At 44.9% G+C, this 72,089-nt stretch overlaps 1 protein-coding gene across 2 annotated transcripts; it reads right to left on the reverse strand.

Annotated features, from left to right (window-relative positions):
• Positions 1-5,136: 5,136 nt before the first annotated feature.
• Positions 5,137-58,425, reverse strand: TGM6 (transglutaminase 6). 2 transcript variants are annotated; one of them, XM_002830117.2, is made up of 13 exons: positions 58,351-58,425; positions 44,311-44,484; positions 43,503-43,745; positions 42,319-42,437; positions 40,897-41,025; positions 39,203-39,380; positions 38,502-38,640; positions 35,441-35,544; positions 35,118-35,360; positions 20,368-20,709; positions 7,360-7,514; positions 6,934-7,067; positions 5,137-5,400 (listed from the first exon to the last, which is right to left on the reverse strand). In XM_002830117.2, the coding sequence occupies exons 1-13, from the start codon at positions 58,355-58,357 to the stop codon at positions 5,247-5,249; spliced, it is 2,121 nt and encodes a 706-aa protein (XP_002830163.1). In that variant the 5' UTR covers positions 58,358-58,425; the 3' UTR covers positions 5,137-5,246. The 2 variants fall into 2 exon arrangements, with proteins under 2 accessions (XP_002830163.1, XP_002830164.1); XM_002830118.2 differs by lacking the exon at positions 6,934-7,067.
• Positions 58,426-72,089: the final 13,664 nt, after the last annotated feature.

The following is a 72,089-nucleotide window of genomic DNA, read 5'->3' on the forward strand; positions in this document are numbered from 1 at the left end:
TCATTGTGGTTTTGATTTGCATTTCTCTGATGGCTAGTGATGATGAGCATTTTTTCATGTGTCTTTTGGCTGCATAAATGTCTTCTTTTGAGAAGTGTCTGTTCATATCCTTTGCCCACTTTTTGATGGGGTTGTTTGTTTTTTTCTTGTAAATTTGTTTGAGTTCATTGTAGATTCTGGATATTAGCCCTTTGTCGGATGAGTAGGTTGCGAAAATTTTCTCCCATTTTGTAGGTTGCCTGTTCACTCTGATGGTAGTTTCTTTTGCTGTGCAAAAGCTCTTTAGTTTAATTAGATCCCATTTGTCAATTTTGGCTTTTGTTGCCATTGCTTTTGGTGTTTTAGACATGAAGTCCTTGCCCATGCCTATGTCCTGAATGGTAATGCCTAGGTTTTCTTCTAGGGTTTTTATGGTTTTAGGTCTAACGTTTAAGTCTTTAATCCATCTTGAATGAATTTTTGTATAAGGTGTAAGGAAGGGATCCAGTTTCAGCTTTCTACATATGGCTAGCCAGTTTTCCCAGCACCATTTATTAAATAGGGAATCCTTTCCCTATTGCTTGTTTTTCTCAGGTGTGTGAAAGATCAGATAGTTGTAGATATGCGGCGTTATTTCTGAGGGCTCTGTTCTGTTCCATTGATCTATATCTCTATTTTGGTACCAGTACCATGCTGTTTTGGTTACTGTCTTTTCATGTCTTTTCAAATGTGATTGAACACCTGTCTCCACCGGCTAGAGGATAATCCCTGTGAGCATGAGCCTAGGCAACCTATCATGTCACTGCTCTGTTCTTGGGGTTGGACAGAATGTAGGTGGGGGACATGGAGACACATGGCTTAGAGCCCCCTCAATGGAGGGCTCATTCCTCAAGCTGCTGTGAGTGCTGCAGGCAGAAGACCCTTAGCTGTCAGCTGCTCCAGGGCTGGCCCTTGCTGTAGAGAGCTGTCTCACCGAAAGTCATGTCCCTTCCTGGGTGAATCGTTAACAGAGGCAGGCATAGGAAGGCCCAGCCATCTTGGCCCAAACTGGATAACTCAGATAGGCCATTCTAGCTCCAGAACTGCCTGGGTTCAGGACAGGCTGTCTCTGGGCCTGCACCATGGTTCGATTCCTCCCTCTGCGCACTCATGCTCCCCTACTCCCTTCCATGGGTGTTGAACCCTAGATCACTCTTTGATCAACATCCTGCATCCTAAACTCTACCTCACAATCAGCTTCCTAGGAACTCAGCCTGCAACAGCCGAGCTCGAGGCACACAGATAGCTGGCATTTGCTGGAAGGATGTGTCTGGAGCCATCACAAGGGGAAATTGATCTGGGACACATGGAGCCTCCCTGCGGGAAGGAGCATCTTTATACATGGAGTGGCAGATGGCCTCATGTTCCAGGGAAGATGCTTACAGGCTTCCTTTCACTTGTGGCAGATGCATAATAGGAGAAAGGAACCCGCATGATGAGAGCAGGGGTCCCTTGTCAGTCGCTCCATAAGGATTGGGCCATGAATGCAGATTCTCACAGCGTGACACAGCTAAAAGATCCAGGGGGTCACCATGCTTCTCAAATATTTCTACCCAAGTATCTCAAAGGGAAAGGAAGGTGAGTGCAGATCCCTGGCTCAGGGACAGGCTGTCTTCACCCAGTGACCAGGGATATGGGGAACTCAGATCAGAATGGAAATCCAAAGCTAAGGCCAGATCCATCTGGGATCTGAGTGAGGTCAGGGGTCAGCCAGATCCTGGATCAGGGCTCATTGTAGGCTCAGAGCTCAGTCTTGGATCAGAGCTCTGTTTGAGGTTAGGGCTTAGTCTGGGGTCAGGGTTCACTTAGTCAGGATTGGAGCTCAGTCTGGGGTCAGGACTTAGTCTGAGGTTGGCATGAGAGCTCAGTCTGGGGTCAGGACTGTCTGGGACCAGGGTTCCATGTGGAGCCAGAGCTCTGTCTAGAGCCAGAGTCAAGTCAGGATTTAGCTATGGTAGGATCCACGGCTTAGTGTGAGGCCAAGGTCCAGTGCACATCTGGCATCAGGGTCATGACCTAGTTAGCCTCTGAGTCACGGCTGTCTTTGGGGTCACAAGCACAAGCTGGAGCCTCATCCTAGTTTCAGTCCGGGGCTTGTTAAGGTCTTGGCCTTGGTTCAGGTTTGGGCTTGATCCTAGGGCAGGGTGTAGCCTGGTGTCAGAGCTCAGTCCTGGAGCAAGATTTGAAGCAATGAGTTGTTCTACAGTAAGGTCAGCCAACTACAACCTGTGGGCCAAACTTGGCCTGCCACCTGTTTTTGTAAATAAAACTTTATTGCAACTCATACAGGCTCATTTGTTTATGCACTAAGTATGGCAGTTTTCATGCTATAGCAGCAGAGTTGAGTAGTTGTAACAGAGAGTCTATGGCCTGCACAGCCTGAAATATTTACTATCTGGTCATTGGCAGAAAAGTTTGCCAACCTCTGTTCTAAAGGTTTGGAGGCCTCTCTGGTATGTGAAAGTCCAGATCCCTGACCTAACTTGGTGTCAAGGGCCTTCATGAAGTTTCAGATAGTGTTTAAGAGACAGGGGGACTCAATGGAAGCAGGAGTCCTGAGGCTCAATAAAGCCCTGTTGCTGGTGTCCTTCTGACTGCCCCATGGCCAGCCAACTCTAAGGCTTTTCTCAGTCTTGAACTACCTGTTCTGCCCTTCCTGTGTTAAGGGCATGGTCGGGGTGTTGCCCTACCAGCTGAAAGGAATTCCCTACCTGCACATTTTTCTTTGTAATTTCCAAAACCACATTCCCACTCACACTCTCCCTTGGACTTCTAAGCTGTCTTCTGTCAATTTCTCCAACTCTCCCACTCAGAAGCAGGGCTTTCTCATTGGCTGTTGAGGTGGCTTCTGCTTTCCACCGGGGCTGGAATAACCAGTGAGGCCAGTTTTGTCCCATTAAAGTGCTACTGGAAGGCGCCAAGGGCAAGAGCATTGTACTGGAAACAGAGCTACATGGCAGGTGGCCCTTACCACCTTCAGCTACGTTCCCCTCCCTAAACACCTACAAGGGGACTTCAAAAGGTTCATGGAAAAGTAAAATTAAAATATAAACATAAAAAGTAGAAACTTTATTTCTCAACATGAGCTCTGTCAACTTCAAGATATTTTTGTAAACAATAATACCTGCCATTTAGTCCATCCCTAAAGAACTGAGGGTCCAGGGGATTTAAGCATGTCAACACAGTCTTTTTTTTTTTTTTTTTTTTTAACACAACCGAAGAAAAATGGGCACCCTTTAAAGATTTTGTTTTTAAGATTAGGAAACAGGCCGGGCACAGTGGCTCATGCCTGTAATCCCAACACTTTGGGAGGCCGAGGCAGGAGGATCACTTGAGGTCAGGAGTTTGAGACCAGCCTGACCAACATGGTGAAACCTCATCTCTACTAAAAATGCAAAAATTAGCTGGGCGCGGTGGCACACACTTGTAATCCCAGCTACTCAGGAGGCTGAGGCGGGAGAATCGCTTGAACTCAGGAGGCAGAGCTTGCAATGAGCCGAGATTGCGCCACTGCACTCCAGCCTGGGTGACAGAGCAAGACTGTCTCAAAAAAAAAAAAAAAAAGATTAGGAAATAAAAAGAAGTCAGATGGAGCCAAATCAGGACAGTATGGTGGATGCTTAATGAATTCTAGTCAACAGTCTCACAAAATTGCCTTTTTTTGATGAGAGGGATGAGCAGGAGCATTATTGTGGTGGAGACGGACTCTCTGGTGAAGCTTTCCTGGGGCTTTTTCTGAAAGCTTCAGCTAACTTTATCAAAACACTCATAATAAGCAGGTGTTGTTACTCTTTGGTTCTGCAGAAAGCCGACAAGCAAAATGTCTTGAGCATCTCAAGAAAGTTTCCACAAGCTTTGCACCTGACCAGTCCACTTTTTTTTTTTTTTGAGATAGAGTCTTGCTCTGTTGCCCAGGCTGAAGTGCAGTGGTGCAATCTCGGTTCACTGCAACCTTCACCTCCTGGGTTCAAGTGATTCTCCTGCCTTAGTCTTCCAAGTAGCTGGGATTACAGGCACACACCACAACACCTGGCTAATTTTTGTATTTTTAGTAGAGATGGGGTTCACCTAGCCAGGCAGGTCTCGATCTCCTGACCTCAAGTGATCCACCCACCTTGACCTCCCAAAGTGCTGGGATTACAGGTGTGAGCCACTGCGCCTGGCTGGCCGGCCCACTGTTGCTTTGACTGAACCACTTCCCCCTCTTGGTAGCCATTGCTTCGATTGTGCTTTGTCTTTAGGACTGCATTGGTAAAGCCATGTTCCATCCTGTTACAATTCTTTGAAGAAATGCTTCAGGATCTTGATCCCTTGTTTACAATTTCCACGGAAAGCTCTGCTCTTGTTTGCAGCTGATCTGGGGGCAACAGTTTTGGCACCCACTGAATGAAACATTTTCTCAACTTTAATTGTTCAGTCAGAATTGTGTAAGTTGAGCCCTGTGAGGTGTTGGCTGTTGTTTGTGCTGTTAGTCACTGGCCCTCTTCAGATTTGGGGCTGCAGATTTTAGGGAAATGCAATCCAGTTTGGGCCCTTCCTTTATCTTCTTAGATTATCCCAGGCAGCAGTCGCCCCTCAGATCCTGGGCCTGTGTCTTCACTGAGGGAAAATCTCCCTTTGCTTAAAATCTAATGCTTTTTAGGATCGGGACTTAGGAGGTATAAATGGCACACACACGGGCCTCAACTCTGCCTCTAGCTCACCCTGTGGCCTCTGTAAGTTTCCTTCTTCTCTGTAATGGGAGTGTTGAGGGATGGTTAGGTTCCAGCTCTGATACTTTTGGGTTCTCTGTCAGGACTGTGGGGAGGATCCTTGGCTCTTGATGTGGCCAGGGCATTTGAAAAGCAAGGAGAGTCCAAGGGTCAGCCAGGGTGACAGCGAGCTGGCAGGGCGGAAGATGGCAGAGCTGAGTGGGCCAGGGTTTCTCTGATGCTCGGGTCTGTCAGCCTCCCAGCCATGGCGGTGAGAGATGAAGGTTGGAGAGGCTCCCTAGGTTCTTACATCATCTATGGTTGTCCAAAAGTTTAAGGATTGCTGAGTGCAACACTTCATTTTACAGAAGAGTAAACTGAGGCCCAGGAGGAGAAGGAACTTGCCTAAGTTTACAAAGTAGGGCAGAGGTTGAAGCAGGATTAACTGAGGCCTCCTGGTTCCCATGTGGAAGAGACAAAGAATGGGCAGGAGGAGGACAGGGGCCAAATCCACCCCTCTCAGTCCCTCATGATCCATCACTTGGCAGTGGCCACATGGACGATCACAAAGCCCTTGATGTCCGGGAAGTGAGGGCTTACAAGGTCCACCTGCAGCTGCCTTGGGCCACTCTTGGAGGGGGTGATGTCAAACTGGACTGAGGCCCTCTCCTGAGGCTCCAGGGTGGGCACACTGGAGGAAAAGGAGGGGAGAAAGGCAGACTGTCAGTCCTCTTGCCATTCTGAGTCTGGCCTGCCAATCCACGGCTCCCCAGACTCCTCAGGATCAAGTTCACCTTGTGGCTTGACATTCAAGCCTTATCAACATGTTTCCAGGCCAGGTGCGTTGGCTCACTCCTGTAATCCCAGCACACTGGGAGGCCGAGGCAGGTGGATCACCTGAGGTCAGGAGTTCGAGACCAGCCTGGCCAACATGGTGAAACCTCACCTCTACTAAAATACAAAAATTAGCCGGGCACGGTGGTGCACACCTGTAATCCCAGCTACTCAGGAAGCTGAGATGGGAGAATCGCTTGAACCTGGGAGGGGGAGGTTGCAGTGAGCCAAGATTGCACCACTGCACTCCAGCCTGGGCAACAGAGTGAGACTCTGTCTAAAAAACAAACAAACAAACAAACAGAAACAACAACCAAAAAAACATGTTTCCAATTTAATTTTCTCTTCTACCACCCGCACTCCTCCTATCCAGCCAGGCTAGTTTTCTGTCTGTGCCCTGAACTTCCCTCCTCTGGGCTTTCATCTGCTCTGTTCCTCCCACCTAGGATGCCTTTCTTATTCCAATCCACCCAAGGCCCAAATCAAGTTGTCTTCTTCCAGGAGAACTTCCCTGACAACACCAGCCATCAGGTGTCGACACCAAGACCTTTGCCTGGCAAACCATCCTTCATGATACCTGAAAATCTCCTGTCCTCCTCCTGCCCATTCTTTGTCTCTTCCACATGGGAACCAGGAGTCCTCAGTTAATCCTGCTTAAATTCATCATTTAAGGCTCAGCTCAAACACCAGCTCCACTGGAACTTCTTCCTGGCCCCACTCTCACTTAAGGGCTGCTTTTGCTACCTCAGACCTTGGACAAGATCTTTTTCACAAATCACACTGTCCTTATGTGAAGGGCCATCTGTATCTGAGAGCCCTTCTCCAGGCAAAACGCCTTCTGTACATCTTAGTTCCTAACAATTACACATGGGCGAGAGCACAGGTCAGTATAATCAAGGACCACATGAGTAGCAAGTGGATGAATAGAATAATGAAGGAGTGAATTAATGGTTGACAATGAATAAGTAAATAAACAAATCCATGAACTAATGGGAACATGTGTGAATGAATGAGTGAAGCATAAATGTAGGAATAAGTGAATGAAAAAATGAGCAAGTGAGTGAATAAATGAGTAAGCAAATTGAAGAATGCATGAATGAATGAGTGGAAGAGAGCAAATTAATGAGAGTGAATAAATGGATAAATAAGTGAAAGTATGGATGAATGATATGAGTGAATGACTGAGTGAATGAGTTATATGATTTGAGTAAATGAATGATTGAATGAATGAAGGAATAAATAAGTGAATGAAGGCTGATATGTATAGGCTGTGGGCTGGTTCCTGGGGTGTCCAGAATCTCCCACAACCCCCATCCCTGGCAACTTCTCTCTGGCTCATCCATAAGGAAGGGAGCCCCATTCCCTGCCAGTCCCCCAGGCTGGCACTTACTCGATGCTGAGCTGTTCCTGGAGAAGGCCGCTGCCCTCCACCATCAGCGCACAGTCCTTCACTCTCTCTAAGAGGGGGTTGACTACTGTCACTTCCACTGTAACTGCCACTCCCACCACGGCTGGGCCCAGAACCTGAAGGGGACAACACCCATGAGCAATTGCGCCTACCCCTCCTCCCTCTAGGAAACTGATGGTCCTGGCTGAGTTAGAGGATGGATCATTAGTCATGTCCACCCCTGCCTCCATATACCCCATTGCTGAATGCCACTATTGCACCCATCCCCTTATGTCCAACCCACTCCTCCCACCCTGGAGAGCTAAAGCTGGAGTTAAAGGCACAAACCCCCCAGCTTCTGACGCCCTCCCCCAGCTCTGGGGAGTGGGTGCCACTAGGAACAGCATGGTAGATGCAGGCTGAGGTCACCTTGATGGTGATGAAGTCCTCTAGAGTAATGTCCTTCTCCACCAGAAGCTTCTCTCCTTTGGTGACAAGGCACATGGCAGCCAACAGGATCTTCTTGTCTTCTGTCAGGTCTTCTTTATACTTAGAGTAAGATATTGTAATTGGGATTCTCTTCTCTGGAAGGGAAAGCAGAAGTGGGAGTTGGGGCTTGATGTCTTTCTTCAACAGCACTGGGAAGAAGGAAGGGAATGCCCAACTAACAGCTCCTTTCTCTCTGGTCCTTGCAACCATTCTGAGACAGACTTTATTCTCCACATTTCTCAAATGAAGAAACCTAAGGCCCAGGGCGGGTATTTTCCTGTTCAAACTCATATAGGAAGTAAACCAAGAAATTAAGATGAGGTGGGAGTCAAATTTAGGTCAGGGAGCTACCACAATACCAGATTATTTCTCCAAGAGCCCCCAGAGATGTTTCCAAGCTTTCCCTACTTATTCAAGATGGAAATCTCTCAGCCCATCAACCATTCATCCCATCCTTCACTGTTTATTCAGCACCTACTATGTGCTAGGTGCAGAGAAGAGGAAGACCAAAGGCATGCCTCAATCTTCCAATCCCGTAAGGCCAATTTCTCGACAACTTTTCCAAATGGCCACCTACATGAAGGCCCAGTCCTGGTCAGCCCCACCAACTGAGGGAAGTCTTCACTGACACCTCCTCCCGGTGCTCTCATGCTCTCTGAGCTCCTGTGGTCCTGGCCATCTCTGTCTCCCTCTCACCAGTCACAAACATCCTACTTAGGTATTCTTTTCTTGTAAGCATGGATCACCACAAACCTCAGTCTTTTTTTTTTTGGAGATGGAGTCTCTCTCTGTTGCAGTGCAGTGGCATGATCTCAGCTCACTGCAACCTCCACCTCCTGGGTTCAAGCAATTCTCCTGCCTCAGCCTCCTGAGTGGCTGGGACTACAGGCACATGCCACCACGCCCAACTAATTTTTGTATTCTTAGTAGAGATGGGGTTTCACCATGTTCGCCAGGATGGTCTCGATCTCTTGACCTCATGATCCGCTTGCCTTGGCCTCCCAAAGTGCTGGGATTACAGGTGTGAGCCATCGTGCCCGGACCATATATTTTTTTTTTCTGACTACTATATATTCTTTCTTTTAGGTTCAATGTGCTCTTTCTGGTTTGCTCCCAGGCCCTCTCATTCCCTATTGTTCTACTCCCACTGTTTCTTTTATTTCTATTTTCTTCCTGACTCTGAAGGCATCTGAGTTTTTAACTCATGGAAAAGTCCTTAAAGGGCTCAACTTGGCTCATGTGCTCTGCTACCCCAGGGCTTTGAATATCGTAGATTCTCCTGAATGCCAGTATGCCGATTCACATGTTAAAGTATGATTTTGTTTCATGGGCTCCCTTAGTTCAGTAGGTCATTATTGGAAGAAACTTTGTTACAATAACAGTAATAAATAATAAGTATAGGCCGGGTGCAGTGGCTTACGCCTGTAATCCCAGCACTTTGGGAGGCGAAGGCGGGTGGATCACCTGAGGTCAGGAGTTCGAGACCAGCCTGACCAACATGTTGAAACTCTGTCTCTACTAAAAAAATTTACAAAATTAGCAGGGCTTGGTGATGTGTGCCTGTAATCCCAGCTACTTGGGAGGCTGAGGCAGGAGAATTGCTTGAACCCAGGAGGTGGAGGTTGCAGTGAGCTGAGATTGCACCACTGCACTCCAGCCTGAGCGACAGAGAGAGACTCTATCTCAAAATAACAATAACAATAACAATAATAATTACAATTATAAAAGCTAACTTTTACTAAGGGATTAAAGTGTACTGCACTTGGAAGCGCTTTCACAGATTGACTTATTTAATCCTTACAACAATTCTATGTGCGGGTATTATTATTTTTATTTTATTGATTTATTGATTTATTATTTTATTGATAATGTGTTATTATTGATAATAATATCAAAAACACTGATAATAAACATCATAAATTGAATGTTCATTAGGTAGTAGGAATGATGCCAAATACTTTATACACATTATATCATTTACTCCTTGCATGGTGATAGACCACGGTTCTCCAAGTGTGGTCCTAGGACTGGCAGCATCAGTGTCACCTGGGAACTTGTTAGAAATGTAAATTCTCAGTCTCCAGCATGAGAACCATCATATGCCACCATATGATACACATGAGCAGAGCTTTGGGCATCAGCTCAGACCCTGGGAGAAAGGAGGAGAAAAGGAGCCCTTTAAAATGTTTGCATCAGGGCTTTTTGAAGTTCTCTGACTCATAGACTCCACTAACAATCTAATAAAAGCTAAGACCCCTTTCCCTAGAACAATGGTTCTCAATAGCACCGTCACTCAGCTGGGCGTAACTGACATCTGTAGAATATTGCATCCAACAACAGCAGGATACACATTCTTCTCAATCTCACACGGAGCATTCACCAAAATTGATCACATTCTGTGGCATAAATGACAAATTAACAAGTTTAAAATAATATAAATTATGCAATATATGCCCCCAGAACACAATGAAATCAAACTGGAAATCAATGACAGAAAGAGAGCTGAAAAATCTAAAATATCTAGAGATTAAACAACACACTTCAAGAAGAACACATGAGACAAAGAAGAAGTCTCAAGAGAAATTTAAAAGTATTTCGAAGTAAATGAAAATGAAACTACAACTTATCAAAATTTGTGGGCGCATGCCTGTAGTCCCAGCTACTTGGGAGGCTGAGGAGGGAGAATCACCTGAGCCCGGGAAGTTGAGGCTACAGTGAGCCATGATTGTGCCACTGCACTCCAGCCTGGGTGACGGAATGAGACTCTGTCTGAAAAGCAAAACAAAACAAACAAACAAACACCCCTCCCCCAACACACAAACTTGTAGGATGCAGCAAAAGCAGTGCTTAGAGAGAAGTCTATAGTATTCAATACATATGATAGAAAAGAAGAAGGATCTAAAACCAATAATCTAAACTTCTGCTTTAGGAAACTATAAAAAGGAGACCACGTTAAATTCATCTTAAGCAGAAGAAAAGAAATGATAAAAATTAGAGCAGAAATCAGTAAAATTGAAAATCAGAGATCAATAGAGAAAATCAGCAAAACCAAAAGCTGGTTCTTTGAAAAGATCAGTAAAGCCAATAAGCCTCTAGCAAGGCTAACTTAGAAAAAAAAGAGAGAAGGCACAAGTTACTAATATGATAAATGCAAGAGAGGACATCTCTACAGATCCCATGGACGTTAAAAGGATAGTAAAGGTAACAACTTTGAAGAGTTAGAAAAAAACAGATAGTAAAGGAATATTATGAACAACTTTATGCCCACAGGTTTGATAACCTAGATGAAAGGGACCAGTTCCTGAAAGAAAAAATCTGCTAAAACTCACATAAGAAGAAACAGACAACATGAATAGGCCTATATCTACTAAAAAATGGAATCAGTACTTAATAACCTTCCAAACCAGAACACATTAATCCCAGATGGGTTCACTGGTGAATTATACCAAGCATTTAAGAAAAAAAATTATAGCAAATCTCTACAATCTCTTCCAGAAAATGGAAGCAGAGAAATACTATCTAATTAATTCTGTGAGGCCAGCATTACCTTAATGCCAAAAACCAGACAAAGACATTGCAAGAAAAAGAAAACTACAGACCAATATGAACATAGATGCAAAAATTCTCCACAAAATATTGATAAATTGAATCAACAATGTATAAAAAATTACATGCTATGATCAAGTGGGATTTATTCTAGGCATGTAAGGCTGGGTCAATATTAAAGGTCAATTAATATAGTCCATCAAATCAACAGGAAAAAATAACATGATCATATCAATAGATACAGAAAAAGAATTTGATAAAATCCAACACCCATTCCTGATAAAGCTCTCAGCAAACTAGGAATACAGGAAGAATTTACTCAACTTGATAAAGAACATCTACAAAAAACCTACAGCAAACATTGTCCTTGATGGTGACGATTAGCAACAAGGCAAGGATGTCCCCTCTTACTATTCCTTTTCAACATCATATTGGAAGTCCTAGCTAATGCAATAAGACAAAACAAGGGAATAAAATGTATACAGATTGGGAAGGAAGAAATAAAACAGTCTTTGTTGACATATGATATAATTGTTTATGTAGAAAATCCAAAAGAATTGTCAACAACAACAAACAAAAAATCCTGGAAATAATGAGTGGTAATAGCAAGGATACAGGGTATAAGATTACTAATATACAGAAGTCAATCACTTTCGTATATACCAGCAATGAACAATTGGAAATTAAAATTAAAAACATAATACCATTTATGTTAGCACCACCAAAAATGGAATTCTTAGGCATTAATTTAACAAAATACTTACAAGATCTACACAAGAAGAACTGTAAAACTGTGATGAAAGAAATCAAAGAACTAAATAAACGGAGAGATATTCCATGTTCATGGATAGAAAGGCTCAATATTGTCAAAATGTCAATTTTTCCTAATTTGATCTATAGATTCAATGCAATCTGAAGAAGTTATTTTGTGGATATTGACAAACTGATTCCAAACTTTATGTGTGGGTGAGAGGCAGGAATGAAGAGAAGTCGGATAATGGGTACAAGATAGTTAGAAAGAATAAGTTCTAATATTTCATAATACAGTAGGGAAATTATATTAATAGTGATTTATGGTATGTTTCTAAATAGTTAGAATAAATAAATTGTATTGTTTTGAACACAAAGAAAAGATACAGATAAATGTATAAGGTGATAGATATCCCAGTTACCCTGATTTCATTGTTACACATTCTATACATGTATCAAAATATGTGTACCCACAAAATATGTACTATTATGATATATCAGTTAAGATTTTTTTAAAGAGCCATGACATAAAAAAGTTTATGTCAAGAGGCAAAAGACCCAGAGTAGTCAATACAATTGTACAATTGTACAATATTGAAGGAGAGGAACAAAGTTAGAGGACTAGCACTACCTGACTTCAAGATTTACTATAAAGGTACAATAATCAAGACAGTGTGGTATTAGTGAAAAAATGGACAAAGACAGGCATACCCTATTTTATTGTGCTTCATTTTATTGTACTTTGCAGATATTGCATTTTTTACAAATTGAAGGTTTGTGGCAACCCTGAGTCAGGCAAGTCTATAAGAGCCATTTTTTCCAAGAGCGTGTGTTTGCTTCTATGATCAGTGATCTTTTTTTTTTTTCTTTAAGACAAGGTCTTGCCCTGTCACCCAGGCTGTAGGTGCAGTGGTGTGATCATAGCTCACTGCAAACTTCCAACTCTTGGGCTCAAGCAATCCTCCTGCCTCAGACTCCAAGTAGCTAGGACTATAGAAGCATGCCACCACACCCAGCATATATTTTTTATTTTAATTTTTTGTAAATACGGGGTTTTGCTGTGTTGCCCAAGCTGGTCTCAAACTCCTAGGTTCAAGCAATTCTCTCACTTTGGCCTCCAAAAGTGATTGGGATTGGGATTACATATGTGAGCCCCTGTTCCCAGCCCTTGATCAGTGATCTTTGATGCTATTATTGTAACTGTTTGCTGGCACCACAAACCATGCCCTGTAAGATGTTGAACTTAATTGATAAATGTTGTGTGAGTTCTGACTGCTCCACTCACTGGCCATTTCCCCATCTCTCTCCCTTCCCTCAGGCCTCCCTATTCCTGGATACACAACAATATTGAAATTAGGCCAATTAATAAACCTACAATGGCCTCTAGGTGTTCAAGTTAATGAGAGTTATATGTCTTTCACTTTAAATCAAAAGCTAGAAATGATAGCTTAGTGAGGAAGGCACATAGAAAGCCAAGATGGGCCAGAAGCTAGGGTTCTTGTGCCAAATAGCAAGGTTTTGAATGCAAAGGGAAAGTTCTTGAAGGAAATTAAAAGTGCTACTCTTGAAGGAAACTAAAAGTGACATAGGAATGATAAGAAAGCAAAATAGCCTTATTGCTAATATGGAGAAAGTTTTAGTCATCTCCATATAAGATCACAGCAGCCATAACATTACATTAAGCCAAAGCCTAATCCAGAGCAAGGTCCTGATTCTCTTCAATTCTATAAGGATTGAGAGACATTAGGAAGCTACAGAAGACAAGTTTGAAGCTAGCACAGGTTGGTTCATAAGGTTTAAGGAAAGAAGCCATCTCTATAACATAAAAGTGCAAGCTGAAGCAACAAGTGCTGATGTAGAAGCAACAGCAAGTTATGCAGAGACTCTAGCTAAGATCACTGGTGAAGATGGCTACATAAAACAACAGATTTTTTAATGTAGAAAAAATAGCTTTATATTGGAAGAAGATGCCATCTAGGACTTTCATAGCTGGACAGAAGTCAATGCCTGGCTTCAAAGCTTCAAAGGACAGGCTGACACTGTGCATTAAGGAGTTAATGCAGCTGGTGACTTTAAGTTGAAGCCAATGCCCATTTACCATTTCTAAATCCTAGGGCCCTTAAGAATTATGCTAAATCTACTTTGCCTGTGGTCCATAAAGGAACAATGAAGCCAGGACGATAGCACATCTGTTTATAGCATGGTTTACTGAATATTTTAGGCCAACAGTTGAGACCTACTGATCAGAAAAGAAGATTCCTGTCAAAGTATTACTGCTCATTGACAATGCACCTAGTCACTCAAGAACTCTGATGGACGTGTACAATGAGATTAATGTTATTTTCAAGCCTGTTAACATCCATTCTGCAGACCATGAATCAAGGAGTAATTTTAACTTTCAAGTCTTTTTATTTAAGAAATACATTTCATAAAGCCATAGCTGCCGTAGATAGTGATTCCTCTAATGAATCTGGGCAAAGCCAATTGAAAACCTCCTGGAAAAGATTCACCATTCTAGACACCATTTAGTTATTCATGATTCATGGGAGGAGGTAAAAATATCAACATTAATAGGAGTTGGAAAGAAGTTGATTCCAACTCTTATGGATGACTTTGAGGGATTCAAGATTTCAGTGCAGGAAGTCACTGATGATGTGGTGGAAACAGCAAGAGAATTAGAGTGCAACCTAAAGATGTGACTGAATTGCTCCATCTGATGGTAAAACTTGAACAGATGAAGAGTTGCTTCTTATGTGTGAGCAAATAAAGTGTTTTTCAAAGATGGAATCTACTCCTGGTGAAGATGCTCTAAACATTGTTGAAATGGCAACAAAAGATTTTGAATATTACATAAACTTAGTTGATAAAGCAGTGGCAGGGTTTAAGAGGATTGACTCCAAGTTTGAAAGAAGTTCTACTGTGAGTAAAATGCTATCAAACACCATCGCATACTACAGAGAAATCCTTCGTGAAAGGAAGAAAGTCATTCAATGTGGCAAATTTCATTGTTGTCTTATTTTAAGAAATTGCCACAACCACCCCAACCTTTGGCAACCACTACCCTGATCAGGTAGTAGTGTTGTGATGGTGTTTGATAGCATTTTACTCACTGTAGAACTTCTTTCAAACTTGGAGTCAATCCTCTCAAACCCTGCCACTGCTTTATAAACTAAGGTAGCAGCCATCAACATTGAGGCAAGACCTTCCACCAGCAAAAAGATTATGACTCAGTGAAGGTTCAGATTGTTAACTTTTTTTTTTTTTGAGAAAGAGTCCCCCTTTGTTACCCAGGCTGGAGTGCAGTGGCAGGATCTCAGCTCACTGCAGCCTTGACCTCCTGGGCTCAAGTGATCCTCCCACCTCGCTTCTGAGTAGCTGAGACAACAGGTGTGTACCACCATGCCTGGCTAATTTTTTTGTTTTCTTTCTTTCTTTTTTTTTTTTTTTTGTAGAGATGGAGTTTCACCATGTTGCCCAGGTTGGTCTTGAGCTCTTGAGCTCAAGTGATCCTTCTGCCTCAGCCTCCCAAAGTGCTGGGATTACAGGTATGCACCACCTGTGTCTGGCCCCGATTGTTAGCATTTTATAGCCATAAAGTATTTTAAAATTAAGATGCATATTTTTTTAAAAGAAATAATGCTATTGCACACTTTATAGACTACAGTATAATGTAAACATAACTTTTATATGCACTGGGAAGCCAAAACATTTGTGTGACTTGCTTTATTGCAATATTCCTATTATTGTGGTGGTCTGGAACCAAACCTGCAATATCTCTGGGGTATGCCTCTAGATCAATGGAATAGAAGAGAGTTCAGAAATAGACCTGCACAAATATAGTCAGTTGATCTTTGACAAAGTAGCAAAGGAAATAACAATGGAGAAAAGATAGTCAACAAGTGGTGCTGAAGCAACTGGATATCCACACGGGGAAAAACAATCTAGACACAGGACTTACATTCTTTACAAAATTTACTAAACTGAATCATTGACCTAAATGTAAAATGCAAAACTACGGAACTCTTAAAGATAACATGGGAGAAAATCTAGATGACCTGAGATTGGTAATTTTTTTTTTTTTTTGAGATGGAGTCTTGCTCTATTACCTAGGCTGGAGTGCAGTGGCGTGATTTTGGCTCACTGCAACCTCCGCCTCCCGGGTTCAAGCGATTCTCCTGCCTCAGCCTCCCGAGTAGCTGGGATTACAGGCACCCACCACCACACCCAGCTACTTTTTGTATTTTTAGTAGAGATGGGGTTTCACCATGTTGGCCAGGCTGGTCTCAAACTCCTGATCTCAAGTGATCCACCTGCTTCAGCCTCCCAAAGTGCTGGGATTACCGCCATGAGCCACCACATCCAGCCGCTATTTTTTTTTGATACAATACCAAAGGCATGATCCATGAAAGAAAAAATTGATAAGTTGGACTTTATTATAACTAAAAACTCTGCTCTGCAAAAAATACTGTGAAGAGACTGAGAAGAGAGGACACAGACTGGGAGAAAATGTTTGCAAAAGACATCCAATAAAAGACTGTTATCCAAAATACACAAAGACCTTTTAAAAACCAGCAATGAGAAAATGAACAACCCAATTAAAATAGGGGCAAAAGATCTGGACACCTCACCAAAGAAGAGATACAGATGTCAAATAAGTATATGGAAAGATACTCAATGTCATATGTCATTAGTGAACAGTAAACGCTGATATACTTTTACACACCTATTACAATGTCAATAATCCAAAACACACAATACCATCTGCTGGATAGAATAGGAAACAACAGGAATTCTCATATATTCCTGGTGGGAATTCAAAATGATACAGCCACTTTGGAAGACAGTTTGTCAGTTTCTTACCAAAACATACTCTTACCATAAGATCCAGCAAGTGTGCTCCTTGGTATTTATCTAAAGAATTTAAAATTCGGGCCAGGCGTGGTGGCTCACGCCTGTAATCCCAGCACTTTGGGAGGCCGAGGCAGGTGGATCACGAGGTCAGGAGATCAAGACCATCCTGGCCAACACGGTGAAACCCTGTCTTTACTAAAAATACAAAAATTAGCTAGGTGTGGTCGTGTGTGCCCGTAATCCCAGCTACTCGGGAGGCTGAGGCAGGAGAATCACTTGAACTCGGGAGGTGGAGGTTGCAGTGAGCCAAAATCGCACCACTGCACTCTAGCCTGGTGACAGAGAGAGACTCTGTCTCAAAATAAATAAATAAATAAATAAAAATAAAAACTCAAGCCCACACAAAAACCTGCATAAGGATGTTTACAGCAGCTTTATTCATAATTGCCAAAACTCGGAATCAACCAAGATGTCCTTCAGTAGGTGAATGGATAAACTGTGTACATCCATATAATGGAATACTATTTTGCAATAGGAAGAAATGATCTATCAAGACACAAAAACCATAAGGGATCCTTAAATGCATATTGCTAAGTGAAAGAAACCAATCTGAAAAAGCTTAATTATACCGTATGATTTCAACTAGATGACACCATGAAACAGGCAAAAGTATGGAGACAGTAAAAAGATCAGTGGTCACTGGGGGTTCAGGCAAGGGAGGGAGGGATGAATAGGTGGGGCACATAGGTGGAACATGGGGATACTGGGGGGGTGAAACTATTCTGTGTGATAGTGGAATGTTAGATACATGCCATTATACATTTGTCAAAAGCCATAGAATGCACAACACAGAGTGAACCCTAATATTAACTATGAATTTTAGTTAATAATACTGTGTGAATGTTGGCTCGTTAATTGTAACGAATGTACCGCACTAAAGCAAGATGTTAATAACGGGGAGAGGCGTGGTGTAGGCAGGGATATGGGAACTCTCTGTACTTCCCACTCAAAGTTTTCTGAAAACCTAAAACTACTTAAAAACCTAATAATTTAATAAATTATATGTTTTAATAGTCTATCATTTGGCCAAAGAATTTCACTTTTTTTTTGTTTTTTTAGACAAGAGTCTCGCTCTGTCGCCCAGGCTGGAGTGCAGTGGTGCGATCTCGGCTCACTGCAAGCTCTGCCTCCCGGGTTCACGCCTTTCTCCTGCTTCAGCCTCCTGAGTAGCTGGGACTACAGGTGCACGCCGCCACGCCCGGCTAATTTTTTTGTATTTTTAGTAGAGACGGGGTTTCACTGTGTTAGCCAGGATGGTCTCGATCTCCTGACCTTGTGATCCACCTGCCTTGGCCTCCCAAAGTGCTGGGATTACAGGCGTGAGCCACTGAGCCTGGCCCAAGAATTTCACTTTTGTGATATAGTCTAACAAAAGTGCAAAATCCAGAGGAAAAAAAATGATTTCTTTTTGCCTCAGAATGTTCACTTGCTTGCCTGACACTCTGTAGATAAATTAAACAAAAGTTTAGTGTTATTTTTAATAGCAATAAGCTGATAACTACCTAAAAGAAAAGATAGGTCACCATATATTTATTAAAAATCTATTAAATTCTATTTATTTAAACCTCTATTAAAATGATGTTTGTGAGGAGCTTATAAAAATATTTAAAATACAATGTAATATGAAAAGAGCAGGGCATTAATGAGTATTTGTAATATTTAAGCAGAACTGTCTTTCAGAAAGCAAACAGGCTTTAAAGATTTGGAAGTAAAATACATCAACAGTTTGCAGGTGGGTGGTAGAATCATAGGTGATTTTTCTCTTTTGCTTTCCAAATTTTTATGAATATGTATTACTTTTAATATGAAAAAAATTGCTAAAAGCCAGAGGGAAGTGTATGTTAATTAAAATTTTATGATGAAGTGTTATTTTGTGATTTAGACTTTGTGAAAAATAAATGACAAAAAAAGCTAAAAAAGTGTGACACCTCCTTCATACATTTTCACACCCTGTGAAAATCCACAAGCTTCACTTACCAGAAACTGGCCCAGAGCAACAATTTCTTTGTTTAATTGAATCCTTAGAATTCAGAAAGTATGTGAAAGGAGAGAGAGGCAAAGGAGAGATAGAAATACAGAGATAGACTGAGAGAGAGAGAGAGAGGAGAGATAGAGAGATAGATGAAAAAGCCAAAGGGAAAGAGACAGAAAGACAGGGAAGGAGAGACAGATGGAGAGGGAGATATGGGCAAAAAGACAGACAGACTAGGAAAAAAGTGTAAGAATAATCAAAGAGGATACATTTAATAAATCATCCATGAAGTGCTATGTGTTCAAGGATCACGAAAAAAATCCTTTAACCTTAGCCTCCCGGGTTCAAGTGAGTCTCCTGCCTCAGCCTTTCGAGTAGCTGGGACTACAGGCGTGTGCCACCATGCCCGGCTAATTTTTTTGTATTTTTAGTAGAGATGGGGTTTCACCGTGTTAGCCAGGATGGTTTTGATCTCCTGACCTCGTGATCCGCCTGCCTTGGCCTCCCAAAATGCTAGGATTACAGGCGTGAGCCACCGTGCCTGGCCTCAATATATTTTTTAAGAAACAGTTGGAATAAGGTCAGTTAAAAAAATACAAAAACCTTTAAAAAGACTGAAGCCACTCTCTTCTGCTATGAAATACTAAGGATAAATTGTAGGCAAATGTACCATTAGGTGTGTTGAGCATATTTGGTGTGGGCTGACCTGACCACTCCATAACCTGAAGTCAAGCAATTGCATCAGCTGAGTAAATGTGCACTGTGGTCAACGTTCCTAGCCTTGAACCCTGGCTTTGCCCCTTCCTGGTCTTGGTCAGGAGTGTGTCTCTCATGCCAGACTGCCTGGATTTGGGTCCTGCAACTATGCACACTGACTGTGTGACTCTGAACTCGTGACTTCACCTTTCTTGGTGTGAGTTTTCTCCTTTCAAAGATGGAGCTAGCACTAGTACCACACACAAGGTGGCTGGAGGGATTATGCTGTCACATGCAGAATTCTTGGGACAGGGCTTGACACATTTAAGCACTTAATAAACATCTCTGGCCCGGTGCCGTGGCTCAAGCATGTCATCCCAGCACTTTGGGAGGCCAAGGCAGGCAGATCACTTGAGTCCAGCCTGGGCAACATCGTGAAACCCCTTCTCTACTAAAAATACAAAAATTATCTGGGTGTGGTGGTGCATGCCTGTAGTCCCAGCTACTCAGGAGGCTGAGGCAAGAGAATCCCTTGAACCCGGGAGGTGGAGGTTGCAGTGAGCTAAGATCACACCACTTCACTCCAGCCTGGGTGACAGAGCGAGACACTGTCTCAAAAAAACCCGAAAACCAAAACAAAGAAAACCATCTGTTACCAGTCCAGCCCTCTCCCACAGAACACCTGGAGCCAAATGGGCTCCAGAATTTTTTTGGATTTTAGAAAAGTAATGCATGGCATATTCCATATATGCTGAAATACCCCCAGCCTGTATTTATTTGGTGTGTAAAAATTCATTCTAATTAAAAAAATAGAAACTATAAATCACATCTTCATCAGATTGCCACCAGATGCATGTGGACTTGCATTACTGTTATTATTGTTTTGCCCCTCCGAGTCTCAGTTTTCTCATCTGTAAAGTTGGGACAAGAGGCAAGGCACTGAGCACAATGCTCAAGAATGTCCCCTTCCTTCCTGGGGATGAATGCAGTCCTGGGAAATCCCCCTGACCTCTGCAACCCTCCTGAAAAAGGAGGTGGCTTGGCCTGATTCCACCAAGCCAGGGTACACTTACCTTCTTGTGGCCCCAGCCTCAAGGCGTGGGATTCATGCAGGATCTCTGCCACTGGCTTGCGGGTGTAGAGGATGGTGGCACCGCTCAGGTTGACCCTCACCCGCTGGGCCCGGGAGGTGAGGTTGGCCAAGCACAGGGCCAGTCTCAGGTCGTGGCCCAGCATGGGAGGCTCTAGCACCTTGAACTTGCCAGCGATGCTGGGCTTGGTGGCGGGCTCCAGGAGGTTGTCACGCCAGAGACAGCGCCCCCCAGCCCTGCGGATCCGGATTCTCCTTCCAGAGGCTTCCATGCTGAACAGCCTCTTCACCGCCTTGCTGTACACCTGCCTCTCTTTCCGGGACCCTGCAGGGCATCACACAACGTCAGCGGCAGGCACCCGCTTGCTCCTTTAATTTACCATGGCTCGTGGAAGTCAAACTGGCAGTTCAAGAGCCATACGCACACCGGCGCCACATGCCTTGTGTTTGATTCTCTATGTAAATAAAATTTTAAATCAGTTGCCAGGAAATTTCACATAAAAATGCAAATTTCCAGCTTCTCTGACAGCTGGGTCAAAAGCCTCATATAATAATGATAGCTAGCACTTTTGCAGATTTGCTATGTGTACTATAGCACTTGGTGCTATATTTTTTTTCTCTAGGAGGTACTACAGAGGTATTGTCATCACCCACATTTAACAGACAAGGAAGCCGAGACACAGAGAAGTAAAGTAACTCCTCAATCACACAGCTTATGTGGTAAGTGAGGGAGCTGGGACTTGAACAGGCAGTAAAGCTCCAAATTCCATTTATGCTCCCTTACCACTGTCTACATGGCAATAATGGTCTTGCAGGAAGCGGGACTTGACTCCGGAGTTGGGGCTCAAACTCAGGACTAGATTAAAGACAAATGGAAACAGGGAGGAGGCAAAAGCGCTTCTCTATAAGACATGCCCACCAGTGCTATCGTAACACCCAGAACTTACTACCCCTTTTCAAGGCAATCACCTGGAAGTTACCACCCTTTTCCTAAAAATTTCTGCATAATCTGCCCTTTAATTTGCATGTAATTAAAACTGAGTATAAATATGATTACAAAACTGTAGGGTATAACAACTTCATTCTTTTGCATGTGGATATACAGCAGTCCCAACACCATTTGTTGACAAGACTATTTTTATTCTTTCTCCGTTGAATTTTCTTGACACCCATGTAGAAACCAATTGAACATAATTTTAAGGGCTTCTTTTTGGACTCTCAGTTCAATTTCTTTGATGTCTATGTCCCTTCTTATGCCAATATCACACTGTCGGGGTTTCTGTATATTTGTAGTACTTTTTGTTTGTCTGTTTGTTTTTGAGACAGGATCTCACTCTGTCACCCAGAGCTGCTATGCTGGGCATACTGCCTATGGGGTAGCCCTGGCCCACAAGGAGCAGCACCTTTGCTGTTGCTGCACACTGCTGCTTTAAGAAAAGTTGCTAACACCACTGGTTCATCCTTAAATTCTTTCCTGGGTGATGCCAGGAACCCTCCTGGGCTAAGCCTGCATGTCCTATATCAGTCTAGAGTTGAGCAATAGCATCCCCCCTAGAGGGAATGCACTCTCTGGTTGTCCATGATCCTCACCCTGTAATTCTCACTCACGGGGTTCTGTCGGTGGGGCTTCTGTAGACTTGAGAGTTTAGGGCCCCTGATACACCACTTTCCCCACTGCTAGCACAGACCTCTCTTTTGAGCTCCAGAACAATACAAGGAACTGGACAGCACCCCCCAGGTGTCTCACAGGTGCCTCAAATCCAACCAAATCCACCAACTGCCCAGCAGCATTCCTCATCCCAGCCAGTGGTGCAGCCATGAGCCCAGGTGTACAAGCCAGAAGCCTGGGGGTGTTCTTGACTCTTCTCTCACCTTTATCACTCACAACAGAGCCCTCACCAGGTCCTGCTGAGCATCCTCCTTAGGCTCTGGAATCTGTCCTCTTCTCTCATCTCTCTTCCCCCATCAGACCACCATACAAACCGCCTCACCATGAAGTCAGTGTGTGAGCTTTTATTACTGTTTTCATTACTCTGTCCCTGCAAGCTTCAGTTTTCCTATCTGTAAAGTGGGGACAAGAGGCCCACAAGCAAAGCACTGAGCACGATAATCAAGAACGTCCCCTCCCTTCCTGGGAATGTAGGATCCATCCCATTCCAGTTCTGTTTCCACTCTGATGATTCCAAAATCCAATTCTGATGGTTCCCCTTCCCTGTTTGAAACCTGTGGCATGTGGTCTTCACACCACTCTCCCCTGAAGGTACCCTGATACTGTGTGACCCTGGTCTGATCACTTGGTGTTGCTGTGAACACCAAGGTTCTTTAACATTCGATGTTTTATTATTAAAATGTATGTGAGTTCTGCTACTGTACAATATATTTTTACTATGAAAATGTTTCATTTCCCTGCCAAAGAATGTAACGCCACCTTCTCATGGAGGCCTTCTCTGACCACCTGATTTTTTTAACAGCTTTATTGAGATATAATTCCATAACACACAATTCACCCATTTTAAGAGTGCAATTCAATGTTTCTTAGTAGTTCACAGAACTGTGCACCCCATCATCACAATCTAATTTTAGAACTTTTTGTCACCCCCTCCCAAAAATTCTGTAACCATCAGGAGTCACTTCCCATTCCTCCCCACTCCAACCCCAGCCCTAGGCAATCACTAATATAATTCATAATTTGCCTATTCTGGACATTTCATATAAAGGGAATCATACAACATGTGGTCTTTTGTGAAATTTTTCCGCTTAACATCATGTTTTCAAGGTTCGTTCACGTTGTAGGTAGCATGTATCAGTACCGCGTTCCTTTTTATTTCTGACTAGTATTCCACCGGATGGATATACATTTTATTTATCTATTGATGGGTATTTGAGCTGTTTCTACTTTTTATCTATTTTAAATAACGTTTCTATAAATATTCATGTAAAGTTTTTGTGTGGGTGTTTGTTTTCATTCTCTTGGAAATGTAGCTGGGAGTGCAATTGCCGGGTCATGATAACACTATGTTTAACATTTTGAGAAACTGTCAAAGTGTTTTCCAAAGTGGCTGCACAATTGTAAATTTCCACCAGCAATGTATGAGTGTTTCAATTTCTCCACATCTTCACCAACACTAATTGTCTGTCTTTTTGATGACAGTAGTTCTAGTGGATGTGAAGTGCTATCTCATTGTGGTTTTGACATGCATTTTCCTAATGACTTAATGATGTTAAGCATCTTTTTATGTGCTTATTGGCCATTTGTATATGGTCCTTGGGGAAATGTTCATTCACATCCTTTGCCATTTTAAAATTGGATTATTTATTTATTTCTTTATTTTGTAGAGATGGAGTCTTGCTATGTTGCCCAGGCTGGTCTTGAACTCCTAGCCTCAAGTACTCCTCCCGCCATGGCCTCTCAAGGTGCTAGGATGGGCCAAGCATGGTGGCTCATGCCTGTAATCCTAGCACCTTGAGAAGCCAAGGCGGGAGGAGCACTTGGACTTTCAGGTGCTCTCAAAAAAAATTATTTTTTTTATGGTTGAGTTGTAAGAGTTGCATATACATATATTCTAGATGAGAGTGCTTTATCCATTCAATACATAATTTGCAAATATTCTCTCCTGTTCCATGGGCTATCTTTCCACTTTCCTGATGGTACTGTTTGCAGGACAAGTTTTTAACTTTGATAAAGTCCAATTTTTTCCTTTGTTACTTGTGCTTTTGATGTTGTTTCTGAAAAGGCTTGGTGTAACCCAAGATCATGAAGATTTACTCCTATGTTTTCTTCCAAAAGTTTTATAGTTTTAGCTCTCACATGTAAGTCTATAAACCATTTTGAGAAATTTTTGTGTATCATGTGAGATAGGAGGCCAACTTCATTCTTTTTATTTTCCTTTTTTAAAATTTTTCATGTAACCAGTGGGGTGTAACAACTTCATTCTTTTGCATGTGGAGATATACAGTGGTCCCAACACCATTTGTTAAAAGATATTCTTATTCTTTCTCCATTGACACGCTTGTAGAATCAAGCATTGTAGAATCAATTGAACATAATTTTAAGGGTTTATTTTTTGACTCTCAGTTCAATTTCTTTGATCTATATGTCCATTCTCATGCCAGTATCACACAGTCTGGGTTACTGTATATCTGTTGTAATTTTTGTCTGTCTGTTTATTTTTGAGACAGAATCTCACTCTGTCAACCAGGCTGGAGTACAGGCTCACTGCAACCTCAACCTCCCAGGCTCAAGCAATCCTCCCACCTCAGCCTCCTTGAGTAGCTGGTAGCCATGCCACCACACTCAGCTAATTTTTAAAATTTTTTGTAGAGATGAAGTCATCCATGTTGCCCAGCTGGCCTGAAGGGAGATTTCCTGAACTGAAGGGAGTCTCCTGACTTGGCCTCCTGAAGTGCTGGGATCACAGACATAAGCCACCATGCCTGGCTGTAAGTTTTGAATTTGGGAAGTATGAACACTCCAACTTCTTTTTCAAGATTGTTTGGGCTATTTGGGGTTCCCTTGCATTTCCAAATGAATTTTATGATCAGGTTGCTAATTTTGGGAAAAATAACTCAGCTGTAACTTTGATAGGATTTTGTTGAGTCTGTAGGTCAATTTTGAGAGTGTTGCAATTTTAACAATATAAACCCTTTCGATCCATGAAAATGGGATGCCTTTTCATTTATTTAGATCATTAATTTCTTTCAACAATGTTTTGTAGTTTTAACATATAAATCTTGCTCTTCTTTTGTTGAATTTATTCCTAAGTATTTTATTCTTTTTGATGCTATTGTAAACAGATTTATTTTCTTAATTTCATTTTTGGATTATTCATTGCTGGTATCTAGAAATATGATTAATTTTTGTGTATTGATCTTGTGTTCTGCAAACTTGCTGAACTTGTTTATCATCTCTAATAGCTTTTTAATGGATTCCTTAGGATTTTACATATACAAAATTATGTCTTGTGCAAATTTCTTTCCAATTTGGAAATTTCTCTATTTCCATTTCTTCCTCCCTCTCTTCCTCCCTCTCTTCTTTTGTCTTCTTTCTTTTTATTTTAAAAATTGTGATAAAATACATATAACATAAAATTTACCATCTTAACCATTTTTAAGTGTACACTTCTGTGTCATTAAGTACATTCATATTGTTGTGAAACCATCACTACCATCTATCCAGAGCTCTTTTCATCTTGATTGAAACTCTGTGCCTAATAAACAATAATGCCCATTCTCCCCAGATCTTAGCCCCTGGCAATCACCATTCTACTTTCTGTCTGTATGAGTTTGGCTACTCTAGGTACTTCATAGATATAAGCGGCATCATAGAATATTTGTTCTTTCATGTCTGGCTTATTTCACTTGGCATAATGTCCTCAAGTTTCATCCAGCATTTGTTGGTATTTTCTTTCTTTTTAAGGCTAAATAATATTCCATTGTATGTATATACCACATTTTGTTCATTCATTCATTCAGTGATGGACACTTGGGTTGCTTTTACCTTTTGGCCATTTTGATGAGATTGGGTGCATTCAGGGTGGTATGGCTGTAGATGTTTTGGCTATTTTGAATAATGCTGCTCTGAACATGGGTGTACAAATATCTCTTCGAGGTCCTGCTTCCAATTCTTTTGGGCATATACCTAGAAGTTGAATTGCTGGATTGTATGATAATTCTATTTTTAATATTTTGATTAAATATTTTGGCAACATATTCAAGACATTAGTGGCAAATCCAACATCATGAAACTTTTCTCCTATGTTTTTTTCTAAGAGTTTTATAATTTTAGCTCACACATTTAGACCTTTGATCCATTTTCAGTTAAGTTTTCTATATAATGTAAGAGTCTAACTTCAGTCTTTTGCACATAGATATCCAGTTTTCCCAATACAATTTTTAAAAAGATATGTATTTCTTTTTCTTGCTTAATTTCCTTAACTAGTACTTCCATAAAAATGATGAATCAATGTGGCAAAAAAGGACATCTTGGTCTTGTCCCTGATTTTGGGGTGTAAATGTTCAATGTTTCACTATTAAGTATCATTTTAGCTGTGGCTTTTTTATAGGTGACTTATCAGACTGAGGAAGTTTACTTCTATTCTTAATTTGTTGAGTGTTTTTTTTTTATCATAAAGGGATATGAGATTTTGTCAAATGCCTTTTCTGCATCTATTGAGATGATTATGCTGTTTTGTCCTTTTTTCTATTGATACGGTGTATTATGTTAGCTGATTTTCAATGTTAAACCCATCTTGTATTACTGGAATAAATCCCACTTGCTCATGGCATATAATCTTTTTTATATGTTGCTGAATTCAGTTTATCAGTAAACTGAATTCATTTCATATTCATGAATTTTTGCTTTCATTGTTGATTTTTGCTTTCACATTCATAAGGGAGATAGATATGTAGTTTTCTTTTCTTCTGATGTCATCTGGTTTTGGTATCAGGATAATACTGACTTCATAGAATGAGTCGAGAGGTATTCCCTCATCTTCTACTTTTTGGAATAATTCGTGAATAACTGATGTTTGTTCTTTTAATATTTGGTAGAATTCACCAGTGACATAATCTGGGCCTGATTATTTCTTTGTGGGAAGTTTTCATATTACTAGTTCAATATGAACTATTACTAGTTCTTTACTTGTTGTGAATCTATTCAGATTTTCTATTTCTTTTTGAGATAGTTTTGGTTACTTGTGTCTTTCTAAAAATTTACCCATTTAATCTAAAGTTATCTAATATGTTGTCATACAGTTGCTCATAGTATCCCCTAATAAACTGTCATTAATTATAGCAATTCTGACTCCAAATGTGTGGGGGTTTTTCATACCAACCAATTCTCCAACTCTCTGGACACCAACTGGGTCTCCTACAATTCAATTCAATTCAATTCAATTCAAACACTAACTACCTGGAGTTAGCATCAGACTCCACAGGTTTAAGGGCTCAGTCCCACAAGACTGAGACTTCAGACTCCAGTCACAAGTATTGGTTACTCAGGGTTACTCACACTTCTGTCCAACTTTGCTACAGATTTGGGGTTCTCATAACTGCCCCCAGCCTTAGGTTTCATAATTTGCTAGAGTGGTTCACAGAACTCAGAAAAACAGTTTACTTACCATTTCTGGTTTGTTATGAAGGATATAACTCAGGAAGAGCCAAGTGGGAGAGATACACAGGGCAAGGTATGGCAGGGGGCAGGGGTGGTGTGGGGTTTCCATCTCCTCTCTAAGCATGCCACCCTCTCAGCACCTCAATGTTGTCCCCAACCTGGAACATCTCCAAACTCCATTGTTTAGCAGTTTTTACAGAGTTTCATTACATAGGCATGACTGATTAAATCATAGGCCTTTGGTGATTAACTCAATCTTCAGCCTCTCTCCCCTCCCTGGAGGTCAGAAATGGGGTTTAAAGTCCCCAATCCCTAATCATGTCTTGATTTTTCAGGCAACCAGCCCCCATGCTGAAAGTGATCTGGGTGCACCTAGTCATCTCACTAACGTGCTATAGCTGATGCTCTTCTCATTCTGAAGACTCCAAGGGTTTTAGGAGCTGTGTGCCAGAAACTGGGGATGATAACCAAATACTTTTCTTTAAAAACCACACTCTTTATAGTTCTTTTCATTTTTGTAGGGTTGGTAGTGACATCCTCTCTAATTTTAGTAATTTGATTCTTCTCTTGGTCTAGCTAAAGGTTTATCAATTTTGTCAGTCTCTTCAAAGAATCAACTGGTTTTGTTGATTTTCTTTTATGATTTTTCTGCTCTTTATTTCATTTACATTTATTTCCACTTTAATCTTTCTTGTTTCCTCTTTCTGCTTTTTTAGGTGTTTAGTTTGCTCTTCTTTTTCTAGGTTTTTTTTTTTTTTTTTGAGACAGTCTCGGTTTGTGAACCAGGCTGGAGTGCAGTGGCTTAATCTCGGCTCACTGCAACCTCTGCCTCCTGGATTCAGGTGATTCTCCTGCCTCAGCCTCCCGAGTAGCTGGGACTATAGGTGCCTGCCTCCACACCCAATTAATTTTTGTATTTTTAGTAGAGACAGGGTTTCCCAGTGTTGGCCAGGCTGGTCTCAAACTCCTGACCTCAGGTGATCCTCACACTCCGGCCTCCCAAAATGCTGGGGTTATAGGGGTGAGCCACCACATCCAGCCATTTTTCTAGGTTCTTAAGGTAGAAGATTAGGCTATTGATTTGAAATCTTTCTTCTTTAATATAGGTTTTACGGTTATAAATTTCCCTCTGTGTACTGCTTTAGCTGCATCTTATAAATTTTGGCATATTGTGTTTCATTTTCTTTCACTGCAGAGTATTTTCTAATTTGACTTGTGATCTTTCCTTTGGCTCATTGGATATTTAGATGTATGTACTGTTTAATTTTCACATATTATAAATGTATCGAATTCTCTTCTGATACTGATTTCTAATTTAATTCTATTGGAATAAGATTATACACTTTGTATGATTTCAATCCTCTTAAGTTTATGGAGGCTTATTTTATGGCTGAGTATATGGTCAGTTCTGGATAATGCTACCGTTGTACTTTCCAAGAATGTGTATATGTTGCTGCTATCATGTGGAGTCTTCTATAGGCATCTGTTAGAGTCCACCTGATTTTAAATGACAAATGTTTGCTTCCTCTCAACCAGTCCCTAAACTCTTTCCCTTCTTTATTTTTCCCCAGAATACTTATCAGTATCTGAAATACTAGTTATTTTACTTATTTGTTTACTTTTACCTGCCCCACTAGAATGTCAGCTCCTTCATCCTTTAAGATAAAGATCATATGCATTTTGCTCACTGGTTGCCTGGCACTCAGTAAATGCTCAATAACACATGCCAATAGAAAAAAATGTGAAAATGTGGCTTATATGTCCTGTAGCTTCACATAAGCCAGTCCTGCAATCAACAAAGCAAGGCCCTTCTTGATACAGCTCAAACTCCTTATGGCATTAAAAGCCCTTCATATGCTGTTGGCCCCAATTCATTCATTCCTTGAATCTGTACTGAGCACCTACTATGCAGTTGATGCTGCTGTAGGAGTTGGGGATATGGCAGTGAACAAAACAGTCAGGCTCCCTGCCATCTTAGAACTCTCAGTCTAGGAGCATTCTAGGGAGACAATAAAGATTCAAGCAAATATCAAGTTGCGATATGTGCTTAGAAGGAAGTCAACAGGGTGCTGAGACCCCTGGCCAGGCAAAAGTTTGGGGTGAAGTCAGCAGGTCCTTCCCAGGCAAAGAAAGCATCTTGTGCCAAGTCCTTTAGGTGTAAAAGAGCTGCTAATGACCTTTCCCTCTTGCTGTTATCTAAAAAAGTACTGCCCTCCCTGCTGCTGTTCCCTGATCATTCTGTACCTTGGCAGCCTGACCTCATCACACTGCATTGGGGTTGTCTGCTTTCCTGTGCTTCCTGTCCACTCTCCCACCTGGTACTTGGGGGTACCCACTAAATGCAAGAGGGAGGGAGAGAGAAAGGTACAGTAGAAAGACAGAGAGCAGAATGGCTGGGAGAGAGGGAGTGTGGAAGGAGAGTGTCCTGGGCTGGTCACAGGGTCTCTGCATCAACCTCTCAGCAGCTGTAGCCCCACAGCCACTGCACTCACTGTTTCCTGTTTGCTTGGCCAGCCAGGCCCTGGGCAGTAGGTGCTTGGTCTTCCCACACAGGCTGCAGTGGGTTGAACAACGTCCCCCTCAACAATATGTCCAAGTCCTAACCCCTGGTACCTGTGAATATAACCTGTGAATAGGATCTTTGAAGATATAGTTCAAGATCTTGGGATAAGATCATCCTGGATTTAGAGTAGGCTCTAAATCCAATGACTTTCGTCCTCGTAAGAGAAAGGAGATAGGAATTTGAAACACATAGGAGGGAAGAAGGCCATGAGAAGATGGAGGCAGAGATTGGAATGATGTGACTACAAGCCGAGGAATGCCTGAGCCACCAGAAGTTAGAAGAGTCAAGGAAAGAATCTCCCCTAGAGCCTTTGGATGGAGCATGGCCCAGCCAGCACCTTGATTTTGGACTTCTGGCCTCCAGACTGTGTGTGAGAGAATAAATTTCTGATATTTTAAGCCAACAAGTTTGTGGTAATTTATTATGGCAGGCCCAGGAAACTAATACACAGGCCCAGAAGCTGATGGCTAGACAGGTGCACCAGCCTTGCTTCTCTGCTGGCTGCTGGTACCAGCCTCACCAACTAAGATCTTGGCTTTATATTTTCTTTGTTTGGAAGCTTCATTCTCTGTTTGCTTAGTCTCCAGGCTATCTTAGGAGTATGGGCAAAGCACGTCATACCCAGGGGCTCTGAATCTTTTTGCTCTAGCATGTGTCCTGGTTCCACAGACAGAGCAAGGGCTCATGACTCAGAGAGGCACAAGCCCCTGTCATTTCATCTGTAGAATACTGCTCAAGCAAGTCAAGGATGTCTTGGCTTCCATGAGCAGTATTGCCCAGCATAAGTCTGGAATCCCACTGGACCCTGTCTTCTTGGAATGCCTTCTCAACCTTTCATGTCCTGGCTAAATCTTCCTCCCTTCAGCATTCCCTCCCATAAGCTGCTTTTCCTGATACCTTCTGCCCTGGCGGAGTTAGAGACTCCTCCATTCTGTTCCTTTAGCCTCTGGACGCCCCAGTATAGCGCCAGTCACTCTGAATTGTTCTGTGCTGTCAGCTCATCATGTGGTGAGTTTTCTGGGGACTTCTCTTTGTCCCCTTGCCTCTGAATCATGCCTGGCACTCAGGAGGGTCTCTACTTTGAGAGCACATGAAAAAGCCTAGCATGGTGTATGGCACACCAAGGCCACTCAGCGAAGATGCGCAGTCTAGCACAACAGGGAGGGCAGAGGCCCTGAGAGTAGACTGCCTCCTTAGAATTCCAGCTCTTCTGGGCTTTGAAAACTTGGAGAAGTTACTTAACCCCCCTGTGCCTCAGTTTGATTATCCATAAAATGATTTTATATTTTGAGACAGAGTCTCGCTCTGTAGGCTGGAGTGTGATGACATAATCTCGGCTCACTGCAACCTCCGCCTCCTGAGATCAAGCAATTATCTTGCTTCAGCCTCCTGAACAGCTGGGACTACAAGCAACCGCCACCACGCCCTGCTAATTTTTGTATTTTTAGTAGAGATGGGGTTTTGCCATGTTGGCCAGGCTAGTCTTGAACTCCTGACCTCAGATGATCTGCCCACCTTGGCCTCCCAAAGTGCTGGGATTGCAGGTGTGAGCCACCATGTCTGGCTCATCAAATGATTTTAAAATAAATATTAAATGAAATAATGCATGGACATTGCTTACCATTGTGCTTAGCAAGTTCTAGATACTGATATTATTATTTTTGTTAACCTAGATGTGAAATCACATTGCCCACAGTAGGCAGTCAATAAATAGTAGACAATATTATAATTAAATAGTGGCAGTGCAGTGCAGAGTGAGGAGCATAGGCTCTGGGTTCTGCAGGAGAGTTCTCCCTTACTAGCTATGTTCCCTGGCTGGGTCAACTTGCCTCTCTGTACCTCTGTCTTCTCCTCTGTAAAATAAACGTTGTACTAGCATCTCACTTAAAAGCTCATGGTAAGGGCTTTGTAAACATTTGTTAAATAAAATAACTACATAACATGTGAAAATGGCCAGCCCACAGCAGGCGCTCAGTAACAGTGATTGCCATCACTGTCATCATGTAACAGGATGTTAATTTCTCCTGTGGCCATGGTTTTCTTGTTTTTGTTTTTGTTTTTTTGAGAAAGAGTTTCGCTCTTATTGCTGAGGGTGGAGTGCAGTGTGCGATCCTGGCTCACTGCAACCTCCGCCTCCCAGGTTCAAGCAATTCTCCTGCCTCAGCCTCCCAAGTAGCTGGGATTACAGGCACGGGCCACCATGCCCAGCTAATTTTGTATTTTTAGTAGAGATGGGGTTTTGCCATGTTGGCCAGGCTGGTCTTGATCTCTTGACCTCAGGTGATCTGCCTGCCTCGGCCTCCCAGAGTGCTGGGATTACAGGTGTGAGCCACCGTGCCCTGCTAGTCATGGTTAAATCTTAGGACAAAAGACCCACAGATCTCATGTTCTTTTTTTTTTTTTGAGACAGGGTGTCACTGTGTTGCCCAGGCTGGAGTGCAGTGGCACAATCTTGTCTCACTGCAACCTCCGCTTTCCAGAATCAAGCGTTCCTCCCACTGGAGCCTCCTGAGTAGCTAGGACTACAGGCATATGCCACCATGCCTGGCTAATTCTTTTGTATTTTTTGTAGAGATGGGGTTTTGCCATGTTGCCCAAGCTAGACCCCACGTTCTAAGTTCCAGAAGCTCCCAGCAGAAGGGACCCAGCAATCAATCTGCAGGTCTTATCAGAGAGGTGGCAGCTCAGAAGAGGCCTTACCATATAGTCCCCTCATCCATAGCCCATCCCCAAGACAGTAAGAAGACGGCTAAAGTGGAAGATGTCTTTGACAGTCAAGAAAGTGTCATGTTCCTGGAGGTAGGAGCTAAAGTGTGAGTTGGGGGTGTGTGTAGGTGTTTAAAAGAATCAGTGTAAAGGTTTGGGGGTATCTTCAGCAAGAAATGACTAGCTGATCAAGATTGGGGGTGCCTACAGAAAGGGAAGTTGGTATTCCCCTCCCTGTGGGAGGTCTGTTTATCCTGTCTTACTTACTAAGCCTTGTACTACCTGAGCAGGGAGAAGAGAACTGAAGGGAGACAGCAGGTGGGAGACAGCCAGTCAAGACTGCTCCTCCTACCCACAAGTGTCAGGTTTCAGTTCCCAGCCTTGGAGTGGGACACAGTGGAGGTTAGGGTTGGGGGCCACAGCCTCGTAAAACCTCTGCAGAACTTGGGGACAAAAATCACCATGCATCAGAAAGAAGCCATGTTGAAAGGGCCCAAATAACACAAGAAATCAGCAGTGTCTAGAGGAACAGCACAGGAATTAGTCTGGATGGCAGCAGGTTGTGATGGAGCCACCATCTGTCCTCAGCAAGCATAGATAGGAAACTAGGGCAGCAGCGCCCGCCCACTTAGCCAGCACTGAATCCTCACCCAGTTAAGATAAAGGCATCTGCTCTCTTCTCTCCTCTTTTCCACCCCCTTAGCCTAACAGTGCTCTCAGCATTGGTTGCACACTACAGACCACCTGGGAGCTTTAAAAATCCCAGTGCCAGAACCACATCCTGTAGAGACTATGATTCAGTTAGTCAGGGGTGGAATCTGGCCTGCTGTGGGGCCATAATGCCTTGCAACTTCCCACCCCTTGAATCTGGATTGGGCTCATGAATTGCTTTGACCAATAGAATGTGGCAGAAATGACATGGTGCACATTCTGAGCCAGGCCTCTAGAAACCTCACAGCTTCATCTCTCACCTTCTGGGAATGTTGCTGCTATTCAGAAAAGCACGGGCTGGCTTGTTGGGACATGAGAGGCCAAGTGGGAACACAGACCCAGCCATCTCAGCAGTCCCATGTGACAGACATATGTGAGATCCCAGCCAACACCACCTGGAGAAGATGAACCATCCCAGCTGAGCACAGCCCAAATTGCTGACCCACAGAATTGACCAAATAAGTAATTATTGTTTAAGATATATAACTGAAACAGCTCCCTGGATAATTCAAATGTGCAACCAGGGGCCAGGTGCAGTGGCTCACGCCTGTAATCCCAGCACTTTGGGAGGCTGAGGTGGGTGGATCACCTGAGGTCAGGAGTTCAAGGGCAGCCTGGCCAACATGGTGAAACCCCATCTCTAGTAAAAATCCAAAAATTAGCCAGGCATGGTGGCGGGCACCTGTAATCCCAGCCACTTGGGAGGATGAGGCAGGAGAATCACTTGAATCCAGGAGGCGGAGGTTGCAGTGAGCCAAGATCACATCATTGCACTCCAGTCTGGGCAACAAGAGTGAGACTCTGTCTCAAAGGAAAAAAAAAGTGCAACCAGAGCTGTAAAATATGAAGCTAGAGAGCAGAAAAGGGAGGTGAGGAGATGTTCAGAGCAGACTGTGTCTCCTCTCTAGCAACCTTTCAGGGTCACTGCTCTAGCTTGTGCTCGGGGGCAGGAGGAGAAAGGGTCTAATTCACGTTTGAGCTTGAAGTCATAATTACTTGGTGACATGATTTTAACAAGCAGAAATTGTTGAAAATATGTTAATCAGATCACAACATTGCTAAGGAACCTGTTACACAGTGGGAAAGGGAGATTTTTAAAGTATATAGTTGGAAGCAGCTATAAGAAAAAATACAACTGTTTTGCTTTTGTAGCCTAACAAGTAGGGGCTCTTCAATGAACCAGTGGCCATAAATTGGTATCACGGCACAGGCCCTGGCAGATGCTAAACAGGAGATGCTATTATTATTAGTGTGAATTGGGCCTGTGCCATGCGTTTGTCCTAGGTGTTCAATAAATAATACCTGCTACTATCATCATTATTATTACTAGCAGTGATTATTATTGTATGTGAACATACCTAATGCAGTGCCTGGTATATGGCAAGTGTTCAAGGAAATGTAGCTATTATTATTACAAATGGGGAATCTTCTAAGGCAGAAGAGGTGCTTAGCAAACAGAGGAAGCTATTAATGTAGCCTAAATAAAGGCACTTGGCTCAGAGCACAGAGACAATGTGAATGGAAGCTGCTGTCAGCATCATATACATGGGGTGAGGCCTGGCTCCAGGCCACCTGCAGTGGGCCCTCTGCAGCTGATGGGCCATCCTGGGGAAGGTAATAAAGGCCGCCATGTGGCCCTTACCTTCCGGATACTTGTAGAGGTCGGTGATGTCCACGCGGGAGTCACTGCCCACTGCCTTGGTGCTGATGCATCTCCCAATCTTCTTCGTGTTTGAGTATACACGCTCCCGGCTCTCATCCTCATGCCACAGCCAGGTGATGTAGTCGGCGTTGACCTCCGCAAACACGAAGGGGCCATCGTGGGCCAGGTGCACATCACCCTCGCGGATGGCAGTGACTGAGGCTGGGCCGCACCGGAACACACCTGGGCAGGAGGGGTGGGCATGAGCAGCACGGGCAAGGAAAAGCAGGGGTCTGGAACTTACCCCACCCAGTTGAGCGTACCTTCACTCTCCTCCTGGGGGGTGGCATCCAGAACCTGCCAGCCATTGTAAGAGGGGCCTAGGTCCTGCCGGGCAAACCAGCTCTCATTCCAGACATGGAAATTCCTGCCACAGAGAGAGGATGGGTGAAGCTGCCTAGAGTGAGGGCATAGGAAGGGAAGATCCTACTGAGAGGCAGGCCCTGGGCTCCCTACTCTGCACAAGAACTGTGGCTGCATGTTGTGAATCACTCATTCAACCATACTAATGAGCACACAGCATTTATATATGTTTGTATACATATGTGTATGTGTGTATATAGATATGCGTGTATATTTATCAACAACCTGTTGTTCAAGGTACTGCAACTAAGAAAGAAGATCTTTACTCTCATGCTGCTTACATTCTAACAAAGGAGACAGACAAAGCTAAGTCAGCAGATAAATCAAACAAATGCAAGTGACAATAAATGTTAGGAAGAAAAAGAGGGGCTTAAGCTAGAGAACAACCCCCATAGACCTACTCTAGGTAAATGACATTGAAGGTGAGACTTAAGTGAGAAAGAATAAGCTATAGGAAGAGTGAAGGGAACAATATTCCAGGCAGAAGGAACAGCATGTGCAAAGGTCCTAAGTGAGACAAAAAAAGGCCTTGTGTGTTCAGGGAGCAGAAAGTATTTAAGTATCTCTGGGATATGGCCAGCAGAGGGGGTAGGTAGGGTTCTGATTATGCAGAGCACTATAGAGTCTGGTAATTTCAGCCTTATTTTTAATTCCCTGTGTTAAAGATGAGAATATGAGTAGGAAACATGACATCACCTGCTCAAGGTCTTGCAGAAAGAAAGGAGCAGACAGAAACCTGATTCCCGGTTTGCCTGACTTGGCATCTTTATAGCCGGCCTCAGAACTCCTCTTCGGCAGGCAACTGTCTTTGTTGGGGAAAGTATCTTGATTAGCATTTGGGGATTAAAGGTGGGACCCTGATAACCTGGGTGGTGACAGAGTCCCCAACATCAAAATGAAGTGTCTGTGCTTTCTGCATGAAGGAAAGAGAAGAACGCGAGTATTTTGTGCTTCCAGGGCAAGGGAATGAAGAGAACCAAAAAAGAGGAAAGGCCAAGGGGAGCAAAGAGATGGTCTGAGCTGGAGGCCAGCTCGGGAAGGGCTCCTGGCACGCTCCCCTGGGGAACAAGGATACAAGGCTCTCTGTGTCTCTGTGTTGTGTTCTCTTCACTGTCTCTCCTAATCTTTATTTTTTAATTTTTATTTATTTATTTATTTTGAGATACAGTCTTGCTCTGTCACCTAGGCTGGAGTGCAATGGTGCAATCTTGGCTTACTGCAACCTCCGCTTCCCAGGTTCAAGTGATTCTCATGCCTCAGCCTCCCCAGTAGCTGGGATTATAGGTGTGTGTCACCACACCCGGCTAATTTTTTTACTTTTTTTATTTTTAGTAGAGATGGAGTTTCACCACGTTGGCCAGGCTGGTCTCGAACTCCTGACCTCAAGTGATTTGCCAGCCTCAGCCTCCCAAAGTGTTGGGATTACAGGTGTGAGCCACCACGCCCGGCCATCTCTCCTAATCTTTAGAAAGTTGGCTTTGAGTGGCAGACTTGCACATGTGTGAACAGACGTTTGAACAAGGTTATTGACTGAAGCCTTGTTTGTAAAGGCAAACTTGTTTTTAACTGAGGCAACTGAAATGTCCATCCATATGGGATGGTTAGATGAACAATGGCTTTTTCATGCAATTGAGAGGCAGACTGGGTTCACACCCTTATGCTTCCACTCACTAGCTGTGTGGCCTTGGATGAGTTACTTAACCTCTCTGCTTCAATTTCCTCATCTGCAAAATAGAATCAATGATCTTAACTTATTCACAGGTTGTTTGAAGAAATACATGAGTTAATCTATATACAGCACTTAGAACTGGACCTGGCACAGACTAGGTGCTTGGTGAGTGTTACGTTATTACTTAAAACATTATGGAAAATAAGGAAGACTCTTTGTGTATTTATGTGGAATTGTTAAATGTTCTAGCAAGAACAGTATCACATAAAGCTGCCAATACTGTTTAAGCGGGGAAAAGGCGGGGAGGCACTGTAGGTACGTATGTGCTTGTGTCTACAGAGCATCTCCCTGACAGGAGATGTAGGAGACAGTGATAGTGTTGCTTCCAGGAGGAGGATGGGGAGGCTGGGGAACTGGGCGGGAGGGAGACATCACTGCAACCCATTTTGTACCTTTTGAATATTAAACCACATGAATGTTTTTCCTATTTCAGAAAATTAAGTAAGTTAGAATGAATTTTTTTTTTTTTGAGATGGAGTCTCACTCTGTTGCCCAGGCTGGAGTGCAGTGGCATGATCTTGGCTCACAGAGGCAACCTCTGCCTTCCAGGTTCAAGTGATTCTCCTGCCTCAGCCTCCAGAGTAGCTGGGACGACAGGCGCCTGCCACGACGCCTGGCTAATTTTTGTGTTTTTAGTAGGGATGGGGTTTCACTATGTTGACCAGGGTGGAGTGCAATGGTGTGATCTCAGCTCACTGCAACCTCTGCCTCCTGGGTTCAAGCAATTCTCCTGCCTTATCCTCCTGAGTAGCTGGGATTACAGGTGTGAGCCACCGTGCCCGGCCTAAAATGAATTTTTTAAAGCTTTATGTGACGAATTTTGTTTTAACAGAGGAAGGAGTCTTTCCCACCTGAGACACACAGCACGGAGAACCGCAGCTGATACGGAAGCAGGGGCCTGATCCAGAGGTACCTGTGCAAATGGAGTTCCTACCCCACCCCAGGAAGCCACAGATTCCCAGAGAGAGTAGAACCAGGTATTCAAGGCAATCAAATCTTGAGGCCCCTCCTGAACTCTGAGTCTACATCTCTTGACCTCAGACCTTACATCTTGGAAGAGGTACCACTCTATCCGCAGGGCGCCTCTCACTCCCTCTCCCTTCAGAGTCGGCTGAGACTCAGGGGAGCTGGGCTCTGGGCCTGCCGCTCCCGGTGGTGTTATGGAAGATGATGCCTTGCTCCACCTGCTGGGCTTCCAGAGCCCTTGGGCCTAGGCTGGGGGCAGGACCCACCACATGCTGTCTTCTGTCAGGTCCTCCAGGGTCCGCCCGAAGGAGTCCACGTATTTGTCCACACTCAGGTTCTGGTCTGTGTCGTGGGCTGAGTTGAAGTTGGACACGACCCGTGTGGCTATCCCCAAGCACCTGAGGACTGCAGAGCAGAGACTGGGAGGCTCGGAGCAGGCGGGACCCCGGCCCCTAAGAGAGGGGCCTGGCTTCCACAGCAGGCGCCCTGGCTCATTTGTGGCCAAAGCCCTCTGCCACCCCATCTTTTTCTGTGTGTCTACTTCGTCAGGTTGTGGGGCTGAGACTCCCATCTCCACTCTCAGAAATGCCACCATCTCCTGCACATTCTCTCAAGGACTTCAGGAGATGCTGTTGCCACCTCATGTGAATAGACAGGCTTTGAGGCTGGCAGGAACTTGGAAGCCATCTAATAGAGCCCTCATCTTCCTGAGGGGACTGGAGGCCAGGGGAGCCACAGGGCTCACCCAAGGCACTCAATGAATGAGAGACAGAGGGAGCTAGGACTCCTTCAAAATAAAAGATCAGATGTGAAGGAAATAAATTTTCTGGTTTCTCTCTTCATTAGCCAGACTTTGTCCTCCCCATCAATGAATCCATCAATGAAGATGGGTTGCAGCATATGCAAATATATGTAAATACATATAGATAGAGGAGGCTGGGGGAGGGGCCCTTCTCTCCCAGGGTACCTGTGCACATGACTCCCGCGAAGACCCAGCACTGGCCGTACTTGACTGGCTTGTACCTGCCCTTGAGCCACTTCTGCAGAATGGCCACGCTGCCTCGCCAGTGCAGCGGGCTGGTGCCGCCGCTGTACTTGCCCTGCCACTGTCCTTGCACCACACCTCGGTCATTGTTGCTGTTCACCTGGGCAGAGGAGGGCACGGGTCCACCACCAGGCCGGGCTTCCTACCTCAAGAACCACATCGTGGTAAAATCCTCTCCAACTTTGGACCACCAGGTCAATCGGGGTCACTCTTGCTTTTTAACTGTCTGAAAATTAGGGGCATCTGTTGCCTTAAAATACCTACTTCCTGGTAGCACTTGTCATTTTCAATTATCTTCCATTTGGATACTGTGTTGTAAAAATCATTACAACTTTAGAGCATTTCCTATGTTAAATGATCTGTTTTGGGGGACTTTTGGCATAATCATTATAGGGACAGCTAACATTTATTAAATGCTTATTGTGTGCCAGACACCACTATGCCAAGAATTTTGTGCACACTATATTAAGCTGTTGAAGTTTACAATGTAGGTTTCATTATTCTCCTTTTTTTTTTTTTTTCAGATGCAAAAACTGAGCTTCAGAAGCATTCAGAGACCTGCCCAAATCACACAGCAAGTTAGTCCGAGTGGTGATCCATGAGTCTAGGACTTGGACTTGGGAGGCTTGAGTTCAGGACTTTCACTGTCCTCAGGGCTGTGATGCTCTGCTGTTTGGGATTGTCACTCATGTTAATTCTCTGTGCTCCAACTGCTCTCTGAGGTCTTGAGGAAGTGAGAGTATCAAATAGGAGAAATATAGCTTTGTGCAATTTTGGAATCTCAGATACCCACCCACTGACCTTAATACCTGCATGTGGTAGAGGGAGCTGGTGGGCCCTGCAGACACCTTTTGGGAGGAAACACCATAGCCTGAGGCCTGTGATAGGTTAAAGTTGTCATGCCTCCCATGGAGAGGTGGGTCTATGTCCCACTCAAGAGGAGGTTTCCTCTTGAGTCTGGGCTGGCCTGTGACTACTTTGACCACTGACTATGGTGGAAGTGATGCTGTGCCAGTTTCCAGGCCTAGGCCTGATAAGACTGGGAGCTTCCACTTCCTCCTTCTTGGAAGAATTGCTTGGGGCAGGGAGGTGGGGGTGGGGGAGCTATTGCTATGCATGAAACTGCCATATTGTGGGGAAGCCCAAGCTAGCCACATGGAAAGGTTGTGTAGAAAGAGTGATGACTGGTGGGTCCCAGCTGCTCCAGCCACCCCAGCCCAGGGCCTGACACGAGGGTGGGGAAGCCATCCTGGACATTCCAGTTCCAGGAGACATGACATGGACGGCAACTTAGGAACTGCCAACCACCAGAACCAAAGCCCCAGACAGAGGTCCTGTCAAACCATCCCAGACATATGCAGCCATTAAGATATCCCCAGAAGAAGCATCTTGGAGCAGAGACAAACCATTCTCATGGTGCCCTGCCCAAATTCCTAGCCTAAAAAACTGTAAGCATAATAAAGGGTTGTTTTACACCACTGGGTTTTGGGGTGGTTGGTTATGCAACAACAGCGAATTAAAACAAGGGGTGATGGGAAGAATCACAGGGTGTGGCCCCGGGGTTGGCTGGGGGATCCTTGAGGAAGTACACGTGCAGGGATGGAGGGGCTTCTCACCATGGCACTGATGACCCTGGTGACATAGATGGGGTCGTGGCGGCAGGACACGTCTGTGGCTGGGTTGTTTTGGTGACCGGGGCTTTGATCCAGGATGGAGAGGCAGATGTTCAAGATGTCCTCCTCAAACTGCTCCCCAGAGAGGCTGTGCTTAGAGGCTGTGCTCAGTCACTCATATTCCAGGCCCTCCCACAGCCCTCACCCGGTCAGTCACCCCATCTGTGCAGGGCAGTTTGCTGCCCCCTCCAACCACCAGGGGCATCACAGAGCACCCCCTAGTCTTGGAAACCCTTCCTCAAAGAGTCACCTGGGGAATCAGAACCTCAGCCTTAATCACGCCTCTCCCCTGCTCAACAATCTCCCGTGGCTCCTGACTACCCACAGTAAAGTCTGAGCTAAAATTGGTGGCTCTCGAGCCACATCCACCTCGCTGATATGCTCATTTGGTCTACATGATGTTTTCAAACACGTTTGAATTAGTTAACAACATTTAAAAATTGCAGAATTTTTGCATACACATTTAGGTTTCTGGTCTCTGATAATTTGGAAGGTCTGGCAACAAAAAATGGGTGCTGAGTAGTGGCTACCCCTTAGGTGGATCCTAAACTCTTCACTATGTCTTCCCTGCCCAGCACCCGAATCCCAAATGCTTTAAACCCCTGGCCTGCAGGACAGTGTGCGACTCCTCAGCCTGACAGTCAAGTCCAATCTTTCTTCCACTGGGCACCCAGAGCTCCGGCAGACAGAACTCCTCTAGCAGACTCAGGACTCCCTACCTCCCACCTCCGTGCAGCTCTGCCTGCTCTTCCCTCCGCCTGGGCAGATCCTGCCTCACTGTAGAGACCCAACCACAATATCATGTAAGCCTCCACAATGGCCGAGGTGGAGGTTCCTTTCACCCTTTTCTGGACTCCCTTTGCTTCCATCCCTATCATTCTCACTTTTTCCTTCCCCTATTGCACCTGGTATTGGAACTACTTATCTAAGCCAGTGGCTCTCAAAGTGTGGTCTCAGGCCAGCAGCATCAGCATCACCTGGGAACTGGTTAGAAATGCACATTCTCAGGCCCTGCCCAAGACCTACTCAGTCGGCAGCTCTGGGGGTGGGGTCCAGCACGCCATCCCTCCTGGGATTCTGATGTATGCTCGTGTTTGAAAACCACTGATCAGAGCTATTCATTTTTCCACAACCATACTGACCTGTTCTGTGTCCAAACCGTGTCCAAAGCACCTCCCCTTCCCCAGGACCCAGCGCAGGCCCTGGCCCAGTGAATAGTAGACAAATGAATGAACGAGTGGGTTTTCTCTAGGAGTGAGCCCCCCTTGTCCCTCCTGAGAAGAGTGAGCAGACAGAAGGACTCCAGTCCCACCGACCTCCCCATGCCCCAGCCCACATCCCTGTCTGGCCTGTGCCCCTGGAGACCTGCCCGTAGTTCCAGCCCTGGGCTCGTATATGCTTCTCCACGCCTCGGAAGATGATGCCGCTGTCGTTGAGCACGTACTCCTGTCTCTCCTCCTCTGAGGCCAGAAACACATCGTCCTCTGAAAAGCAGTCATCAGGCCTGGTGTGGACTGGGGCTCTGGCCTTGCTGGCCTGGGGAAGGGGCTGCATCAGGGATCAGCAGCAGGACAGCGCCCGGAGGCTGACTGGGGCAGGAGAGGTCAAGAGGGGGCTTGCGAGCTCCCGTGCTGCCTCCCTGCCAAACTCCATCCCTCCTGGCAAGTCTTTATCCAAGCAGGGACCAATCCCAAAACAGCCCAAGACTGAAGAGTTTTATGGGATCTGACACCTTTGGGTGGCCCTCCTTGATGTCAGTAGTAGCTTCATATTTCTCATATTTCTTTTTTTCTTTCTTTCTTTTTTTTTTTGACAGAGTTTTGCTCTTATTGCCCAGGCTGGAGTGCAATGGCGCGATCTCAGCTCAGCGCAACCTCCACCTCCTGGGTTCAAGTGATTCTCCTACCTCAGCCTCCTGAGTAGCTGGGATTACAGGCATGAGCCACCACAGCTGGCTAATTTTGTATTTTTAGTAGAGACAGAGTTTCTCCATGTTGGTCAGGCTGGTCTTGAACTCCCGACCTCAGGTAATCCACCTGCCTCGGCCTCCCAAAGTGCTGGAGTTACAGGTGTGAGCCACTGCACCCGGCCATATTTCTTAAATATTAATAATAATACTCATCCTGGCCACCCCTTACAAAGGTCTTATGATGTATCTCATACATTACAAGTATTAGCCCTATGGATTTTCACCATAGTCCTAAGAGGTAGGCACTGTTATTTTTCCCATATTACAGATGAGGAAATGGAGACAGGTAGAGGGGAGCAGCTCAGCAGAGCTGGGACTAAACCAAGGCAGTCTGATTCCCAAGTCCTGGCTCTTACCCACCCCTGGGCCTCTCCTGCCCACTGGGTCCTCTACAGGCTTTGAAGCACCTGCTACCAGGTTTCTCTGACCATTGCCTACCTCTGCCTAGGCTAAGTTCTTGCCCAGTTCTTGGCCTTCAGCTTCTTGTCCTTTAACCCACCTCCCAGGCCCCCTCCAAGGGCAGGCTCTCCTCTGAGGATGTCTTTTGGAAAACCTCTACCTTGGACTTGGCCACTCCTACCTGCACACCATGGGTTGAAAAGGAGAACAAACTCGCCCAGCCTCCGGTTGCTGTGTTTGCGGTGAGAGGAAAGCCTGATGCTCAGCAGGTAGCGGCCAATGACAGCATTGGGAGGGCTGGCGAGGCTGACAGTCAGAGTGTTCTCCATCTGAGCCTCCTTTGCTGCTGTCCAGCCCTCACCCTGCTCCAGCTCCGATGTCTGGAACACAGCTTTGGTGTGGAGGGCCTCAGAAGCCTGGGGTCCTGGAGGAGAGGAGAGGGAATCAGGAGACCCTGCCCCTGGGAAACCCAGCTTTAGAGAAGTGAAAAAAGCTACAGGCCTGGAAGCCCTACCTTCACCCCCTGAACTGCTGGGAGGCTTTGGGAGGACCTGACCAAGAGCAAGAAGGCCAGTGGCCGAGTGAGGGTCCACCTCAGCTGCCCTGACATCCCAGCCACTTCTAGGCCAAGGAGAAAGTGACAGCATCCTTTGAAACCAAAGTCTGCCTATGTCGGGCCAGGAAAGGAAAGGAAAGCTTGGGCTTCAAAGTGCCTCATGGGTTTTCGTACCTTTCCAGAGCCCTGGGTGTCTGGTACACACAGGGTTCCAGAGAGGTCATCCCATCCATCCCACTGTCTGCTGGCAGCACCTCCCAATCACCCCCAGAAAGCTGCCACCAGAAGCCTCCAGGGTTCAAGGCTCTGTCTACCTACAGGGACTTGCTTCCCCCAGAGCCTGAGCTGCTGACTGCAAGGTCTCAGGTTACTGGGTCATAAGACAGGTCCCTCCAGCTGCAGACGAGAAGGGGACGCTGGCGAGCCCAGTTACCTGTCTCCACCGTGAAGATGAGGGTCTCCTCACAGTCCAGGGCTCTGCTCAGCTCCAGCGTAAGGCTGAACGACTGGCCCCTGCGAACCACCAGCTCAGGGCAGGGGTACTCCTGGGTGTGGTGGGCAGTGCCATTCCTTGACCGCTGCCAGTCCACCTTGGTGACTCTGATCCCTGGGTGGGGAGAGGACAGGGAGATGAGGTCATGGCCTCCTGTTTCTCACCCACTCTGAGCTTGTCCTCCCATTCACTCCCGGCCAGTCATTTGTTCATCCAGCTGCTATTTATCATATACCGGCGATTCTCTGTTTGTTTGTTTGTTTGTTTGTTTTGAGACAGGGTCTCACTCTATCACACAGGCTGGAGTGCAGTGGCGTGATCTCTGTTCACTGCAACCTCTGCCTCCTAGGTTCAAGCAATTCTTGTGCCTCAGCCTCCCGAGTAGCTGGAACTACAGGTGCACATCACCACACCTGGGTAATTTCTTTGTATATTTTTGGAGAGATGGGGTTTTGCCATGTTGGTCAAGCTGGTCTCGGACTCCTGACCTCAGGTGATCTGCCTGCCTTGGCCTCCCACAGTGCTGGGATTACAGGTGTGAGACACCTTGCCCAGCCTGTTAGTCATTAAGTTCTGTAAAATCACTGCAAAGGTTGAATTAATGGGAACTGACCCATTGCCCTTAGGGAAAATAAATACAGGTTTAAGTTCCAGTGAGCCTCTGGTCCCAACTTATTCATCAATTGATCAGTATATAACCTTATTATATGTGCATTTCTGTTTAAAGATACATTATTGAGGATGGGCGTGGTGGCTCATGCCTGTAATCCTAGCACTTTGGGAGGCCGAGGTGGGCGGATTGCCTGAGCTCAGGAGCTCGAGACCAGCCTGGGGCCAACATGGTGAAACCTTGTCTCTACTATAATACAAAAAATGAGCCGGGCGTGGTGGCAGGTGCCTGTAATCCCAGCCACTCAAGCAGGAGAATCGCCTGAACCCGGGAGGTGGAAGTTGCAGTGAGCTCAGATTGCACCACTGCACTCTAGCCTGGGCCACAGAGCGAGACTCTCCCTCTCAAAACAAAAAAACATAATTTAATATATATTGTTGATTCATTAATATTGAACCTGTGACCAGCAGCGCTATAGTTCATGCCTGAATGTTCACCTAACACATATTTTTCGTGTAAGGCACATCGCAGCTTTCCTGCTCCTAGTAACATGAGACAGCACTTCAGTCCTATGCTCAGCGGCCATTTTAAACAGAGAAATCATCAACAAAAAAAGCACAAAAATGCAAAAAAACCCTCGTTTTAAATGAACAGAGAAAGGTTTTTTGTTTATAGTATGACAGCTGAAACAAGAAGGCAGAATATTGCCTGTTCAGCTTCAGCTGGGAATATGCATGTCAGGTCAGGTGACAATTTTTCTGCACTCTGTGCATGTCTGTGAATGGCCAAGAAAGTGCAGAGTATAGATTTCGGATTTAAAAATAAATATTAGCAATGTGCCTATACAGAATCCACAAGTGTTGAGGATTGACTGTATAATCTCTATGCCAGGCTGGTGTCTGGTGCTGAGGATACAGATGTGGGTTTGCCCTCAATGCATGGTGCGGTGAGACTGTATGGCTCAATGGTTATGAGGAGGTCCTCTGGGGGCAGCTTACATGGGTTCAGATTCTGACTTGGCCATCTACTGGCTGAACCACCTTACTTTTTTTGAAACAGAGTGTCTCTCTGTCACCCAGGCTGGAGTGCAGTAGCGCGATCTCGGCTCACTGCAATCTCCGCCTCCGAGGCTCAAGTGATCTTCTCATCTCAGCCTCCCAAGTAGCTGGGACTGCAGGCACATGCCACCATACTCAGCTAATTTTTTGTATTTTTGGTAGAGACCAGGTTTTGCCATGTTGCCCCGAACTCCTGAGCTCAAGCAATCTGTCCGCCTTGGCCTCCCAAAGTGCTGGGATTACAGGCGTGACCACTGTTCCCAGCCCGCCTTCTTGACCTCTTTGCATCTCAGTTCCTCGCTCTGCAGAATGGGAATAATGCCTGTGGTGTGATTGTGAGGATAATGGCCTCTGTCATTTAGAGTCCTCGTAACATGAGAGCTCAATAATTGTTACTTATTATGTTCCAGGGGTGACACCTAAGTAGGTGAGTCCACATAACTAATTCTTGCTTTGATACATGCTATCAGGGAGAAGGATGGGAGCTGAAAGAACAGTAACAGAGGGCTTGGCCTAGTCTGAAGGGGCACAAGCAAGGCTTCCTCAAGAAGGTGGAATTAAGGCTGAGTCTTAAATAGGATGAGTGTCTCCAGGAAAGAGTTGAGTGATGGATCTAGTCTCAGTCCAAGCATCCTCTTCCCCTATTCAGGGTTCATTCATTCAAGTGCTGGGCATTGTGCTGGATGCTACAGACCCAACAGTCCATCAAATACGCACTGGCCCTGACATCATGCAGTTGATAGCCCAGTGGAGAAGACTGGCATTAAGCAGATAGACCTCAAACATTTAGGGTCAAGCTTTGAGATGAACCCCAAGGGAGAGGCATTGGGAGTCCCAGGAGCACAGAACACCTAAACTCAAGTAGTTAGATTAACAAAACTATTCGTCAGAGTACTATAAGCAACAGCTTAAAACTCCAGGATGTGTGCAGCCTTGAATTCTAGCCAGCAGCTATGGTGCTAGGCAGAGAGACAGGAGGGAGCACGGTGACTTCTAAAATTTGAGAGAAAGCAGATGTGTGGGGAAGGCAATGAGGTTGGAGGGGCCCATAGTCGGCAGACCACCAATGCTTGGAGTGGGATGAGGAGTCTGCCTTTTATCCTAAGGACCGTAGTCAGCCAAATATTGTTTTAAGCAAAGCTGTGATGTAATCAGATTTGCACCTTGGAAAGATCATTCTGGTGCCATGTAGAAGATTAATTAGATATCTGGTGAGATGCTTTAGTAAGCAAAGGGATGTTCCAAGAAACTGCTGTTTCATCTTGTCAAACATCTGCTCCCAAACCTCCACTGGATGCCCCATTGTCTGTTATGATCTGTCCAAGCTCCTTCATCTTGGACAAGGAACTAGGCAGGATCCCATTGCTTTCCACTCCTTCAGCTCACCCCCCACCCCCTCACAGCTCAGTTACTTTTTGCACTGGCTGCATCAGACTCTACCTCTACAACCTCCTGCCCCGACGTCGCACATATCTCTTTCCTGCCTTGTGCTTTTCCTAAGGCCCCTCCTGGTTGGGGTGCCTGTGATTGTCCTCTGAGATGTTCCTGCCTCGGCCCTGCCACCAGAGTTCATCTCTCCTTTGTCCAATCAGCTATTAGATCTGGGATAATACAAACAACAATAATAAAATCTTTGTATGTATTCAAGTGCTTATGCCTCCTAACATACACCTAAGTGAGGTACTGTGACCCCTTTCATTTTCTAGATGCCGTCATGTTCACTGGGTACCCTATTTCACCTCCCTTGTGCCCCCACCCCCACATATCCTCAGGGCTCATTCTCAACATGGAAGCCAGAAGGATCCTGTTAAAATCTAAGATCACTTTGTTGTTCTCAAGCTCTCCATTGGCTCCTGTCTCTCTCAGCAGAGTTGAAGTCCCGACAATGACCCGCAAGCCCTTCGAGATTGAGCACTTTGATATCTTTTTGGGCCTTCTGTTTCTCTTCCTCTCTCTCATCCCTTTAAGCCACACTGATCTCCTTATTTCTCTTTGAACCTGCAGACAGGCTCCCTCTTCAGGGCCTTTGCACCTGCTGTTCCCTCTATGTGGATCGCTGTCCTTTCAGATTCCTGCAGAACCTGCTCCCTTGCCTCCTTCTTCAAGTCTTTGCTCAAGACTTTTCAGTGGACCTTCACTGAAATGCTTTGTTAATTTCAGTGAAATTCAGTGAATTTTTTTTTTCACTGAAAATGCTTATTTTCACTGAAAATCCCCATTTTCAGTGGGACCTTCACTGACCACTCCTTTATAAATTGCAAATCACCCCTACCCTCTTTCTCCACTATTTTCCTCCATGGCACTTACTGACATCTTACAATATATTTCATTTCTTTATTTTAATTGCCTACCTTCCCTTTCAAGAATATCAACTCCATAAGGGCAGGGAGCTGTGTCTGTTGTGTTCATTGATGAATCTTCAGTGCCTGATACATGGAAGGTGCTCAACAAATATTTCTTAAATGTATTAATGAATGAATGAGAAAACTGAGGGCAAGAGAAGTGAAATAACTTGCCAAAGGGCACACAAACAAGCAAGGGCTGGAGTGGAGTCTGTGGGCATCTGGCTTCCAGCTGTTGACCACTGGGTCAGTGGGTATACTAGTTTTATTGTGGTTGACATAAGAAACAGTTTTAAATGTTCCATACTCCATATGCCTGCAAACATATATACATGCACAGATAAAAACTGAAATAAAAGTTTCATTACTATTTCCCCTTATTATGAACGATGAATACTGAAATTTATTTTCTTTTTCTGTCAAAGCTCTCTAGCCAAAGACCACCAGGAACACATCAGTACAATGAACAGGAAGGGCTCATCGCTCATGGCAATGAGAAAGAATGCTCACCACAAAGAACCACGGAACATCTCCGGAAGAGGATATTAGAGAGGACTTACAGGATTGTGACTTGTGTTAGGTGGTTTTGGGGAGAGTTCAAAGAAGCAGGGCTTTGCTCAGGATAGGAGGCTGCTCTGGGAATGAGGCAAGTCTATGTCTGAGTATCTTAATAGTCCTTATGTAGAAGGTGGGAAGAATGAATCGAGGCTAGTGTCATAAGTGGTAAAGAAGCAGCCGTTATTCATATTAGCCCAACTATAGGGCTAATATGTCAGTAAATCGAGACCAGTAAATGGAGACCAGTGAATGGATTAGACAATGTTCATGTTTTTGTCTGTGTTCACTCATGATTACGGAGTCGTCTTGTTTTTGTCTTAATTCACTACAGTCACAGGATGGCATCTGATCACTTCATCATGTCTTCTGGTAAAGTTTCAATAAGCATTTACAAACTTAAGTATGTTTAGTGAAAAATTGATTTCCTCTTATTTACTATTTATATTATAGTTAGGATACAATTTTTAAAAAAGTGGTGTATAGAGGTAGGTAAGGAACCTGAAATTCAGTTTCAGGTTGGTGAAGGGACACTATTAAATATTTGTTATATTGAGAGGGAGGGTATTAGGGACAAAAGAGTTGATGTTTTACTCATCTATTGCTTCTTAACCAATCTGTTTAACCCAGAGTTTAGCTTGGAAAAATGATAATCATATGTTATCTTTCATGGTTTCTGTGGGTCAGGAATTTGGGCAGAGTTCCACTGGCCAGCTCTTAATTGGAGTTTCTTATGCGGTTGCAGTCAGACATTAGCTGGGGCCATACTCATCTGAAGGCTTGACTGAGGCTGGAGGATCCACTTTAAAGGTGACTAACTTACATGGTTGGCAAATTGGTGCTGAATACAGGTTGAAGCACCTTGGTTCCTTTCCATGTGGATCTCTCCATGGGAATGCTTGAGTGTCCTCCTGGCATGGTGCTTGGTTTCCCCTGAGCAAGTGACCTGAGAGACTATGGTGGAAGATGCAATGCTTTTTATGACCTAATCTCAGAAGTTACACAATGTCACCTCCACCTTATCCTATGGATCAAGGCAGTTACAAAGGCCTACGTAGGTTCAAAGAGAAGGAACATGCCCCATCTCTTGCTGAAAATGTACCAATGTCATGTCCCATTGTAAAAAGAACACTGAGCTGAGATGTATACTGATATGACCACCCTGTGAAATATAATCTGCCACAGTTGAGAACCACTGAAGTTATATCACCAAGTACTCCCCACCCAAGGACACTTGTCATGCAACTCTTGGCTGTATCTTATTTGATGCCAAGCATACAAGAAATGTTCAGTAATTGTTGGCTAGACCACTGGATAGGTTTCATTTAACAAATCTTCCTATAAACCAAGTGCTTTTCCAAATATTTTATAAATATTAGCTCATTTAATGTTAATAAACCATATGAGGGAGGTACTTTTGTTAACTCAATGTCACAGATGATAAAACTGAGGTACAGAGTTACACAGCCTGTTTTTTTTTTTTTTTAATTTGAGATAAGGTCTTGCTATGTTGACCAGGCTGGTCTCCAACTCCTGGCCTCAAGCAATCCTCCCATCTCAGCCTCACAAAATGCTGGGATTACAGGCATGAGCCACTGCACATGACCCAGAGTTACACAGCCTTCTAAGTGATGGAGCTGGGAATCTGCCTCCTGAGTTGGTGGCTTGTCTATCCCCAGGCTATGGTGCCTTTATCTTTGACCCCATAGGAGTCACAGCCTAGAAGTTCCAGACTGTAAAATTCAACATGAGCTTCACCACAGGCATCAGATCAGTGGCTTGTGTTGGTAAGTGTCTGGACAGGGCTGGTCAAAATGTTTGACTTTTTAAAGATTCCAGCATCTTTGTACAATCTTTTAGTTAACAGCATGTGGCAGATTGATTTTCCAAAAGTGGTTGCAATAATATCTCCCATCCCACATACTCTTCTTTCAATATGATGTTGATACTCCTCTCATTGAGAAGTAGAGCATATATTCCCACCCTCTGGACCTGGAAGACTTGTGGCTAAGACAGAGTGACATATTGTGACTTCTAAGGCTAGATTATAAAAGTTAATACAGCTTCTTTCTGGTTCCCTTGGGTTGCTTGCTCTTAGAACCCAGCCACCATGCAATGAAGAAACCCAAATGGCCCATGGAGAAGCTCACCTGGAGAGGAACCAAGGCTTCCAACCCACAGCCCACTGAGCTCCCAGCTGACAGACAGAACTATTTGGAAGCTATGGGACTGAGCCATCTGGCAAGTGGGTCCTTCAGCCCCCAGGCAATCTGCCCCAGCTGATGCAGACGCAAGCTGTCCCTGCCGAGCTCTGCCCATATTGCAGGTTCCTAAGCAGGAGAATGATTGTTGTCTGAAACCCCTAAGTTCTGGGGCAGTTTGCTATACAGGAATTGATAACTGAAACATGGAGTCAAGATTCTTGTCTAGACCACAACAGCCTCCCAACTGCTCTCCACCTGTGAGCTGTCTGGGCTGGTGCTGTGGTCTCAATAATCAGGCTTGAGATTCATGGAAAAGACTAGTTTTAGCTTAGCCTAGGCCAGAAACCCCTGCTGGCATCATGATATGGGGATAATGACTGAACATGTGGGTAGGAACTCACATGGCTGACACATGTGTCCCAGGATAGGGAGCTCCTACAGCCCCTGCTGTGGTGAGTGAGCATAGACTGTGCAGGACCAGTGTTCAACAGTGACCCCATGTGGCATGAGCTGGAACAACAGTGCCAGGGGGCTGTCCCATTACCCTTGCCAATTCTCACAACAGAAAGTAGAACTAAAGCTTTCACATCAAGTTAGCCCCAGTCATTCTAGGGCAGGCACAAACCTCTGAAACTCCAAAACTTTGAGCTCAGATGACCTTGGTTTAGTCAGAAAAAACAAGCAGGATCCTCTCCCCCAACCAGGTACCTTGTACATAGAATTGTCAAGTCTAATATCAGCAGAGCTGGAAGAGCCATTAGGAGTTCAGGTCTCCATTTACTGACATATAAACTGAGACCCAGAAATGGGAAGAAAGGGACTTCTTGCCTGAGGACACAATGGATTTGTAGCCCACAATTCATGTTGCTACTTCCCAAGCAATGTGTGTAGGGACAGGCCAGAACAGGATGCTATTTTTTCAGGGGATGAGTCAGAAGCAGGCGACGAGTTTGCTGGATGGTAATTATCTCAGCCCTGGTATGCCCCAGGGCTGGATACAAGGGGAGTTTGGGATTGGATGAGGGCTGCTGGACCCTGAGTCATGGGTTCAAGCCCCATCGATCCTGCACTGGGTTTCCCCCTTCCCTGCCACAGCCCAAAGCAGCTCCCATCACCCTCTGAGGCATCTGCATCCTTATCACAGACGGGCAAGAGGAGGTGGTGGGATGAGTCAGAACTGCCATTATCATCACTGTCCTGGAATCTCAGAGACCATCTCTCTCACAACTTCCTGCCCAGGCGCAAATTCCCTTGGCCGAATTCTTGGTGGATACTTGACCATGGTCCCAGTTTGCCATACCTCTGAGAGGTAGCTCACTCACCGCCCAGTGTTAGAAAGCCCCTCCTTCTGCTGAGCCAAGCTCTTTCTTCTTGCAGCTTCTCCCATTTGTCCCTATTTTGCTCCCCATTACCCCCATAGAACACACTTCTTCCTTTGCTCCTTGTTGGGGTTTTGCAGAAACTACCTAGAAATCCCAATCTGCCAGCCCCCGGCACCTCCCCTGCCCAACTCTACACTCGCCCCATAACCCAGGAGGTCACTGTTCTGATCCCTGTGGAATCTGTCCCTGGAGCTGCTGCTTTGGTGATCTAAGTTGACCACACCCACTAGCATCACACCTCCATGACCTGCCATTTGTGGGGTAATGGCCAGGGCTGGGGTCCAAGATTCTGCAGAAGGAACTGGTGATTACAGATAAGTTCTGTCCTAGCCAGTGTCCTTCCTAGTCCTCATGGGGACAGTGAGACTGACGGGCATGGGGAGAGGCTCCTAGGTATACGGCAGCCCAAGGCAAGGAGACAGATGTGCACTTGGGATGGTTTCCAGGCCCCTTGTCAAAATAAACCCAGTATCACCCCTTCCATGTGCTCAGCTCAAATTCTGTTAAGACGGAGGCTTCTGTCCCTTATCTGTGATCAGGGATGCTGTGTTATAGTTGTTTGCTTACATATGTCTCTCCCTCACTGGACTGAGAGCTCCATGAAGGCGAAGGCTGAGTCTCCTCCTCTCTGGGTTGCTAGAAACTGGTTAAGGGCCCAGGGCATATTAGGTGCTCAGTGAATGTTGGTTGGATGAATGAATGAATCTCCTTCCCCATCCCTTGGCTGGGGTATGGAAGGGGGAGCTGATGCTCTGCAGCGTCCTTGGGCCCGCCCTCAAGGATCAGCACCCACACCCTGTCAGCTGCTCACGCTCCAACGGTCCACACCCCACCCACCCCATAATCCCTCTCTCAAGCTGTCACATTCCCAAGCCTGCCTTTCCTTCTTAACTTCTTTCCTTCCACAGAGTGAGAAAGAGGAGGGTGTGTGAGGCCTCTGACATGGGCAGGCAGACTGGCCACTGACCACCCACACCCACCCACTGCCTCTCTGGGTCTGTTTTCTTCTCTGTAAAATGACCCAGAAGGACTCTTATGGTTTGGATAGTCTGTGGTTTGCTGAAGCAAGTGCCTCTGATTACCCTCAAGGACTCCTCTCAGCCCTCCTCCCTACAAGACAACCCCCACCTCAACACCTTCCCCCTCCCCGGCCAAGAGTGTGCTGATGTGAAGACTGTCACATAGCCTCTAGGACATGGTTCTCCCGCACTGGTTTTCCCTCTTCCCTGCCACAGACCAAAGCAGCTCCCATCACCCTCTGAGGCATCTGCATCCTTAACACAGACAGGCAAGAGGAGGTGGGATGAGTCAGAACTGCCATTATCATCATTATCCTTGAATCTCAGAGACCATCTCCCTCACAACTTCCTGCCCAGGCACAAATTCCCTTGGCTGAATTCTTGGTGAATACTTAATTATGGTCCCAGCTTGCCACACCTCTGAGAGGTAGCTCACCCACTGCCCAATGGAGGGGATGGGAGAGGCAGCATCTGCTCGGAGACTGCTCCAGTTGACAGTGAACCCAAGGCCCTGAGGACAGAATGGGCAGCCTGTTTTCAGCCCCGGGGGCCTTCACCCTTGGGATATGCAGGATGAGCTCCCAGCCCAGGGCTAAAGGCTCACCAACCCCAGGGCTGAGGCTGTACATCCCAGGCACAGGGAAAGGATGTGGTAAGAGTGCTCCCTCCACCTGCCTGTTACCCCAAGCCTCATAGCTTGACTGCTCTCCTCCCCTTCTCCCTCTTATTGTCTTCTCAGTGCTTCCTTTCACTCTGCACAGCAACTAGGATCCTGATTTCGGACGCACACACTTGAGCTCACACGCAGGCTTTGCCCCTTGTTGGCTGTGTGGCAAGTGAGTGAGTTCTGAAACTCAGTCTTCTGGTGATAATGAGGGTGATGATCATACCCGCCTCCTCATGTTGGGAGGATTAAGTGAAATAATTCACATAGAGTATTTAGACTGGTACCAGGCACATACTAGGTTCTCAGGAAACGTGAGTGGTATCATCATTAGTATTTACACAAGACCTCCTAGCTGCCATTCCTGTGCTCTGCTAATTCATGCCATCCTGAGTCATCTACTTGTTGGCTATGCGGCCGTGGATCTGAGGATCTGATTTCCTTCTCTGGAAAGGCAATAACAGTATCTTTTGTCTAGGGTTTTGAGGAGGATTAAATGAGGTAGTAATTATACATAGGGTAGTGATAAAATGCATCATTTAAACCAGGAAATTCTGAGAGTGAAAGGAGAAGCCATTAATAAACATGCTAGGGCAATGGGCTTCCACCAGGATCAATGTCTCCCTATTAATCAGGTACGTAGCCTGGTGCTGGGTCCACAGTGATGAGCTCTACAAACAGGGAATTTTTTTTTTTTTTTTTTTGAGATGGAGTTTCTCTCTGTCACCCAGGCTGGAGTGCAGTGGCACAATTTCTGCTCACTGCAAGCTCCAGCTCCCGGGTTCACGCCATTCTCCTGCCTCAGCCTCCCAAGTAGCTGGGACTACAGGCACCCACCACCATGCCCGGCTAATTTTCTGTATTTTAGTAGAGATGGGGTTTCACTGTGTTAACCAGGATGGTCTCGATCTCCTGATCTCATGATCCGCTCACCTTGGCCTCCCAAAGTGCTGTGATTACAGACATGAGCCACTGCACCTGGCCTACAAACAGGGATTTTTACATTATCACCTCCTTTTCCCACATCTCCCCCATCACTTTGGTCCTCCCCTCCCCATTTCCTACGTGCATGGGGTTTCTTGTTATTTTCCCCTTTGCTTCTTGCTTAAGCGACTGTATGGCCCCAACAGCCTCAGAGTGTTTTTCAGCTCATCCTGTCCAATCCATCCCATCACTATGGAGAAACTGAGGTTCAGAGAGGAGAAGGGACTTTTCTGAGTGTCAGCATGTCATTTTCCCTGCTCAAGCACCATGGAATCTACAGCCATCTTGTTGGCATTGAAGGTCCTTGACAGTCAGGCCCTGCCCATCACTTCTGGCCCTCTGACTTCCTCCCCAACTCACTTGCTCACCAGCTGGCCCTAGAGCTCCACTTAAGAAAAGGAAGGCTCCATGTGCAGAACATTGCCTCCTGCCCACTTAGCTCTCCACCCATCCCCACCCCAGGCCTAGCTCATCCATATTCCTTCTCCTGCCGTTGGGTGACACCAGAGAGCTGAGTGATAAAATCCTCCCCAATTCTTTGTCTCAGCCCAGTGGGGTTGCGCCCTGGAAGCTCTGTCGAAGCCAGTGGCATCTCCCAGACTCTGGACTAAGCACAATTGGTTTTTAATGGGCCCCATTATAATCCTATGCTTAGTACGCATCATGGGCACCTGAACTCCATGACTAAATGATTAATCGGGAGTTGCCTGGGGCCTTTCTGGGGCCACTGCCCCATCTGCCTTTCCTTCCTGGTCTTGTTGGAAGCTGCTGGCCTCTCTCTCACCAGGAGGCAGTGACTCATCAACTCCAACCCAATGTCCCATCCAGAGCCAGGCTCACACACAGTATTCCACTCAATTCTTGAAATCTCTGAGCTGAAGGATGACTGTAATTTAATCATGGCAAAAGGGTCTCACTTCCTTTGCCAACACTGATCAACTGGTACTTAAAGAACTGGGCTGAGCATTCTGGGGCCACATCCAGTCTCCAGAGGGAAGAGCTCTGGGGTCAACTAGGGATGTCCACCATGGATGGAGTGAGGGATGGGGGATAGGAGGAGCTCCGGGAAGATGAATACACTTTCCATCTAGGATCTGATGTCTCAGTCATTCAGGCACAGAGCATGTGGTAGGCAGGACCTACTGCTCCGAGAAGCAGATCCTCCCAAGAAGCCAAGGGGACCCAAAAGACCCAGGAATTGAATCCAATCCAACACATCATCCATTTACATAGGCATGACAACTCCAATGCTGACATTTCACAGACGGAGAAACAGAGCTTCAGAGAGAGGAACCCAGCAAGTTAGTTACAGACCTGACAATGGGCATCATCATCAACTTTTTTCCTTCCTCAGCAATTAACCTTGGCACTGTCAAGTTTAAGTCTGATAGGTTATCAAAGGCCCAGGGAAGAGGGATCGTCTAGGTGAGCTTTGAGAAGCAGATCTTGGAGGAACAAAGGCAATCCCATCTGCACCAGGGCCATCAGGGAGGCAACCCCAGCTCTGGAAACAGGCAGTCTAGGCTGTAAGCTGGGGTTGGGAAGGCCTGGTCTTCAGGAGAATAGACCTATCCTAGGAGCCCGAAAGGCCCAACACATCCAGCAATGCTGTTAACTGCCGGGAGGAAATATGAAGAGGAAGCTAGACTATGATGAGGAAATTAAAATATCTGCCTTTGAAAGTTAAAAAAAAAATTGATTCATAAAACTGTCACATAATGCTGAACAATTAAAACTGGCAGACACAGACTCAGAAATGCCCCTTGAATACCTGTGAGTGTAGGACCCCTGGTTCTGCTGACTTGCTCATTACTGGGCCCCAGTATCTAACAGACAAGTTCTTGCGGAGGGAGTTTGCTGCTCACTATATTGAGGTCATGGGGGACACATTATCTTTCTTTCTTTTTTTTTTTGAGACATGGTCTCACTCTGTTGCCCAGGCTGCAGTGCAGTGGCGCCATCTTGGCTCACTGTAGCCTCGACCTCCTAAGCTCAAGCAATCCTCTCGCCTCAGCCTCCCAAGTAGCTGGGACTTCCGGTGTCCACCACCATGCCTAGCTAATTGTTGTATTTTTTTGTAGAGACAGGGTTTTGCCAAGTTGCCCAGGCTGATCTCAAACTCCTGAGCTCAAGAATTCCTCCCCCTCGCTGGGAGCGGTGGCTCACGCCTGTAATCCCAGCACTGAGGCGGGTGGATCACGAGGTCAGGAGATCGAGACCATCCTGGCTAACACGGTGAAACTCCGTCTCTGCTAAAAATACAAAAAATTAGCCGGGCGTGGTGGCGGGCGCCTGTAGTCCCAGCTACTCTGGAGGCTGAGGCAGGAGAATGGTGTGAACCCAGGAGGTGGAGCTTGCAGTGAGCTGAGATCACGCCACTGCACTCCAGCCTAGGGAACAGTGTGAGACTTCACCTCAAAAAAAAAAAAAAAAAAAAAAAGAATTCCACCCCCCTCAGCCTCCCAAAATGCTGGGATTAGAGGCGTGAGCCACTGTGCCCGACCCACATTTTCTGAGTCTACTGTTTATAAGTCCCCACTTGAGATGTGTGGTGGGAGATCAGCACATGTGGTCTCACTAACTCCTCACAGCAGGGCTGTGAGATAATTTGCATTATAATCCCCATTACACACATCAGAAAATGAGGTACCAAGTGCAAATTTTCTTGCTCAAGGTCATATAGCTCTTTTCACTTGAGCCAGAGCTGCTCTTGCCCTTAAGGGCTTGGAGTGGGAATCAGGCAAAGATGCAGCCTGTGGGAGCCTCTCACTCCTTCCCACCCAGGCCACAATTCCCAACTATGCCCAGAAACGTCTCTGGATCCATGGAATGTGCATGGGGTGCAAGAAGATTTTCTTTCTTCTGCCCCCGCCTTCCTGTGCCCGCCTCCTTCAGTCCTGCGAGGCACAGGGGTGAGACCTGGCCCTAGCCCAGGAGACAGCGCCTGAGCCAGCCTCTGCCATGGACTTGCTGGGTGGCCTAGAGCTGGCTTTTTCATCCTGGCCCTCATGAACACACACGAAGAGTTCATGTGTTCATGGTGAACCGTCCAGCTATAAAATCCTAACAATCAATGATCAAACGTCGTCCTACAGACCCGTGTTTCTTGAAGCCCCTCTCATGAGCCCTGGTGTCCCAAGGCCCCAGGCTCTGCCCACTCACCTGCCATGCAATGGCCAGCTGGACTCCTCTGTTCCTCCACACAGTAGTGTGTGCACCGTCAGGACAGTGTGGTGCGTCACAGCAGCCAGCCAGACCAATTTTAACAAGGAAAACCTTGGGACACTCCTAGGCAGGAAAGTCAGAATTCAAAAGAGGAGGCGTGGCCCTCCACCCTAGCAGCGACACCCACGAGACACAAAATCATCCTGTAATTGCACCTAGAGGGGTTCACTGTGGGAGTGGCTCCAGCCAAGAGACCTTGGAAACATGAAGTTGCGAGTGGGACTGTGGAGAAACTGAGGCTTAGAAAGGTTACAAGCCTGGCAAGAAAAAGAATGGGGAAGGAGAGAAGAGTGAGAGGGAACTAGGATTTATGGTTGGCCATTCTTAGCCCTCACGACAACCCTCAAATAAGAAAAAGCAGGCTCAGCGCGAGGACCCCAAGGTACATGGTTGCACACTGCAGAGCTGGGTCAGTCTGTGGCTCCCTCTCCCCTCCTGGGTGAGACCAGAAGATTCTTGGGCCCACAGCTCCTTTCTGTTCTGCAGGCATCTAAAGAAGCAGAGGTCCACGATCCTCCTTCCAGGCCACTAGACTCCCCTAGTGGACACTAGACTCTTGAGAGGAGGTAGATAAGAAAAAGGGGAGAGCTGGTTCTGACTCAGAAGCTAGGCCCATCTGCCCTGACTTTGTGAGTGGCCTCCAGCCAGAAGCTTAGAGGCCTGGTGGCCATGGGTGTCCCATGACCTTGGGCAAGACCTCTCCCCTCCTGGAACCCTGGTGTTTCTACCTATAAACTAAAGGGACTGGACTCAATTATTCTTCGGGGCCATTCCAGCTCAAAGTCTAAGATTCTGGGCTTGAAGATGCTGCAATTCAAGGCATCTAAGGTCTTTTGTGTAATGAAATAGAGGGGATTTTATTTTCAAGGAAGCTGGTGGGGTAGATTTCTTTTTGCCAGAGAAATAGGCTTTGATGGATGACTTGGGGCTATTGGAGGCTGGATGTGGCCTGGGCCAGTGAGGAAGGGGAAGTGGGAGGGGGCAGAATCGAGGGAAAGAGACAAGGAAGGGCAAGGAGACAACTGTGTGCTGAGCACAGTATGATGAGGCTGCTCCCTGGGATCACCCCAATATTCAGGAAACTTCATAAAAACCCCAAAGTGTTTGATGTGGTTGGATTTCTTACAGAAAGTGGCAAAGAGGCTGAGTTCTGCTTCCTGGTTTGACGCAGATCAAGCATCTTTAATGAGCTGTCTGCAGACCCACATACCCTTATAATTACTGACATCTGGCAACAGCCCAGGACAGCTCCTTCCTCAACACCCTGCAGGCTGCTGCCCTGTAGAGCCCGGGCCCTGCTGAAGCTGCTTTTCTGCCTATGCAGGGTCAGGCTCCTCCCTACTAATGATGGTCTTATTCAGGGCCCTCTTATCATTCATCCTGGGCTTGCTTGGACGGGAGCTCCCAGAAGACAGGGCATCAAAATCACTGCCTGCCCCACTCCTCGTGACCCCAAATAATGATTCATACTCCTCATTTTTTTTTTTTTTTTTTTTTTGAGACAGGGTCTCGCTCTGTCATGCAGGGTGAAGTGCAGTGGCACAATCTCAGCTTGGTGCAACCTCTGCCTCCCGGGTTCAAGCGATTTTCCTGCCTCAGCCTCCTGAGTAGCTGGGACTACAGGCATGTGCCACCATGCCTGGCTAATTTTTTATGTATTTTAAGTAGAGACAGTTTTGCCATGTTGGCCAGGCTGGTCTCAAACTCCTGACCTCAGGTGATCTGCCCACCTCAGCCTCCCAAAGTACTGAGATTACAAGTGTCAGCCACCGAACCCGGCCCATACTCAGTTTAGAAGTGAGCATCATAGCCTGGCAGTAGAGTCCTGGGTTCTGTTATCTCTGGGCCAAACTGGCTGTGTGACCTTCAGCAGGTCACTTACCTTCTCTGGGCCTTATTGCCTTCATCTGAAAAATACGGGTGTGAACTAGGTGTTACCAGTTCCAACATTCTCTGATTCTGATGATCAGGCTAGAGATGACAGACAGGAGCCAAAGCCTTGAGCAGCTCAGGGTACCCCAATGCCAGGCATAAAGTGGGTGCTTCACAAATTAAAATCTGTGCCCGGGGAATAATCAGATGTTTTAAAAGCAGTTTAATTGTTCTTCTGGCTATAGAGATAATACATACTCAGGGACAAAATTCAAGCAATACAGGGAATGAAGAAAGTATACATGCGTATGGCTGTATACACATGGCAATAAATTTACATGAATCGCATCGTACACAGAAGCTGTTTTGTAACCCGTCCTTTTTGCTTGACCAAATATGGTGCTCTCTTTTCTTTTTTTTTTTTTTGAGACGGAGTCTTGTTCTGTTGCCCAGGCTGGAGTGCAGTGGCAGGATCCTGGCTCACTGCAAGCTCCGCCTCCCGAGTTCTCACCATTCTTCTGCCTCAGCCTCCCAAGTAGCTGGGACTACAGGCGCCTGCCACCATGCCCAGCTAATTTTTTTTTAAATTTATTTTTGGTAGAGATGGGGCTTCACCATAGCCAGGATGGTCTCAATCTCCTGACATCATGATCCGCCTGCCTTGGCCTCCCAAAGTGCTGAGATTACAGCTTTTCAAATTATAGAATATAGCTATGCATTGTCATTATTAATGTCATCTCTTGTGTGAATTTACATAATTTTACTAACCCTTCTTAAATTTATAAGAATTTAGGTCATTTCCACTTTTTTGCGCTTATAAAGAAATTTAATTTTTTGCATGTATTTTTGTGTGCTTCTATGATGGGACAATTTCTGAGAAGTGAAATTGTTGAGGCGAACCACTCTTCAAGACAGCAATTCCATGTGCAGGAATTTGTCCTACAGATGGATCCAAAAGTGTGGAAAGATTTAAGTACAAGGATATTTATTGCAACATTAATTATAACAGAAAGAGTGAAAACTCTCCTGTCTTCATTAATGGGATAAATTATGATCTATCCATGTAATAAAATACTATGCAGCTATTTAAAAAGTGGAGGCAGACTGATACATGTTGATATGAAACAGTCTCCTAGGTACATTGCTAAGTTAAAAACAAAAAGCGAGGTGAAAAAAAAAAGAGGTGGTAGAAACAAGAAGTCAGGGAGAAACCTAATCTTTTGAACTCTTAGAAATGTTTGACTGTGGGTATGTACTACCTATCAAAAACATTATTATTATTATTATTTTTTAAAATAACAAGCCAGGCATGGTGGTGTGCACCTGTAGTCCCAGCTACTTGGGAGGCTGAGGTGGGAAGACACAGCGAGCCCAGTTTGAGTCCAGCCTGGGCAACGTAGCAAGACTCTGTCTCTAAAAACAAATAAACAAGCAAAATTATGATATATTTTGCCAAATTTCCCTCTAGATACATACATATTCTCAAACCACCATTTTTATTCTTTGGCACTCCTCATTCCAAAGGCCCTGTGGCCTCTCACTCCCAACAAGGTCCCAAGTTCAAACTCTTTATGGTGGCCTTCAACGCTTTTTGCAATATATATATATATTTTTTTGAGATGGTCTTTCACTCTTGTTCCCCAGGCTGGAGTGCGGTGGCGCGATCTCGACTCACTGCAACCTCTGTCTCCCTGGTTCAAATGATTCTCCTGCCTCGGCCTCCCGGGTAGCTGGGATTACAGGCATGTGCCACCATGCCCAGCTAATTTTTGTATTTTTAGTAGGGATGGGGTTTCACCATGTTGGCCAGGCTGGTCTCGAACTCCTGACCTAAAGTGATCTGCCCACCTTGGCCTCCCAAAGTGCTAGGATTACAGGCATAAGCCACCATGCTTGGCCAGCAGTACAGTCGTAATTTATCCTAAGTCTCTTTGTTTCTCCTCATGAATACTTGGCCTCACACATGCTCAGCAGCAACCCCCAGAATACCCCCAAGTCCACCATGGCATGAAGATGCTGAACAAGTTACTTCCAGAAATCATGTTCTTCTATCCTATGTGCTCAAGTAGGACACCACAGCCAACAGTTAGATTCATGAATCTAAAGTTTAGTGGGTTCCTGGCATGTAGTAGATGCTCAATGTATGAATGTTTAGATGGGTTACCTGTATTTAGATGGTTGACTAAGATCTTGACTCTGGAGTCAAACTGCTTCGGTCAAATTTCGGCTTCATCACTTAGTTCTCTATTGGCAAATAAGTTAACCTTTCTAGGCCTCAGTTTTCTTACGTGTAATGTGGGGATAAAAGTAGTGCCTACCTCATAGGGTTGTTGTAAAAATTAAATGTGAATATATGTAAAGCACTTAGAACACTGCCTGGCACACACCCAACAAATATTAGTTGTAATTATTTTTACTTTCTTCTTTTTATTTTCTGTATTGCTTTACTTTTCAATACAAATCCGTATTATCTTTAAAGTCGGGAAAAAAATAAAAATTTCTCATTCATTTTGCCCCTTTTTCCCATCCTAAAAACTGAATTCCAGCTCCACGTTCTTCCAGGAAGCCTGATTGCCATAGTCTCCAGGGGTCTTGCCTGCTTGGAGCTCCTGGGCACGTCCATCATCTGTCCCTCTGTCTGTCTGTCCGTCCACGCACCGCACACTGCAGTGGCTTGTTTCCTTCCCACCACAGCCTCCTTGATGAGGATGCCTTGAGGGATTCAGGTCTCTCTGTCCTCCCATCTGCTCCCCAGCACCAAGCCCTAAATCCAATAAAGAGGAGGTCATGCTAAAGCACCCTGTCCTTTGGGGAGGAGTTCAGAGAAATAAGGGTCTCTTGATGGGGAGTGAGGATGGAAGAGAGGCTTTCTCCAGGGAGCCAAGCACAGACGCCTGAGCAGGGCCCCTCCCCTTTGATCAGTGATGAGTTGTTCACATGCTTAAGACACCAGTAAAGTGTGGATACCAAACAATTTTTTTTTTTTTTTGAGGCAGGGTCTTGTTGTCTCCCAGACTGGAGTGCAGTGGTGTGATCTTGGCTCACTGCAACCTCTGCCTCCTGGGTTCAAGCGGTTTGATTCTCCCGCCTCAGCCTCCTGAGTAGCTGGGATTACAGGCATGCACCATCACGTCCAGCTAATTTTTTGTATTTTTAGTAGAGACGAGGTTTCGCTCTGTTGGCCAGGTTGGTCTCAAACTCCTGGCCTCAAGTGATCTGCCCAAAGTGCTGGGATAACAGGCTTGAGCCACCGTGCCTGGCCTGAATTTTAAAAAATATTTTAACATTTAAAAAAAAAATCAAAGGAATTACCTTGGGAAAATAAAAACTGTGTTGTGTTTACTTAATTTCAAGTTTACTTTTGTTTTAGTTATATGGATTGGAAGGGCATCATGATTTTTTTCAGGACTCAGAGCATCTCCCTAGCCCTGAATGTACAGTGGAATTTTCCAGAGGCTTCATGATACATAATGTTTAAAAAATTGAATGCAAAAGCAGCTATGAGAATCCAGCTGTTCTCTATTAAGCCTTCCATTTAGTTAAAGAAATTTGAAAAAAAAATGTATATTTAAAACAATGCCACTCTTACTAATGCTATTTTTGTTCTTGGAAAGTACAGCTATTTTTCATAAGTACATGTTGTATGTGTTAAGATGCAATAGGTTTTTTAGTTTCTAAGTGAATTAATGCGTACATTTTTGTAAGTTTCTCATTGTTAGCTTCCAAATCAGTAAATATCTGTAGATATAACCCACATAAGCAAGTGCTCTTTGGCATCTCAATAATTTTTTAAAGTGTAAAGCGGTCTTGAGCCCCAGATGGTTGAGAACTGCTGGCCTAGAGTGCACTTCCCCTCTAGGATTCCAGATCCGTCCCTTAAGAGAAAACTTCAGACTGACCCAAATCACAGGGGAGGGGGCCTGAGGCTGTGGACTCAAGTAAATATGAGGCTGAGGGCCAGAAAAATCCAGAGCAGCTGTGCCCTGTGGGTGGCACCCCAGGCCTCTCTGCTGCTTGGAACCCCCATATCCAGAGCCCCATGGGTCCAGCAACCACAGACCTGGTACCGCCCATGGGTGAGTTCCAAGGGCCAAGCAACCACCTGGACACAGGATCCCCTGTGCACTCTGGCTGGGAGTCACCTGTGTTGTTTTGGGAATTCATCCTCACAAGACAATGAGTTAGAACAACCTATCACAGCTCACTGTGTCACTGCTTTGGATGCTCAGGAATCACCTCACTTATGATCCCCTCTTCATTCATTTCTTCTGTTCTGCATTCATTCATTCCTGTCAAAACTCATTCAGCAAATACTTCTTCATGCTCATTAAAGGGAGAATCACTGTGGAACCTATTGAGATGTCAGTGGTTCTAACACTTTTTCTATCAACTTCTCGATGTCATCTGATTCTAGATCCTCCCCTTGGTTCAGTTCGGCTCACTCACTCTGTGATGAGGATAGTGTTTTTGAAATATTTTCAGCCATATTTCTGGTAAATTATGTTGACCTGAGGTTCCCCACCCACTGAAGCCAAGAGTCTCTGTGCTTCTGGGAAAGGGCAGAGGAGACTAATTATAATGGGTCATCATCCAGCACTGACTGCCCAATCAGGTTTTTTGGTTTCTGTTTTGTTTTGTTTTGTCCTTCATAAGACAATGTTGTTTTTAAAGCTAGGCTTTGCCAAGAAAGGGTTTAGTAAACTCTTTAAGTTTCCATTAACTATCAGGATCCAGGCTTAATGAATCATAGCTCATTGTAGCCTGGATCTCCTGGGCTCAAGTGATTCTCCCACCCCAGCCTTCCGAGTAGCTGGGAGTACAGGCATGTGCGACTATGTCTGGCTAATTTTTTACTTTATTTTATGTTTTGTAGAGGCAGGGTCTCACACTGTGTTGCCCAGGCTTGTCTCAAACTCTTGGCCTCAAGTGGTCCTCCTGCCTCGGTCTCCCCATTTGTTGGGATTACAAGCATGAACCACTGTACCTGGCCTGGATATACCATTTCAGGGAAGTCCTTTCTGCCAGGGCACTGAGGGGAGCCCACCTCTGTTGAGTATGGGGAAGAGAAGTGAGACCAAGGAAGGAGAAGCAGGCAGATTTGCTACCTGATTTCACCTTTCTGGGGCAAATTTGCATAGTTTCAGAGAAAAGCCAAAATTAAAGGGCTTTTGCCAACCAACATATGGTAGGAAAAACATCAGAACAGAGGTTGCCTTTGGGGGTGGTTAGAGACAGAGATTGGAAAGGGGCATGAGGGGAGTTTCTGGAGTGATCATTTTTTCTATATCTTGAATGGAATATTGGTTACATAGGCATTTATTAAAATGCAGCAAATGTACACTTTAGATTTGTACATCTCATTATATGTGAATTTAACACCAAGAAAAAAACTAAACAAATTTCAAACTCTAGTTAACCATAGGCATGCTGAAGTATTCAGAAGGAAGTGTACCAATGTCTGCAATTGACTTTGAAATGCACCAAAAATTTCTTGGTTGGATGGATGTGTGGATGGACGAAAGGATGGGTGGAAGAGTGATAAAATAAGCATAGTAAAATGTTAATGGTAGAATCCTAGGTGAGGGGCATATGGCGTTCACTATTAAATTCTTTTAACTTTGCTCTATGTTTGAAAATTTTCATAATAAAGTGAAAAAAGGGTTTTTGCTTCATGTAGCATCATGTTGTCTAGCTGTCCAGTTCTTTTTATTATTATTAAAATTTTTTTTAAGAAACAAGGTCTATGCTGTGTTTCCCAGGCTGGACTCGAACTCCTGGGCTCAAAAGATCCTTCCATGTCAGCCTCCTGAGTAGCTGGGAGTACAGGCGTATGCCACTGCACACGGCTTGCAGACCCTTTTGAATGCCTTTGATATATTTTGCAAATTTCCAGCCTCAATAGTCACACCATCCAAAGCCAGAACACAGAAAACTCAAAGCCCAGCCTCCCTGGTAGGTAGGATGCAGGCCTGCCCCATGCACTCATCAGATCAAACCCAGGCAAGCAAGACTCCAGCTCAGAAGTGTGCAATTGGATGGCATGGATTACCTGCAGGAGGCAGGTCTGTTGGCATGAGTGGTGGCAGAGACCAGCTTCCATGGGGATTATGATTTACTAGTAGCTGCAGGATGAGTTCCTACCCCAGAGGAGCATTGGCAGAGCAGGGGGCAGGAGCGTTGGTAGCAGCTTCTATTTCCTCGTCAAGCCGGTTCTGAGGTTCTGGATCTTATTCCTGGAAGCTGAGTGCTCCTGATGATTCCGCGGGTCCTCCTTTATCCTTTTATAAATGCATTTTTGCAGAGAGGAGCTTGAGAGGTAGGCCTGTAACAAGCCTCCTGTCCATGGCAGGCAGGGATCTAGAAGTTCCCATATGGTCAAGGGAGGGGAATGGAGATGCTGAAAGGACTTGTTGACCAGCAGTAGCCTGGAGTTGGGACAGAAGCCATGGAAAGTGAGGACTTCTCAGCTGGAGGCACAGGGCAGGGACCACAGCCTCCAGTGCTGGGAGCCAGCACCACATCCAGAAGGCCAGATGTGATCAGACACACATCAACTGTCACCAATCAAGGACCAGGTGAAAGCAGACAAGTCTATAAACAGAGAACATGTGGGTCCCAACCTCCCTCATAGAAGCCCCCATTCCAGGCTCCCTAGATGCAATCCTGGAGGAGAACAGAAGGAGGAGGAGTCTGAGAGATTAAGCACTTACGTGGCAGGGGCTGGATTATAATTACAAGACCGCTTGGACTGGAAGAGTCTGAGGTATGATTGACCCAAGTTTAAAATGTGTTTTTTTCTGGAACCCAGCAGGACCAGGGCTCATAAAGATTAGATCAGTGATAAAAATAAAGTCATCTTTTCATTACTCATTGGAGAACTGCAGTGCTACCATTTACTGTGCACTTTCTACGTGTCAGGAGCTGCTCTAATTTGCATCTTAGCTACTACTGAGCACCAGTGTTGTTCCCACTTTTCTGAAGGGAGAACTGAGGCTCAGAAAGAATACGCATACTTCTCAAGTTCACAAAGTTGATAATGAATGGAGTCAAAAATTGAACCCAGAGAGTCTGAGTTCAGTATCTATATTCTTAACCATGGTGCTAGCACTACAATGGGCAGGGATGGACATGGCAGAAACACAAGGAGGTTGCCATGCTCTGGCTTTGCTGCTCCAGTTATCACTTTGTTCAAGATTCTGCACTTCATTTGGCCAACCACCAAACCTATGTTAGTGCCTATGTGGGTGAGGCATTGTGGAAGAGTGAGGAGTTAGATCCGATCCTGCTACCAGGCATTACCTTGCTCAGAATCTTTTCATTCATTTGTTCATTCATTCATTCATTTCAGATGATAATGGTGGGGAAGAGGGAAGGATTAAAAATGAATAAGACACAGTTTCTAGCCTTAAAGGAACTCATTATCTATAAGAAAGAAAAACAAATACACAAAAGTGACAGCCTATTGAAGTGGATGATTCCTAAGAAATACCAGAGAGCTGTGTTAGCTCAGAGCTGGGAGAGGACATTTCCAGCAAAACTTTGCTGGGAAAAAGAATGAAAGTAATTTAATTCTGTTGGGAGAATGATGTTCTTCTTGTAAATTCTAAGTGTTTTTTAAGGAAATCAGTTGAAAAAAATATGCTTACAATCAAATCCCCAGTCTTTCCTGTGCTTAAAGAATGTTTCAAACTCTCAAGGGAGATGAACAAGGAAGAAAAAGATGAAACGGTTGAGTGATAATCTTCCAGCTCTGACTGTGTCCCAGCCAGTACAGCCTGGCTCATCCTCAGGCCAGTCACTCCAGAAAGCCAGACATGAATGCCACCCCCTAAAACACAAAAATGCCTTACCGAGAGCTTTGCAGAACAGAGGAGTAAAAGGGCGTCCAGGCATAGATATTGGCGTGAACACCTGCAATCAGTTCCTGAAGCCTCACCAGCAGGGCAAGAAGGACTTCGGGAGAATCAAAGAGAAGGTAACAGCAGCAAAACCTTGAAAGCTCAAAAGCAGGGGGAAGACAGGCAAATAATGAGCAGATCTGAAAAAAAAAAAAAAAAAAAACAACTATTTCTCACCTGGCAATGAGAAATCCAGGCAGTGGTGAAAACCAACCCAATCTTCCTTTGCAGCAAGCCGAAAAGCTCTGGAATTCGACGGATGCCTCTGTAGATGGAGCTTGGGATGGAGGGGTTTGTGTAAGAAAATAAGAATTGGCTGAGAGCTTATTTATGAAGTAGTGGGTCCCAGGTCCCCTCCACACTCTGTGAGCTGAATCACTGCCCCTTCCTTGGCCCAAAAAAGTCTGCGGCTTTGTTCTTCAGTGAGAGTAAAAGAGAGGGTCTCTGGGCTGAAGCACAGCAAGCTCAACTGAGGTCTAGGGTCTACGCTGAAAATGGGGTACTCAAGGGACATTTGTCTACTGGATGCTGAGACACTCGCCCACCCACCTCCACCTCCCCACGTGCTCCACCATGATGCTGGCAGCCAGGAGGAAACAGGAGGAAACAATTCCGTCAGCTCCAAAGGAAAGACTTAAAGATACTGACATGAGAGTTTCCTCAGCTCCACAGCCCTGTGTAGTCACCCTACAAGGACACCCTCAAGCACACACTCAGAACTTCCAGTTTTTTATTTGTTTGCTTGTTGATGTTTGAGAAAGGGTCTCACTCTGTTGCCCAGGCTGGAGTGCAGTGGCGCCATCTTAGCTCCTTGTCACCTTGACCTTCCCAGGCTCAAGTGATCCTCCCACCTCAGCCTCCTGAAGAGCTGGGACCACAGACACACACCACCACACCTGGCTAATTTTAAAATTTTTTGTAAAGATGGGGGTCCCACTATGTTGCCAGGCTGGTCTTAAATTTAGCCTCAAGCAATCCTGCCTCAGCTTCCCAAGGCATTGGAATTATAGGCGTGAGCCACCACACCCAGCCCCAATCAGTTTTTTTAGCCCCTACTTTTAAATATCAGCAGAAAAGATTTGCCAGACATCTAAAGAAAATTTCTAACATGAAAGAGAAAGGAAAAAAAATAAACATACTAAAATAAGAAGCTCAGAGGAAACAGCCTATTTGAGGAGAAGAACATTCAGGAAAATAAACTATTCTTGATGTTTTCAGAGCTGCGAAAAAATATTGCAACCATAAAACAAGAGCAGGATATGATACAAAAAAGAAACATTCAAACCAAAAAAAGCTCTAGAAATTTACAAATATGATAGTGGAAATAAAAAAAATCTCAAAGTATACAGATAAGAGAATAAAGTTGAAGATATTGCTCAGCAAGTTGTTCAAAAGAAAACCAAGGATGTCCAAGAGAGAAAAAGACAATCAGAAGGCCAATCCACAAGGTCAGATATTAGAGCAATAGAAGTTTTAGAAAGAATGAAAGATAGAGATAGAATAAGAGCCAGCAAGTGAGTGATGGGGTGGGCAGGGTTGGGGGGAGGGGTAGTGTGTCAGCCAAAAAGGAGGACATTATCAGTAAAATATTTTAAGACAAATTTTTAGAAACAAAGGACATGACTTTTCAAATTGAAAGGAGTCACTGAATGTCAAGCATAATGGGTAATGGATGAAAATGGGCACTTGCCAAGTCCTGTGAAATTACAGCCTACTAGAGGCATAGAGATCTTATGGGCTTCCAGAAGAAAACAATAGATCAGGTACAAAAGATTGGGAATTGAGGTGACTTTGGTTTTCCTAACAATAACACTAGAGTGCAGAAAATTCCAAGGGAAAGTCATTTCCGTTGTAGGATTCTATACCCAGCCAAACTATAAGCCAAGTGTGAAGACAAAATACATTTTAGACATGCAGGGTCTCAAAAGATCTGCCTTTAAGGGCCCTTTCTTGAGAAGCTGTTGGAGGATATCCTGCAACAAACAAGGAGTAAGCTAGGTAAGAAGAAAATATGTTTGCTACGTGAAACAACAGAACCAACTTAGGATACAAGTTCCAGGGTGATGCTGAAGGGAGACCCAGGATGACAGCTGACAAGTGGAGGATATCCTGCAACATTAAAGGAGTAAGCCAGGTAAGAAGAAAATATATTTGCTACATGAAACAATAGATCCAGCTTAGAAGGAGATAGATTCCAGGGTGATGCTGAAGGGAGGCCCCAGAACATTAGCTGGGAATTGGGTATAAAAACCAACCAGTCCAGGGCACAACAGATCAGAAGACTCCAAGCAAAACTTCCTCAGGATGTCAAAGCTGATAAATACGTGGTGTGTCTAAAAGTCTTGAGAGGCTATTTAAAAAATTAGTGAATGTTTGGGATTGAAATAGTAGTGGGTATACAGAAAACTAAGCCAATATAAAGGCTAGACTTTGAATCATTAACTCCAGGGAAGGGAAAACAAAATGTTGTTGAGGAAAGGAAAAATAAACATGATTTTACTGCATGGATCAACTGTGAATTTACAAAGCTTAATAAGGTAAGCACCTGATAGTTATCTAACCAATGTTATGACTTCACAGTACCAGGAGGATGGGAGATGGGAAGGCTATACTTGGCACGATGGTGGTGGGCATATGAGAGGGGTAAGCTCTTATTTACCATAGGGACAGTTGTCACTGTTTTTCTGGCAAATCAAGAAGTAGCAATTATTTTCCTCAGAGCATGTTATTTAGAGGTATGAAGGTAAATTTAAAAATAATTAGGTAAAAAAGTTGAATTTATCTTGTAACTTTGTGTAGCAAATTCTAACAAACTTAGCAGCTTAAAAGAACATCTATGAAAAAAGTCATTGTTTCTCAAAAGTTAAACAGAATTATCAAAAAACCCAGAAATTCCACTTGCAAGTATACACTCAAAAAAAGTAAAACTCCAAATAAGCACATGTACATTCATGGTTATGGTAGTAGTATTTACAGTAGCTGAAAAGCAGAAACAACCCAAATGCCCATCATCAGATGAATGGATAAATGGTGGAATATGCATGGAGTATTACTCAGCTGAAAAGTGAAACAAAGTACTGATAACATCTTACAACATAGATAAGCCTTGGAAACAATTGTATTAAACCTTGAAAACATTATACTAAGTGAAAGAAGACAGACAAAAAGTCATATATTGTCTGACTCCTTTTATATGAGATGCCCAGAATAGGCAAAACCATACGGAAAGCCAATGGTTGCCAAGGGCTGGGTTGGGGGCAGGGAATGAGGAGGAATTGCTTTATGGGTGCCCGTTTAGGATGATGAAAATGTTTTAGAACTGTATGGAAGTCACCATTTGCACAAATGCCACTGAATTGTCCTAAATCCCACTGAATTGTTCACTTTAAAGTGGTTAATTTTATGTTATGTGAATTTCATATCAATTAATAAAACATGTAATCTAATTGCACAGTATTATTCTGGGTTAGTATGTGCAGCACTCCACTAATGAGGTAGAATTATACCATGAGGTAGAATTATAACCTTATTTACTTTTAAAAATTTATTTAGGCAATTCTATTCTTTTTCTTCAATTTAATTCCATTTCAAAAAATGGAGTAGTACGGGCCTTTTTTTTTTTTTTTTGAGATGGAGTTTCACTCTTGTTGCCCAGGCTGGAGTGCAATGGCGCGATCTTGGCTCACTGCATCTCTCGCCTCCTGGGTTCAAGCGATTCTCCTGCCTCAGCCTCCCGAGTAGCTGGGATTACAGGTACCCACCACCACGCCCAGCCAATTTTTTGTATTTTTGGTACAGATGAGGTTTCACTATGTTGGCCAGGCTAGTCTTGAACTCCTGACCTCAGGCGATGCACCCACCTCAGCCTCCCAAAATGCTGAGCGTGAGCTATCACGCCTGGCTCTT

The sequence above is a fragment of the Pongo abelii genome, chromosome 21 (assembly GCF_028885655.2).
Source record: "Pongo abelii isolate AG06213 chromosome 21, NHGRI_mPonAbe1-v2.0_pri, whole genome shotgun sequence".
NCBI classification, from domain to species: Eukaryota; Metazoa; Chordata; class Mammalia; order Primates; family Hominidae; genus Pongo; species Pongo abelii.

Excerpts from the sequence above, each read along its gene's own strand:
- TGM6 (XM_002830117.2), bottom strand. Across the intron at positions 39,381-40,896 it reads CCAGGGTCATCAGTGCCATG|GTGAACAGCAACAATGACCG; the intron begins GTGAGAAGCCCC and ends TCCTCTGCCCAG. Across the intron at positions 20,710-35,117 it reads CCTCTACAAGTATCCGGAAG|GGTCCCGGAAAGAGAGGCAG; the intron begins GTAAGGGCCACA and ends GATGCCCTGCAG.